This window comes from Gopherus flavomarginatus, chromosome 1, assembly GCF_025201925.1.
Source record: "Gopherus flavomarginatus isolate rGopFla2 chromosome 1, rGopFla2.mat.asm, whole genome shotgun sequence".
Taxonomy (NCBI): domain Eukaryota; kingdom Metazoa; phylum Chordata; order Testudines; family Testudinidae; genus Gopherus; species Gopherus flavomarginatus.
In genome coordinates, this window is record NC_066617.1 from 232,793,110 (window position 1) to 232,865,198 (window position 72,089).

Here is a 72,089-nt window from a genome sequence, read left to right on the forward strand (position 1 = left end):
CTGATGCCCGGACCTGCATCTGTGAGATCTGTAACACCAGAGCCCAGGCACTCAAAATTAAGATGCAAAATGCGACCTTGTAGTGAAATCACATGTGCTGTGTAAGGTGAATAGTGTTGTTCACTGTGAAAGAGTATATCCATTGTTCTGTAAAATGTATCTTTTTAAACACTTCTCTCCCTTTTTTCCCTCCCTCATGCAGCTGCACATTTTTCAAGCCTCCCTACTCCATCCCGAAGGCTAGCTCAGATAAGGCAGAGGAAGAAGAGGACACGAGATGAAATGTTCTCGGAAATCATGGAAGTAACCCGCAATGAAAGAGCTCATCTGAATCAGTGGAAGAACGTGGTATCAAATTACAGGAAAGATGCCAGTGAACGTGAGGAGAGGAGAGACGCTCGAGATCAGAGGTGTAGGCAGGAAGATCAGCAGTGGCAGAATGAAACGCTAGGGCTTCTGCGTGATCAAACTGACATCCTCCAACGTCTGGTGGAGCTTCAGGAAGAGCAGCGAGGTCATAGAGTGCCGCTGCAGCCCCTGTGTCACTACCCTCCAGTACTCACCATGTTCCATATCTTCCTCACCCAGACATGTAAGAACACGTGGGGTAAGGCTTTGTGCACCCACCCACTCCACCTCCGTGGACAGCCCAACCAAAAGGCTGTCATTACATTGAAATGATTTTAGTGGCCTTTTCCTTCCCTCCTGTCCTCCTCCCAAACAGCACCCGGGCTACCTTGTCAGTTCTCTCCCTCTTTTTATAATGAGCTTTTTAATAAAGAATACATGATTTTTGAATGATAGTGACTTTATTTCCTTAAGCAAGCTGTAATCGAAGGGGGAGGGTGGGTTACTTACAGTGAATGAGTCAATTAAAGGGGTGGGGTTCATCAAGGGGAAACAAACACAGCAGTCACACCGTACTCTGGCCCGTGATGAAACTCGTTTTCAAAGCTTCTCTGATGCGCACCGCTTCCCGGTGTTCTCTTCTAATCACCCTGGTGTCTGGCTGCGCATAATCAGCGGCCAGGTGATTTGCCTCAGCCTCCCACCCCGCCATAAAGGTCTCCCCCTTACTCTCACAGAGATTGTGGAGCACATAGCAAGCAGCAATAACAAAGAGGACATTGGTTTGGTTTGGCTGAGGTCTAAGCGAGTCAGTAATGTGGTGGAGCGTGCCTTTAAATGGCCAAATGCACATTCTACCACCATTCTGCACTTGCTCAGCCTGTAGTTGAACAGCTCCTGACCACTGTCCAGGCTGCCTGTGTATGGCTTCATGAGCCATGGCATCAAGGGGTAGGCTGGGTCCCCCAGGATAACTACAGGCATTTCAACATCCCCAACTGTTATTTTCTGGTCTGGGAAGTAAATTCCTTGCTGCAGCAGTTTAAACAGAGTAGTGCTTCTGAAGGCGCGAGCATCATGAACCCTTCCTGGCCATCCCACGTGGATGTTGGTGAAACGTCCCTTGTGATCCACCATTTCTTGCAGCACCATTGAAAAGTACCCCTTGCGGTTTACGTACTGGGTGGCCTGGTGCGCCGGTGCCAAGATAGGGATATGGGTTCCATCTATTGCCCCCCCACAGTTAGGGAATCCCATTGCAGCAAAGCCATCCACTATGGCCTGCACGTTTCCTAGAGTCACAGCCTTTTGTAGCAGCAGCTTAGTGATTGCTTTGGCTACTTGCATCACAGCAACCCCCACAGTAGATTTTCCCACTCCAAATTGATTCCCAACTGACCAGTAGCTGTCTGGCGTTGCAAGCTTCCACAGGGCTATTGCCACTCGCTTCTCCACTGTGAGGGCTGCTCTCATCTTGGTATGGCGTTTCAAGGCAGGAGAAAGCAAGTCAAAGTTCCATGAAAGTGCTCTTACGCATGTGAAAGTTTCGCAGCCACTGCAAATCATCCCACACCTGCAGAACTATGTGGTCCTACCAGTCTGTGCTTGTTTCCCGGGCCCAAAATCGGCGTTCAATGGGTAGAACTTGCCCCATTACCAGCAGGAGCTCCAAAGCGGAGGGGCCCACGGTTAAGGAGAATTCAGTTTCCATGTCCTCATCACTCTTGTCGCCGTGCTGCCATAGCCGCCGCCTCCTCCTCGCCTGGCTTTGCAGTTCATGGCTCACCATAGACTGCACGAGAATGCGTGAGGGGTTTACAACGTTCACGATCACAGTGTTGATCTGAGCAGGGTCCATGCTTGCAGTGCTATGGCGTCTGCACAGTTCACCCAGGAAAAAAGGCGTGAAACGTTTGTCTGCTGCTTTCACTTAGGGAGGGGTGAGGCTGTACCCAGAACCACCCGCGACAATGATTTTTGCCCATCAGGCACTGGGCTCTCAACGCAGAATTCCAGGGGGTGGGGGAGACTGCGGGAACTATGGGATAGCTACGGGATAGCTACCCACAGTGCAACGCTCCAGAAATCGACACTAGCCTCGGACCATGGATGCACACCGCCGAATTAATGTACCTAGTGTGGCCGCGCGCAATCGACTTTATACTATCTGTTTTATAAAAACGATTTATGTTAAATCGAAATTATCCCGTAGTGTAGACGTACCCTAAGTCTTTGCCTATTTCCAGGTTTGCTTTTTAAAAATATGCAGCAATACACACCTGCATGGCTAAGGGCATGATTAAGCCTTAAGAGTGGCATTTGCAAAACTGCCTACTGGATTTGGATGCCCAATTCCTGTTAATTTCAGATTACTCCTGTGTCCAAAACCCTTAGGCAGCTTAGCTCAGCCCACATGTAAAAGTTAAATGGCTAAAGACAGAAAATTCTCTTAGAGAAGTCAGTCCCATCCCTAATATGCCCTGCTATTCCAAAGTACTAATGCTTATGTTATGTTACTGTATATTCTTTATTATTGCAGGTCAAGCTGTCTGACAAGCCCCACAACACTAGGATGCAATTTAAATGCTATATTTTAGCATTAAATCTGGATTTATTTTTGTAGATTTTAGCTCATTAATGCAGATATTTAACATATCTGTGTATGATTTACATGCCTTTGAATTTCTGTTTAGTAATATTTCAAGAACTGAACAGAAAGTTAAAAGAAATCTCCCATTGAAGCTGGGCCCAAAGATTCATGGGACCTTAAAAAAAAGTGTGGGGGGGCCAAATTCACTGCTGGAGTAACTCACATGGAATTTGGTCCAACGTGCTCAAATAGGGCCAGATCTTGAAATGATTTACTCATTTTAAATAGTAGTCTCTACTTCACTTGTAGTCCCACTGAAATTATTAGCACTACTCATGGAGTAAGATGTAAAGTAAAGGTATCAGAATCTGGTCCATATTCTTTGCCTTTACAGTCTACAGTCCTCCTGCAATTGCCTCACCTATCCACTACTGCTTTCATGTATTTAGAACTCTTGACATTTTTAATGAGGGTTCTAAATAAAAAATAACTGAAGCTTTTTTTGTCATTGAAATAACTCGGTTGTTTTGTATTCAAGGAAAAAATAAGAAATGTGACTGGATCACATTATCAGCCATAATGCCTAATTATAAAAACTAGATACAATTCCTAGGAATGCCAAAAATGACAACATTCAAAGAGCTACATTAAGACAAACTAAAAAGCAGACAAACCCAAGGGGGAAAAGAAATTCAAAGACAAGAATTAAACTGCATCATTATCATATTTGATTATGCATACATACTGCATAAAGTACAGAAAACTCTGATCTATATCAGACTGTTGTGCCAGATGTCCCAGTGCTAAACCTTCAGGAATGGGAATTTGAGAATTGAGTTTCTAGCTCTGAAAATTCAGATGACACAGGGGTTCTGTTTTCCAAGAAATCATACAGAACACAACATTTTATTGAGTATTAGCTGCACATGTCATTTTTAGTTGGCAGATGATTTATCTATTCAAAACTATTTTAGATTCACAACTATTTCTGTTCCAAAGAATTGATGCATGTGTACTTACAGTACTGCCACCTATTGATTAGATGTTGTATTGTATTACAACCAGAGCATTGAGACTTTTTAAAAAAAAAACACTTTACATTTTTTAATCACCTTTAAGCTCTGTGTAATTCACTCCCATGCCCCAATCAGTAAATGAGGAAGAGACCTTCAGCACAGGGATGCTGTGAAGCTTACTGAATTAACGTTTTGTAAATCACATCCATGTACTTGAGTGGCAGACGCTGTAGAAATGTAAGGTAATATATTACTGCTAAAGTTTGCCAAAATGAGGCAGCAGTCTTTTCATTAGGTTACATTATAACTGGAGCTAAATAGGATTCACAATGTCACATTGACTTTTCAATGAGAGCTAGATGCCTAATTCACTTAAGCACTTGAAGATCTGGCCCTTGGAGCCCAAGTCCTATTTTCAGAAGTGACTTAGGACCTTAGGATCCTCAAGAGGTATTTAGACACCTAACTTCCTTTGATTTAGATCTGGGCCCTAAGCATCATTGAAAGTCATTGGTAACTAAGTTTGTTAAAAGGAGCAGGGCAGTTTTAGTGAGGGATCTGGGTACTTGTAATGATCAGGCTGAGTTTATATCTCACCTCTTTTAAAGCAAAATGCAAAACACATGTTTTCCTTCAACAAAGATGATGAAATGGGCAGTGTCACTTTTCCTTCTTCTACATATTTTCTTCCAAGAATGCTCTGTAGAAAAATCTAACTAAGGAAGAGCTGTGATAGTGGTTCATACTCAGTCAGCAATTATATTCTTTTAGTTCTTCTGTACTACAGTGATAGGCACACTAAGCATAGACAATTGTTTTGCTGTATTTTCTTCAGACTACCTCTCTGCTGTCTGAGAAGAAGGATATTAAAATGAAATCCAAATGCTATGTTCCAGTGCTGTGGTTTGATATGGAACTTGGACAAAATCTTGGAAAGGCTGATGAAGGATGCAAATAGTAAATAATTCAGTGATGGCAGCTTAATTAATGCCAATCAATATGGTTTTATGGAAAATAGGTCTTGTCAAATAAACTTGATATTTTGAGTTTAGAAATTTGGTTAATGATATACTTAGACTTCTATAAGGCTTAGTACCAAATGACATTTTGATTAAAAAATTAGCACTGTACAAAATCAATACAGCACGTATTAAATGGCTAACTTATGGAATTCAAAGTAAATCTAAATGGAGAATCATTATCTCCGTGTTTCCAGTTGGGTCTCAGGGGGATCCGTTTTTGGCCTAACACTACTCAATATCTTTATCAATGACCTGGAAGAAAACATAAAATCGATCTAGTAAAGTTCGCAGATAACACAAAAATTGGTGGAGTGGTAAATAATGATACAGACATGTCAATTCCACACATTGATCAGGGTTGCATGGTAAGCCTGGGACTCTCTTGAGCAACATGTATTTCAATCAAGCAAAATGCAATGGCATACACCTAGGAACCAAGAATCTAGGATTGAGGATTGTATTTTGTAAGGCAGTGATTCGAGGTCTGAGAAACCTTCTTTATAATGGAAGACTAAATAGGATCAGTCTATTTAGTTTATTCAAAAGAAGATTAAGAGGTGACATGATCACAATCTATATGGGAAGATTTCTGATAGTAGAGGGGCTCTTTAATTAGCTGACAAAGGCATAACAAGATCCAATGGCTGGAAGCTGAAGCAAGGGGAGTTAAAAATTATAGACTAGAAATAAGGTGTAATTTTTTTAACTATGAGGGTAAGTAACCCACTTTCTTAGGGATGTTGTAGATTCTCTATCACAGAAAGGCCTTAGATTTGATGTCTTTCTAAAGGATATGCTTTAGCTCTATCAGAAGTTATGAGATTGATGCAGAAATTTCTTAGTGAAAGTCTATGACCTCGGGTAGTCCGTTGGGGGGGGTGATGCTCCTTTCCCTCTGGGTCTGTGAGCAGCCAATCTGCCCCACTATGTTTCCGAGGGTCTCCTCACTTGAGGAATCAGCGAGGCAATGGGAGATGTGAGCTCGGGCCTGCGATCAGGGCCAAACAATAAACACAGTTACAGAGCCGCAGCCCCTGGTCGGGGCAGGGCAGCAAAAAGTGTTGGGCTCAGGCCTGTACTCAGGCTGGGCTGCAGACAGTCGATTAGCCCAGACCCTAGATCAGAGTGGGACAGTAGAGAGTCAGGGGGCTCAGGCCTGTTCTCAGGCTGGGCTGCAGTCAATCAGCCAGCTCTGATTCAGAGCAGGCCAGTAAACAAAGTCTCAGTTCCAACTCAAGTGGGGCTACAAATAAAGTTGGTTAACTCAGGCTTTCCTTCAGCTAGTCTGAGGGAAGGGGAGACTGCCACTCACTGCCTGGGTGTCAGGGGAAACACAGGCCTTCCCACTCCACTGCATCCCAGCCCAGGGTCCTAAGGGTGGCAGGAGTCTGGCACTGCATCAGCAGGGATCCAAGCCACAACACACTGACACACCCTCTGCCAGTGTTGCAGCCAGACAGGGGTCTGCTATCCCTGGGCCACTTCCACACTCCCCATTCCAAGGTTACCTGCTGGTCCGGTGAGGTAAGGTGATCGGCAGGGGCTTCAGTTGCCAGCAGAAGCTCTGCTGGGGTTGGGCCAGCTGGCATGCCGGGCCAGACATCTGTCTCCTGCAGGGTCGGATTGTCTTGGGGTCCAGGCCAGTCATCTGCTTCCTGTGGAGCCGGATCATCCAGGGATCCAGGTGGTCTGGGCCAGTCATCTGCTTCCCCCGGGCTCAGGTCAGTCGAGGGCCCAGGCCAGTTGTCTGTACTCTGCGGTCCTGCTGCCACCTCCCAGCACAAATGCTCAGGGGACACATCTGTCCCCTCCAGAGGCTGGGCCCTACTGAGCTGACAGGTCCTGCCTTTATACTTCCGGCCCTGCCCCTTGGCTTCCAGGGGCAGAGTTAGGGGGTAGGCTCCGCTCACAAGGGGGTGGAGCCACCCTCCTCCTCTGTGTCTGGGGGGGGCCAGTCCATCTTACTACACCTGGGTTATTCAGGAGGCCAGACTAGTTTGTCATAATGGTCCTTTTTGGCTTTAAAATCTGTGAACACTGATACTTGAAATACTCATTTTTAAGAGTGGTATAAACAGACACACCCCTATTCACTGCCCATTGCCCTGTGTGCCCCTTATATAGACTAACATAAAAATTTCACAGTTCCATTTCTGGAAAAGTCAGGAAAAAATTGGTATTGGAGGGTTCCAAGACACCATCTCCTAACATCAACCTAAGACATGCAGCTGGAGAGGGTGATTTTCACAGAACTGCATTGGCAGGGTCAACTGAAGCCCGTTAAAGAGAAATGCCAGATTGTTTGTACTTGCACTGCCTCCTAGTTCCTGGGCTCAGAGACGAAGGAAGGAAAGGGGGAAGAATGAAAACCCAGAATGTCATTTTCTGTAAAAAAATCCATTAAAAACTCTACACATCAGATTTGGTGATCACTTTTACTTTGTCTGTGACTGATGGTGATGTCTTTAACAAAACCACCACATGTGCCATACTTTTGTGAAGTTTGTCTTAAGATTTGCTTTTTCACAGTACAAAGACAAAATAGTGGCATTTCAGCTGTAGTCTATAACTCCAAGTGCCTTTGTTTTAATATAGAGGTTTGTCTGCACCTCTCAGGCATAGGCTCATCCCATGGGAGTGCTAGCATTGACCTATGCAGTGGAGCATGTTGTCCAGATATAACCCAGGATACATATGGGATTCAGGCAATTCCCAGTGAAGAGGGAGCTGGACAGAGACTTGCAGGGAGCAGGAAGTGCTGGGAGGCTCTCCAAATGTGGGATCTGGTCTTGGGAAGATCCAGGTTGGTGTAGGAAGGAGGTAAGGAACCTGCAACCTATCTCCTCTGGGAGGAAGTTGTCTGTCTGTCTATGTACTTCTTAGCTAAAGCCAGGGGGAGAGGGGAGAAAGAACAAGAACATTAGAATTAACATTTGACCCAAGGAGTTGAAAAGGCTTAAACCCAAAAGGGTAGAAGGGATTATTTATGAAGCTTTGCTAGATTATGTGAGACCCAAACAACCTGCTTATGTAATGGAACCAGGATGACTTAATAGAGCACCTCTGGGGACGAAGATGTTAATTGGCATGCCAGGAGGGGAAACTGACGCATGAAGCACCAGGCTCCAGCATGCAGTAATCTTCTTCCTACCACATATTCCCTCAGTAACCCCACCAAAATCACACTGTCATAACTATAAAGGGAAGGGTAACAACCCTCCTGTATACAATGCTATAAAATCCCTCCTGGCCAGAGGCACCAAAATCCTTTTACCTGTAAAAGGTTAAGAAGCTCAGGTAACCTGGCTGACACCTGACCCAAAGGACCAATAAGGGGACAAGATACTTTCAAATTTTGGGGGCAGGGGGAAAGGCTTTTGTTTGTGTTCTTTGTTTTAGGGGTTGTTCGCTCTTGAGACTAAGCGGGACCAGACATCAATCCATGTTCTCCAAATCTTTCTGAACCAGTCTCTCCTATTTCAAACTTGTAATAGCCAGGCAAGGCGTATTAGTTTATCTTTGTTTTTCTCAACTTGTGAATGTTCCTTTGCTAGAGGGAGGTTTAACCCTGTTTTGCTATAACTTTGAAACTAAGGCTAGACAGGGTTCCTCTGGGCTCTTTGAATCTTATTACCCTGTAAAGTTATTTTCCATCCTGATTTTACAGAGATGATTTTTACCTTTTCTTTTTAATAAAACCCTTCTTTTAAGAACTGACTGATTTTTCCATTGTCCAAAGATCCAGGGGTTTGGATCTTTGATCACTTTGTAACCAGTTGGTTAGGATATTATTCTCAAACCTCCCCAGGAAAGCAGGTGTAATGTCTTAGGGGGATATTTTGGGGAAAGAGGAACTCTAAGTGGTCCTTTCCCTGTTTCTCGTTAAATCACTTGGTGGTGGCAGAGTACCAGGTTTTAACTTAAGCTGGTAGGAATAAGCTTAGGGGGCTTTCATGCGAGTCCCCACATATATACCCTAGAGTCAGAGTGAGGAAGGAACCCTGACACACACCACAACCATACTCCCTACACAATGGGGAAAACGAGATATATGGCTCTATTTATGTTCACTTTTAATGGCAACAGGCCCTGCCTTAGAGGCTCGCTGGATAGAAAGCCATTACAACTACTGTACATTTAGATTTTGAAGAAAGATGCAATTTTAGAGGGGGTGAGTTACAACTTTCCAATGCACAGATACTATCTAATAAATTTCTCTCTGATAATGAAAGAGTTCTCGATACTTTTACTGCACCACCATCATTGCTAATGCCCTCCCATAACAATCTTTTAACATTAAGTTGAAGCAGTGAGGTTGTGCTGTAAAAACTTGCCGCAATGTGATTCATCCCTTCATTATATAGTTGAGGAAATATTTATGTTGACTGTAGTCTGGTGTGGCAGCTTTTGTAGTTTAAGCAAAGGAAGTAGAGTTACTATTTTATAATAAAACTGGAAATTAAAAAAAAAAGACAAAACATAGATGGACATTTCACAATATAGTTCCAGCAGATTAAAGTTTTTGGGGCTCACATCTTACCTAAAAGCTCCAAACTTCCTGTGCTGCACTTTAGCATACAGTATATATTTATATATGTAACTTAAATTCATATTTAACAAGTATAATCATTAAGATGTTCAGGCTAAAATTTTCCAACTTAGATATTTAAAGTTAGGCTCCTAAATCGTTATCTAAGGAAGGCTGACCTAATTGCTCCTGAGTACTTAGTGCTCTAATGACTTTGTTAGAATGTCCTCTGTCTCCAGTTACACTCAATGTATATTTTTAATATTTAGTTGGCTTTTACTACATAATAATAATCTCTCTGTATTTAAACAGATACAGCTTGTTGCAACAATTCTTGAATTATAAATACCAACTATTTATTGAGGTGTAATTCATAATCCATTGTACATAATGATATGCATTATAGTTGCTAGACTTAATATTTTAACAAAACAAAGGTGTTTATTTAACATGCAATTATTCTATTAGGAAGTGACTATAGCCATGGTAGTTCCATGCCGCCAGCAGGGAGAGCGGTTTGCACTAGCTACCATGAGAGCGGCACTACAGCTTTTCATCTGGATGGGCTCCACAGTAGCAGAGAGCTGCTTGAATAGAAAAGCTTTCCAAAAAGTTCTCTGGTACATACTGATGGAGTGCAGAGAGTACTAGTCAGTTCTGTTCTTTCTTCAGATAGTAATTTCCTTTAAAGCTTCCTCCCCCTTTGTTACAGCTTTATGTTTTCACATTTTGTTATTAAAAGGAGGGGGAGAGAGAGAGAGAGAGAGAGAGAGACAGAGGAGTCATTATTCAGGAAAGGAAAAGAGGATTCCTCATTGAGCAGCAACAGAGAATGCCCCATCCCCATGAGTGACAGCCAGGGTGGGGGGCAGGGGAAAGAGGCTTAAGAACTGATATCACAGTCCTAACATCATAGTCATTCTGCTGAGTGTAAATCAAGAGATTTATATTTTGTTTTATTTTTTAATTTCACCAGAGTGTATGTTTATAGAAAAAGAAACATATGAGTGTTAAGTATCAGAGGGGTAGCTGTGTTAGTCTGGATCTGTAAAAAGCAACAAAGAGTCCTGTGGCACCTTTGAAGGCTAACAGATGTATTGGAGCGTAAGCTTTTGGGGGTGAATACCCACTTGGTCAGACGCATGTAATAGAAATTTCCAGAGGCAAGTATAAATATGCAGGCAAGAATCAGTCTGGAGATAACGAGGTTAGTTCAATCAGGGAGGATGAGGCCCTCTTCTAGCAGTTGAGATGTGAACACCAAGGGAAGAGAAACTGCTTTTCTAGTTGGCTAGCCATTCACAGTCTTTGTTTAATCCTGAGCTGATGGTGTCAAATTTGCAAATGAACTGAAGCTCAGCAGTTTCTCTTTGAAGTCTGGTCCTGAAGTTTTTTTGCTGTAAGATGGCTACCTTTACCTTTATTGTGTGGCCTGGAGGAGTTAAAGTGTTCTCCTACATATTTTTGTATATTGCCATTCCTATGAGTGTTGTGAGGCTCACCATCTCAGTCCACCCCCTCACAGCAAGACCTGGCATTGCAGCACTTTTACCTGAGTTTTGCTACAAGAATCTTTGAACCACTCCCACCCTAAAGATGACTTGGCCCTCCAACCAAGCCAGAATTCCCTGGAGAAAGAGAGGCAGGCTGGCTTACCTGTCGAGGATTCTAGCAGTCTTGCCCAGGAAACTCTTCTTCCTCCTTTTAAGTTCCATACCCTGCACCAGTGGAATTGAGTAGACTAGAGGTTCTCGAACTGGGGGTCAGGACCCTTCAGGGGATCACAAGGTTATTATATGAGGGGTCATGAGCTGTCAGCCCCCACCACAAACCCCACTTTGCCTCCAGCATTTATAATGGTGTTAAATATATAAACAAGTGTTTTTAATTTATAAGGGAGGGGGTTGCACTCAGAGGCTTGCTGTGCGAAAGGGGTCACCAGTACAGTAGTTTGAGAACTACTGGAGTAGACTAACTCAACAGGGGCTGACTGGCCCAAGGCCTTCTAGCCCTTAAAGGAGCAAGCCACTCTGTTACACAGAGCTTTTTTACTTAAAATGAGAGCGGCCCAAACAAAGTGAGGGTTGGCAGAGAGCATAAAGGAGTGTGGACATTCAGCACTGAGTAGAAAAGCCTGCTCTATTATTTGTTAATAGAGTAAATTAGTGTCTCTGAAATAAAAAAAACACACACAAAGCTTTAGCTTCTAACTAAGAAAGAAAACACAGATCAACGTAGTATCTAGTCACAGAGTAAAAACCTAGTATAACTATGAAGGCAGAAGAGTACCAAGAGATTAGTCAAGATGGGACCGCTTACCTTGTGGCCAAATGGCAATGCTACATTTGTGCAAAAATATGTGTAAACAAAACACTTTTAAGTTTTAATATTCTCCAACAGACAGCTTCTCACTTTCAGAAGATGACCTCTGTTACTGCATTTGTCTGCTAACAGACACTTGAATTCAGTGGAACTATTCACAAGTTTTAAAGCATTTGTGTGTTTGTAGAATCAGGACCCAGAACTCTAGAATTTTATCCAAAATTCTCTATGAAGGCAGACCCAAACAGTCCCAACTTTGGGAGATCAAAAAACAGAGCAAAGCTAGAACAATGTTGAGCACTCTGAAAATCCCACCCAGAATATTTTTTAAAGTAATTTCTTGTTTATAGTTGCAATATTCAAGAATAGTATTATTCTGAAAATAAAATAAAATAATAAATAATACAACAATAATAATAATAATAGCACCTAGGAGCCCTAGTCATGGAACAGGACTAGGCTGTATTAGCCACTGTACAAGTATTGGACAAATGATGTTTTTTCCCCTTCATCATTGCATTTCTAGTGTATGATCTGTTGCATTTTTAGCAAGTGGCTGTTATTCCTGTAATGTTTGCAGTTAAAGTACAAATAACACTACAGAAATCAAAATTCTCTTCTTTAAAGTATCCATTGCTTCACTTTGTGGGTAATGAAATCAGCTCCTTAAGTCAACATTTCAGATCCAAAGCTTCCTGGTGGTAATAAAACAACAATTATGGGATCATGTGTCCCTCCCACACACCTGTTCCACTATTACCTGAATAGATATTCATTTTATTTTGGAGATCAACCATATTTCTTACCACTTTCTGTTATCACAATTTATATTGAAAAGAAACCCTTCTTATTCTCGCTAGCATCAGCGCTACCTTTCATGTAAAAATCTTCTTACCCAAGGAAATTGCTGATGCTGATAAAGCAGGAGAAATTAATCATATACCATTCCCTATGATGTCCAGTAAGCATTAATGTGATCACCTAAACAATAATTCAGCAAGGCACTTAGTGCGGGCTTAACTTTAAGCACATCTCTATTTCAGAAAGTATTTAATCAAATTAAGAGCTTTATTCTGGTGACAAGCGATTAGGAGATGTTTGTAAAGCATCTGCTATATCTGGGAGTGAAATTTCCAAATCTGGATGCTATAATCTATATGGAGATAACTTCAAAAGTAATTTACACTGCTAAGAAGACTATAAATTATATACTACCTATGGTTTGTGCTAGATGTGAGTAGCTGACAATTAGAACTCCTATATTTAAACTGAAACAGTTTATAATAGGAGATATACCTATCTCCTAGAACTGGAAGGGACCTTGATAGGTCATTGAGTCCAGCCCCCTGCCTTCACTAAGCCAAGTACTGATTTTTGCCCCAGATCCCTAAGTGGTCCCCTTAAGGATTGAACTTACAATCCTGGGTTTAGCAGACCAATGCTCAAACCACTGAGCTATCACATTCCAGTCAGGGAGATTACCAGTGTTCTGATATAAAACACTATTAAATTCACCTCTACCTCCATATAACAGTCCTTGGAAGCCAAAAAAACTTACCGCATTATAGGTGAAACCACATTATATCGAACTTGCTTTGATCCGCCGGAGTGCGCAGATCCTCACTGTCAGAGTGCTGCTTTACTGCATTATGTCTGAATTCGTATTCTATCGGGTCATGTTATATTGGGGTAGAGGTGTATACTACTACTACTAATAAATCTATTAAAACATTAACAGTGAAGTAAAGCAACTATCTTGGTTATTTTTGTTTTTTAATTGTAAATATGTCTTCACATCACATTCCTAAATACATAATGTTAAATTAAATGAGCTTATTCAATGTTCCTTTCATGAGCTAATCACAAACATATTTATAGATGCAAGCAGGGAACAGAGATAAGTCCTACAGAGAATGCGTTACCTAGCAACAAGCTAAACTGAGTTAGGTCTGGATCCAAAAAAGGCCTTTAAACTCCTAACTTCCTTTGAAATCAGTGAAAGTTAGGAGCTTTACTTTTGAGGATCTGGGCCTTAATGTCTAATTCAGGCTAAGGGAATGTTTTCTGATCAAAGCATGAAATGTTTATATGTAAGCAAAAGACAGCCATGAAAATATTCTGCCTCTCTTAAAGAATAATAATCAAATAGCTTGTTAATAAACTCTATAAAGCCACCCAGGATTGGTCAATAAGCAAATATTTCCCATGCACATTGATTGTAGTATGGAGGCATTATCAGCAGCTCTGTAGGTAAATCTGTGTGTAGATTTTCACTTGATGCAGTTTCATATGTTATGGGACAAAAACAAATGTTTGTTACAAACGTTCTGACACCACAAACTCTTAGTACAGTTATCAGAGGGGTAGCCATGTTAGTCTGGATCTGTAAAAGCAGCAAAGAGTCCTGTGGCACTTTATAGACTAACAAGTTTTGGAGCATCCTACGAAGTGGGTATTCACCCACGAAAGCTCATGCTCCAAAACTTCTGTTAGTCTACAAGGTGCCACAGGACTCTTTGCTGCTGAGTACAGATGTATGTTATGGCTTTCAAAGGAGCCTATGGGAGCTTAGTGCCCAAATCCCTCTGAATGCCAATGAGATTTGATTGTCTAATACTTCTAGGCTCCTTCAAAAATCCCAGCCTTCATCATTTGCAAAGTTGCTTGGAAGAGCATTCAGCAGCACCAGCGAGGCGAAACCGAGAGACCTCAATCTGAGTATATTTCAAGCACCCAGAACAAACTGGGTATGGGTGAATTACAACCCTGGGAGATGGGGGGTGGGGCCTTCCAGCTCCACTCCCTGACTGGGAGAACGGGGGCGGGCAGAGGGAGTCTCAGCCTTGTGAGGCGCCCAGGCCTCTCTGGCGCTTGTTCTGTCTAGGGAGACCAGATGTCCTGATTGTATAGGGACAGTCCTGATTTTGGGGTTTCTTTTTTACATAGGTTCCTATTACCCCCCCACCCCGTTCTGATTTTTCACGCTTGTTGTCTGGTCACCTGAGTTCCATCCCACACCAGCAGAGGGCAGCTGGAAGGCACCAGCACCGCCCACTGGAGAGCAGCCTCGTGCAAAAGGGGGGGCTGGCTGGCGGGCTCCGCTCCCGCGGGGGAGGGGGGGGTGCCCCCGATCTCCTGGCTGCTACAGACAGAGGCTGGGGCAGTCACTTGGGGGAGGCCGCCTGGCGTCTTTCACCCCCACGCGGAAAAGACCTCGACGCCCCCTGCCGGCCTCTCTCAGGCCGAGCCCAGCCCAGGCAGAGCGGCGGAGGCCAGGCGGGCAGGGGCGGGGGACGGAGGACGCTGCTTGCGGTGCCCGCTCTGCCCCGCCAGAGAGCGCCCCAGCCCCGGGGATCAGGAGCCGGCAAGCCCCGCCCCCGGGCCCCGCTTCCCGCCGCGCCCGGAAGGAAGGACGGACGAGCGGGGCCTCGGCGCTGGTGCTGCCCGCGCGGACCCACAGTACGTGCCGCGGGCCCCGCTCCACGTGGGGTGCGGGCTGGGGAGCCCCCAGGGGCCCGGGTGAAAGCCCGCGCGGGGAAAGGGGGGCTGGCCCCAGGGCGAGGATCCAGACACCTGAGGCGGGTGGGGGGGAGAGCGTGGCAGCCCATGTACCTGAGCCCCTGGAAGAGGGGATTCCTCGGACCCGCCCCGGGGTGGTGAGGCAGTGGGGAGAAAAGACAGATGATAACCGCAGCCCCCATGCCGGGCTCCCAGTCGCAAGGTGGCTGCCTCAGCATTGTTCTGCAATTATTTTTATGACAGAGGCCATGTCTACATCTAAAATTTTGCAGCGCTGGTTGTTACAGCTGTATTAGTACAGCTGTATAGGGCCAGCGCTGCAGAGTGGCCACACTTACAGCAACCAGCGCTGCAAGTGGTGTTAGATGTGGCCACACTGCAGCGCTGTTGGGCGGCTTCAAGGGGTTTCGGGGAACGCGAGAGCAAACCGGGAAAGGAGACCAGCTTCCCCGCGGTTTGCTCTCGCGTTCCGCGAACCACCGTGCAAACCGCAGGGAAGGAGACCTGCTTGTTCGGGGAACGCGAGAGCAAACCGCGGCGAAGCTGGTCTCCTTTCCCGGTTTGCTCTCGCGTTCCGCGAACCACCCTGCAAACCGCAGGGAAGGAGACCTGCTTGCTCGGGGTTCGGGGAACGCGAGAGCAAACCGGGGAAGGAGACCAGCTTCGCCGCGGTTTGCTCTCGCGTTCCGCGAACCCCCCTGCAAACCGCAGGGAAGGAGACCTGCTTGTTCGGGGAACGCGAGAGCAACCGCGGCGAAGCTGGTCTCCTTTCCCGGTTTGCTCTCGCGTTCCGCGAACCCCCCTGCAAACCGCAGGGAAGGAGACCTGCTTGCTCGGGGCTCCGGGAACGAGAGAGCAAACCGGGAAAGGAGACCCGCTTCGCCGCGGTTTGCTCTCTCGTTCCCGGAGCCACCCAGCAAACCGCAGGGAAGGAGACCTGCTTGCTCGGGGCTCCGGGAACGAGAGAGCAAACCGGGAAAGGAGACCCGCTTCGCCGCGGTTTGCTCTCTCGTTCCCGGAGCCACCCAGCAAACCGCAGGGAAGGAGATCTGCTTGCTCTGGGCTCCGGGAACGAGAGAGCAAACCGGGAAAGGAGACCCGCTTCGCCGCGGTTTGCTCTCTCGTTCCCGGAGCCACCCAGCAAACCGCAGGGAAGGAGACCTGCTTGCTCGGGGCTCCGGGAACGAGAGAGCAAACCGGGAAAGGAGACCCGCTTCGCCGCGGTTTGCTCTCTCGTTCCCGGAGCCACCCAGCAAACCGCAGGGAAGGAGACCTGCTTGCTCGGGGCTCCGGGACGAGAGAGCAAACCGGGAAAGGAGACCCGCTTCGCCGCGGTTTGCTCTCTCGTTCCCGGAGCCACCCAGCAAACCGCAGGGAAGGAGACCTGCTTGCTCTGCGCTCCGGGAACGAGAGAGCAAACCGGGAAAGGAGACCAGCTTGATTACCAGAGGCTTCCTCCTTCCACGGAGGTCAAGAAAAGCGCTGGTAAGTGTCTACATTGGATTACCAGCGCTGGATCACCAGCGCTGGATCCTCTACACCCGAGACAAAACGGGAGTACGGCCAGCGCTGCAAACAGGGAGTTGCAGCGCTGGTGGTGCCCTGCAGATGTGTACACCTTCAAAGTTGCAGCGCTGTAACTCCCTCACCAGCGCTGCAACTTTCTGATGTAGACAAGCCCTGAGGCACTTAGGAGCACTAGTCATACACCAGGGCCTTGCGGTGTTAGGTGCTGTGCAAACATAGAGCACCAAACAGCCATACTTAGTAAGCTTAGAACTGCTTGTAGTTGGTGGCACGGGACCAGGATTCATCATTGAATTTGGTTCACTGCTTGGATCATTAGCTTCCCTGGCCAGAGTTGGGTACCGAGGGGCAGCACGACATGAACGCTGATCCACGCCTTCCGGTGCTAGGCACTGTACACAAACACACAATAGAGACAGGCCTTGCTCCAAAGAGTTTAAACTCTAAAACATGACACATTTCCTTCTCATATGCACACTACTTCCTACCACTGACCTGCCAATGCCCCAAGGTACGACAAAGACCCAAAATAAGGCATAGCAGATAATTTATTGTTCACTATTGCAGGTGTTTTTTTAAATGTAGTTCAACTTGACCTTTCAGTTTTTCCAAATCCAAAGCATTTGCCCTGTCAGTCACTCAAATGCACCAGGTATCCTGCATTTCAAAGCAGCACCCTGTATTCTAAAATCTATATAGGACAGAGGTCCCCAAACTGTGAGGTCACCCCTCCAGGGGGCATGGAGAAACATTGAGGGAGGGCACGTGGGGCCCAGGCCATCCCCAATGGAGAGAGGGAGAGAGAGCCCTACCCAGCCCCGTTCCCAGCCACTGCCCCACCTGCAGCCCCGCTCCTGGCCACAGCTCCACTCCTGACTGTGGCCCCCTGCTCACAACACTGCCCCGCTCTCACCTGAGACCCCAGCTGCAGCACTGGCCCCACATCTGGCCCCCTGACCATGCCTCCTGGGGGGCAGGGAGGGGTCAGGGACCACTGTTACAGGAGTAGGGCCCTAGGCTCTTGGGACCTGGTGAACTGTCACTTTATACATGCTGCTGCATGATCTATTTTTCATGAAGTTTTGTACTGATTTAACTATTTCAGTATGTGTTTGTGAGGCAAGGGGTTGATTTTCTACCAAAAAAGTTAAATGAGTACAGGCTGTAGCCTGGGCACAGCTATACTATTATAACTTATTCCCTTTTCCTTACAGCAGTAAGCTGTACCTGCATAAGTACCTGTATACCAGTATAACTGCATGCATATTAGTTGGGTCTATATCACACTAACTATGCTGGCTGGATAACAGCCAGGTCCTAACTGAGGCTAGGTCTACACTGAGGGGGAGGGTGTTGACCTAAGATACATAACTTCAGCTATGCGAAGTTGACTCCGCTTCTACCTCTCGCCACCGTGGAGTTCCAGAGTTGACGGCAGAGCGATCGGGGATTGATTTTATCGTGTCTACTCTAGATGTGATAAATTGATCCCTGATAGATCGATCACTACCCGCTGATCCGATGAGTAGTGTAGGCGTACCCTGAGTCTGGAAAGTCAACCAGAGAACATCTTTAATATTTGCCAATATTCACAAACAGGAATGTAGTCTACAGGCGTTTTTGTTAAAGGGATATATTGGTGCAATTAATTGGTTCTGTGTTGCACATCTACATTTCTACAAGAATTATAACTGGTCCATGTTTTATATTAAAATTAAGATAGGTAGCAATGCACAGTGGTAATTAATTGGTAGCTGAATGACAGAAAAGGCAGAATGGATTTTATTTAAACATTCTCCTGCCCCCAGATTTTCTAGAACTAGAAAGGTAAAATGATGATTTGAAAAATATAAGCTGTTGGTGCTACAGCATGGCTTTTTGTTCTCACCAAGTTCTTGGAATATGTACAAAACACTTACGACAATTTCAGTATTGGTTCAAGTCATTGGTCCATCTGTTCCTTTATCCAGCTGTCAGCATTACCAAATACTTAAAGATTTCCTGAAAAAAGGGGGGTGGAAATCATTCCTGACCCAAACAAATGATTGATGTATTCCCTGAAATAAAAGTTGTGATGACTTATTCAATACTTGTCTTATTTTGCAGAGCTACAGAAGTTAATGTTGATAAGATTCTCCAGTCCTCTCTAATTTTATTGACTTCAATGACTTTCTTTGACAGTAAATTCCACAGATTGACTGTGGGATCTGTGAAGAAGCATTTTAATTTGTTCTAATTCCTCCCCCTCTTAATTATATCATGTTCTATGTTCTATTACTATGCAACTGTGTGAAAAGAAGTGACTGGCTAGCTCTTGCTATGCTCTTCCTAATTTTGAATAACTAAAAGTTCCCTCCATCCCTTTTATTGATTGATTGATAGATTGGCTAAACAGTCCTGTTTCTTCAGGTCTTGTCATACTGAGCACTAATACTTTTGTCGACTGTTTGTAGGCCTTTTCAAGCTGTGCAATATATTTCAAGTGTGGCTACCAAAACTGTGTACAATACTCCACCAGGGGGCTGTACTCTCATCACATTTTCAAAATACAGCATTCCTGGATCCAATCCTACAGGATGGTGATCCATCTCAACTTAACTTCAGTGGGACTGAGTGATGTACAACGCTTTGTGGGATCAGACCCGTAGTCAATTATATCTTTCTTCTCACTACTGCTTGCTCACTTCAAGTTTATAAGTAGATGAGCATGTTTTGATGAATTGCAATACAAAAGTATTTAATATAAATGGGGAATTATTTTATGATTTGAAAGGTTAGGAAAGGAGATAATACAATGTATCCGAAATGGACTGTTTGTCCTGTGTACAGTGCCTAGACAATGGGGTCCTTATCCGTGGCTGGATTCCTAGATGCTGTGGTAATACAAACTGATAATTATGTGGCTGTAATAACAAAAGTGATGGGATGGGAACTTTGTGTGCCAAAGCCCTCCAAGCAACAGAACATTTTAATACACAAAAAGGGACCAAAGTATTCTTTGTCCATGCATTTTATTGTTGCTGCCCTGCAGCCTCAAAATCTTTTACTTTAGGCTCCAATCCTGCCAGATGGTCTCTGCCAGCAACCGCTCTCCCCACCCCCATGTCCCTGCAATGAGCCACATTCAGTGATACTCCACATGGGCGCCAGGGTTTGCCAGCACAGATCATTTGGCAAGATTGGGGCCTTTTTTACTACCATGAGTAGTCCCATAGATTGGACTGTTCACCATAGTGTTAAGCACATGTGTAAGTGTTTGCAAGATCGGAGTCTTACCTTTAATGCCTGTATTGCAAAATTCTCCCCATCCAATTGCCTGGGGATAGTAATTTTTGTATGAGGAAGTAAATTTTTTCATCATCATTATGGTAAGTGCGGACAAGTAGATTTTTTGCCTGACTAATATATTTCGTTGGTAATTTTACAATGGTGATTCATACCTTTTAATAATTTTCTTTATTCAAAAGTTAAGTGGTATTCCCAGTGACATTAGACTACTTTTGGATTGTGTAGCAACCTCTGTATTTTCATTTTTAGGAATTGAAAAAAGTAGAGCTAGAATGATTTTATTTTCTGCTTCTTGTGTGATTTTCATAACCTATTGAATTTACTTTTGAAGAGCCATTTTGCTTTTTGATTTCTTATTAATTATTTCTTTGTTGTTTGTATTGTAGTGGTAGCCAGCATAAGGACTTTCCTGTGTTAGGTGTTATATTTCTATAAGAGTTCATAAATAATTTATGAAAATTATTTTTTTCTGTTTTCTTAAGTGTATGTTTATTTCATGTTCAGTAAACTGATACATTTTAATGGATTTGCTAGGGCTTTTTCACCTCTCAAAAAGCTCTCTGTATGTCCTTCTGAATATGGTGTGTATTTTTAGTCAATTTGTTTAGGAAAAATAAAGTCTCTTTATGTTAAGCTGTGAACCTGATTTTTGTTTATCCTTAAGGCAATTCAGAGAATGTTTTGGTATGAAAAAGTCATAGGCAGACACAGAATTCTAATGTATGTAGTTTTTCTAAACTACAGGCAGAAAATGAGAGAGGCAGCTACAATACAGTTTACATTTTAAATGTGAGAAAGAGCCCTTTATATTTATTCCAGTGACCTTGACAGTACCCAGATGTGCACATGAAAGAAATGAAAACTACACACACACAGACACACACACACACACGAGAGAAACAAAAGGAAACTGTGTGTTTGAGATTAACAGAAAGGGGCAGGCTAGTTACGCTGCACGTCACTGCAATGTTTCATTAGTGACCTCAGCTTTTTTTTTTTCTCCTGCCTGTCTTGGCAGGTGGGAAGTAAGACAATCAATTCAGTCTCTTTGACAGTTTTGAACCTGATTCTGCTAACCTTTACTCAGATGAGTAGGCCCATTGACTGCATTGGGTCTGCTCATGTATGTAAGGACTGTTTGCAGAAGGGTTGGTGAGTGAGGATTTGCATGTTTGAGCTCTGTCTCCACTATACAAAGGGTGACAGTTCAGCCTTTGTGCTGACTTGTGGTAGCTTCATGATTTGCATTTCTTTGATGATGTCAGGATGGACTGCATTCAAATCACTTCACTTAGCATTGCTGTCTTAAAGAGGCGAAAAGTTGCTGCTTGATCAAGAAAGTCATAAATAGGAGGCCAAATGCTGCTCCAACTGACACCCTGGGCAGCCCCAGTGGGAAGAATTCTACTCAGTTATGCTGGTGTAATCTGGGATAACCCCAGAGAAGACAGTGGAGTTACTCCTGTTTTACATCAGTGTAACTGAAAGTATAATATGACCACTACTTGGGGTATGTCTACACTACGGGATTATTCCGATTTTACATAAACCAGTTTTGTAAAACAGATTGTATGAAGTCGAGTGCACACAGCCACACTAAGCACATTAATTCGGCGATGTGCGTCCATGTACCGAGGCCAGCATCGATTTCAGAGTGTTGCACTGTGAGTAGCTATCCCATAGCTATCCCATAGTTCCTGCAGTCTCCCCTGCCCATTGGAATTCTGGGTTGAGATCCCAATGCAAAAACAGTGTTGCGGGTGATTCTGGGTAAATGTCATCACTCAGTCCTTCCTCTGGCAGAAAGCAATGGCAGACAATCATTTCACGCCCTTTTTCCCTGGATTGCCCTGGCAGACGCCATAGCATGGCAACCATGGAGCCCGTTTTGCCTTTTGTCACTGTCACTGTATGTGTACTGGATGCTGCTGACAGACGGGATATTGCAGTGCTACACAGCAGCATTCATTTGCCTTTGCAAGGTAGCAGAGACTGTTACCATCCCTATTGCACCGTCTGCCATTCCATTGTAAATTGGCAATGAGATGATGGTTATCAGTCGTTCTGTACCGTCTGCTGCTGTCATGGGTGCTCCTGGCTGGCCTCGCTGAGGTCGGCCGGGAGCGCATGGACAAAAATGGGAATGACTCCCCTGGTCATTCCCTTCTTTATGTTTTGTCTAAAAATAGAGTCAGCCTTGCCTAGAATATGGGGCAAGTGTACTAGAGAACCAGAGAGCACAGCCGCTCTGTGTCAGAGCCCCAGAGATTCCGCAGAAATGATGAGCTGCATGCCATTCTAGGGGGTGCCCCTGCAACAACCCCACCTGTTGCTTCCCTCCTCCCTCAACTCTCCTGGGCTGCCATGGCAGTGTCCCCCCATTTGTGTGATGAAGTAATAAGGAATGCAGGAATAAGAAACACTAACTTTTTAGTGAGATAAAATGAGAGGGAGGAAGCCTCCCGCTGCTATGATAGTCCAGGCAGGACATTAAATGGTGGAGGTGAGAGGAGCCCAGCATCCTGCTGCTATGATAGTCCAGGCAGTACAGAATCTTTTCTTTACACATGAAAGGGGGAGGGGCTGATGGAGCTCAGCCTCCAGTTGCTATGATGAAGACGGTTACCAGCCATTCTGTACCATCTGCTGGGCATGACTGGGAGTCATTCCTATTTTTACCCAGGCGCCCCCGGCCGACCTCACCGAGGCCAGCCAGGAGCACTCACGGTCTGATGATGACAATGGTTAGCAGTCATATTGTACCATCTGCCACCAGGAAGGGGATGCTGGTGTTCAGTGCTGCAGCGCCCCATCTACCAGCAGCATGCAGTAGACATAGGGTGACATTGAAAAAAGGCGAGAAACTTTTTTTTTTCCCTTTTCTTTCGGGGAGGGAAGGGTGTAAATTGACGACATATACCCTGAAACACCCGGGAAAATGTTTTTGACCCTTCAGGCATTGGGAGCTCAGCCAAGAATGCAAATGCTTTTCAGAGACTGTGGGGACTTTGGGATAGCTGGAGTCCTAGTACCCCCTCCCTCCCTCCATGACCGTCCATTTGATTCTTTGGCTTTCCGTTACACTTGTCACACAGCACTGTTTTGTGGCCTCTGTCTATCATAGCCTGGAGATTTTTTCAAATGCTTTGTCATTTTGTCTTCTGTAATGGAGCTCTGATAGAATAGATTTGTCTCCCCATACAGCAATCAGATCCAGTGTCTTCCGTACGGTCCGTGCTGGAGCTCTTTTTGGATTTGGGACTGCATTGCTACCTATGCTGATCAGAGTTCCACGCTGGGCAAACAGGAAATGAAATTCAAAAGTTTGCCGGGCTTTTCCTGTCTACCTGGCCATTGCATCTGAGTTCAGTTTGCTTTCCAGAGTGGTCACAATGGTGCACTGTGGGATACCGCCCGGAGGCCAATACTGTCGATTTGCGGCCACACTAACCCTAAACCGACATGGCAATACCGATTTCAGCGCTACTCCTCTCGTCGGGGAGAAGTACAGAAATCGGTTTAAAGAGCCCTTTATATCGCTATAAAGGGCCTCGTTATGTGGATGGGTGCAGGGTTAAATCAGTTTAACGCTGCTAAATTAGGTTTAAACACGTAGTGTAGACCAGGCCTAAGTTTAGGAGTATCAGTTAGTGGATTCTTTGGCCAACAACCATTTTTTAAAAATGGTGTGTGTGTGGGGGGGTTAATCTTTGTATCATTCTCCTCTGCTGCCCCTGGTGTCCCTTCAAATGAGAGTTTCTGGGTGATGACACTATGTGGAATGGGTGGTTTGCTCTTTTAAAATCTTGGTATAATAAAATAGCTGTCCAATAGTAAGGGTATTTTTCAAAATTCCCTTAAGTGGTTCATGTTGGTAAATAACTTTGAAGATTAAAAGTGCAATATACGTGCTAGGTGATAGTAATTTTAAACTGCATCTTGTAATTACAGATCTTTTGATGATCTGGTTCTTTCCAGTTTCCACTTCTGTAGTTAACCTCCCCTCCTCTTTCCATTCAAGTACGTGATCACCCTCTGAATTTGTCTGTTCTTCCTTTAGGTGAAGCAGTGTTGCAATCAGAGAAGCATAAAGTGGGAGAAGAGGAAATGGTTATGCAAACAATTGCAACATAGGATTAAAAATAAACAAAAACCTTACTACCTGAGTGAAATCAAAATGGTTTTAAAAATGCTTAAAATAAAAATGTTTATAGGATTTCTTCCACAAACACTACTGAGATAAAGTCAAGTGTTTCTCATTTAAGGTCATTCCTTAATGTCATTAGTTTTGAAGATACCTAGAAGTAGAGGAAGCCACTATTGTGCGGAAGATTAAAAAAAAAACAACGGGGTAGTGAGACCAAGTTTATTTATATCTTCCTGCATTCTAAGCTGCGGGTAGTGGGGTGCCCTTTGATCTTCTTGAGCCTTCAATATTAATAATCTCAATATTTAAAAGTTCCTTACTGAAACTAATTAGAATAAATGAATAAGAGGTTTCAAGTATTCGCTGATTACTCAAAATCCCTCATCTGTTGACTTGACTCTTGTCTGTAGCTACTAGGGTTCACTAGAGATGCTTTCTGTGTTTTTAACTATCTTTTTATAAATTAAAAAACATTATTTTCTTTTCTAGTTTACGTTGATCATTGGAGAAAACTCCGCAGGTGATGGTAAGCATTCTTTACTTCCACTGTGTATCTGAGAGTATGAGCAATGCACACTTTGTGTGTTAACTGCATATACAAGCAAATTGTATTGAACCGTCAGCATATGTTTAAAAGAATTGTATTTTAAATTAGTTAAATTACATTCAAAGTAAAATTCATTTATTAAAAGTATCGTTTGGCCTCCTCAGAGAAGAATCTAGAGACATATGACAGGAAAATAACAGAGAAATCTGCTGATCACTCCTCTTAGATATATAGCTTTTATACGGTTGAGAAAAACTCTATATTTCCATTTAGACAGCAGCTGAAAAAACACAGACATACAGCTGTATTCCATAGTTACACTTTAATGTGTTCCTTTTCCTTCTTCATCCCAGTCTAAAACATCCCCTTAATTTTTTTTTTCAACAGATGGATTTTTAAAATTCAGTGAAAGATGAGGTTTTCTACGGTCACTTTTTTCCCTCTCCCAAACACAGAAGTATTTGGATAAGCACCAAAATCACAATTGTGTCTACATGAAGTGACCCTTTGTGTTCCTCTCCCCCTAAATTAACAACTAGGGCTAGTCAGATAGACAAATCAGCCAGCTGTATTCAAAGTTTTCAATGAGATCATTACCAAGGCCCATTTTAGAAACATTTTAGTTACAAAAAATACCTTCAGTTCTTTTTATTTTAAAAAGATATGTTGTTTTCTTGGAGAATACGTAAAATATATGAAACTTTCTTTTTCTGCTGAGCTATATATACTGCTCTGCTGATGTTCCCAAACTTGATTTTTAATTATTTCAGTGGGAAAAATTAAACAAAGTGTTCCAGAACTGACTCTGTGAAATGGGAGTTGCAACTTCTCAGACTTGACCACAGAATTTTCTGGTCTTGACTATACATTGAAGAACTAGAGTCAGGGTGATATTCTCATTTAATGAAAGCAAAGTAGAAACATTGAATATCCTGGTTTTTAGGAGTTCATAACAAGTTATAAATAAATAAATACATCCTAACAACAGGGTCAGAGTCTCCTCTTACACCAGCGTAAATTGGAAATAAATCCCCTGAAGTCAGTGGAGTTTCACCAGCACAATAGAAGTGCATGAGGAGCATCTGGCCCATAAAGTCTTAGCCAAAAAGACACACATTTTGTTATGCATTTCCATAAAAATTAATTTAGTGGCTATTTTTTAAATGGTGCCATAGATTTGCATAAACAGTGAGACACAGTCCCTGACCCAGTGTTTAAGTGAAATAAGAACAATAAAGTTTATTAGCTTGAGACTTTTTGTTCTTGCAGCTACTTAAACATAACCTTAAAATTATGTTTTCAATGTTTTTAAGCCCCTTTTGGGTGAGAGGATGGGGCGGGCAGGAAGAGAGGTTGGTTTCGGGGCAGGCGTGGTAAGACTGTAGCTATGAAGCGTCACTAAACCAAATTCATTTATTTTTTTTTTAATCGTTCTTGGTGATATAGGGTATTAATAATATAGGTAAGGAAAACACCTTTAAAGTACGATTTTTTATCTTGACAGTATCCCTGAAAAAAAAAAGATGACCTTCCACATTTAAGTCTAAAATAGTCCAAATGTGTGGCAAAAAAAAATAGATCATGTAAAACTCTCCGTCCCCTGAGACACACACAATATCTAGACCAAGGAGATGCGTTATGGGAGGAACATCAGACTTTACACTAAATTTCTTGGCTTTTGTCCGTTTAAGACAGACACGTGTTGTTGCATCATGGGTATCTAAATGAATGAAGTGAGGCCAACTTGTTTTTAAATCCAACATCACTTTCCATGCATCCAGAGCCCTTGCTTAGAAGCTCTACCACAAGGGCAGACAGTGGGCAAACACCACCCCAAGAATGATTTAGCTTTCCATTATCCCTGACCTTTCTCCAACACTACCCATGTGTAGCCCAATTAGTAGGGGAGGGGAACCTATTGCAATCTTTTTCTGTACAGAACTTACTGTACTATATAGGGTCTGCTACACTCTTAGAGTTATATGGCTAGAATAGAGCCGGGGTAAAGTGTTCTGTCAGGCAAACAAACATTTTTAAAAAGAGTTGTTGCTATTTTACAAGTTGTTACGTTTTATAACTGGAAAGAGATATTTTAGTTTACTTCAGTCAATGTACTTTATTAGCCGTTTTCAGATTATAGCTGCTGATGAGTAAAGAGGTGAGATGTACAAGCAGCACAGCACTTTGCTAAGCATGGTGAGGGGGGAGGGTTAATTGAGACCTTGACTAAGGTTTGATTGAGATGTGACTAAGTTGCCATCTGACCTCTACCATTTTGAAATCATTATTGCAAGAAGATGAGGTAAATGCATTACTAAATGAAGTAGGTGCCTTTATTTAATATAAAGGAATTTCAGATGCATTACCCTCTGCCTGTTAACATGAAGCTTGCGTATTTGTAGTATGTGGCTTATCGCACACACACTTTGAAGTAATCAACTCTCATTCAGCTCGCCTTTCACCTATGTAGTATATCAATTCACTTTAATTCATTTGTATTTGTAAGTGCTGAGTATTTATATCCACACAGGCTTGGTTTGAATTAGTACATTTCAACATTTTGCCCCAAAGGAGTGGCTTCCACTGTAATAACAGAGCTTTGGGGAAAAGCTTTGATGCAGTCATTCTCATTACTTTCTTCTTCGGTGACTAGTAGCGTGAACAACATGATCTATTTTTGTATGTATAGTATGTTCACGCTTCAAGCACTTGTCATTTTTCCTCCAAAATACATGGGTTTTGTTACCATAGGAAGTAAAGCATTTGGAATGGAAAAGCTTTTCAATTCTAGGAGTTGTCTCAACACTGTGCCTCCACTCTGCTCTCACTTTTTTCAGGAGGACTCACTGCATGAAGACTCTCAGCCATGGTATAGTCAACAAGTATATGCAAGGTACTGGAAGCATTACAACCAAGCCATGCACTGGATGTACAAGCACAAAAACGCCTACAGGAAAGCCATGGAGTCCTTTTATCATCTGTCATGGTATCCATCCGAAACCTTTCCTACAAGCCGGTATTCGGATTGGGATGGAGGCAACCCATCAGATGCTGACAACTATTCTACCTACACCCCAAACAGCAGAGCGCGATACCCTTCCTGGCCCCAGCAGTACCCAGGTGCCCATTGCAGTTCCGGAGTGAGCAAGGATATGGGTAGGGATTCTGAAATAGAGAAGGATTCTGAGTCTGAAGAGGAGATAGAATGTGACCTGAGCAACATGGAGATCACAGAGGAGCTCCGCCAGTATTTTGCACAGACAGAGGCTCACAGGCAGGAGTTACGTAAGTTCAGGCATTTTTTATATGATATACTTTCAATTTCAGGCTGTAATGACTATGTTTTTAATTCAGCATTATGATGTTGCAATATAATACACAGGAGTAATCGGCACTAGAAGTAAATGAACCAGTGAAAATACTTGTGGTTTTTCTACATACAGAGAATGAGTATGAATGGTTTGGAGAGTAGAAGTAGCATGTATTTGTTCAGGAGAAAATGATTTGTTTAGAGCAATTCTGGGGGAAATTAAGGAATCTGTAGCATTAAGGTAGGTAGTGAAAATCTCCATCTTTTTCCTCAGCAGAACAGGTAATTCTCATATTTTAATTATAAACTTTTTTCTATGAAGATGATCCTTTGAGTTGCTTCCAACTTTCCATTACTCTGTCCCTACTGTGCTCTGGTTTATCCTGCAAAATACCCAAGTGCTGAAGAATTTTTGCATTGACAACCAATACTTCTTTTAAAAACAAAAAGATTTTTTTAACATTTCAAAATACTGAATCAACTGATGCTCATATTTTAAACTAAAGCTAAAGTCAGCTGAGTTTAAAAAAAAGAATATGTCAATATTTTCAAAAATTTGGGCTTCTTAAGGTTAAATTTAGTAAAATCCTAGATTCCTGAGAGGTCCAGCCCGCTATGTTGTTTAATGCTGGAGGAAGCTGCAATGTACTCTTTTAAGATGGAGTAGCCATTTGCTTTATTTTTCTTTGGCTCACCCAACAGTAAAAATTCCAAGACCTCTCTTCCCCCTTGCTACCCTTCAGTGTTGTGCAGGAAATATTTTTTTCTTTCACATTCAAAGCTTCAAGTGCAGCTCTGGGAAAATAGAAGGGGGCATATTAGCCAAAAAAATCAGTAGGGGACTTCTTGCAAGTCTCAGTCCTTGGAGATATCCAAGTCATCTTTATCTCTGTGAAATCCTTTAAAGAAAACAAAGTGTCTTGTTATGCTGATTTATAGTTTATTGCATAGACAAATAAACTTTACAGGCAAGTTTACAATCTGTTTTGAGGAAACAATGTGAAAAAAATCATTTTCCCCATGTTATTTGCATGGGAAATATTCGGCATAAATGCTTAATAGAACGAGCTTTCATTGTAATTCTGCTATCCTTTCTGGGCATTAAGGAGGGAGAGAGGAGGGAAAGAATTAAAAAAAAAATCTAATCAAGCAAGTAGGAATTTTTTGTAAATTACATTCTGCTGTTTAAATCCTTAAAGTCGAGAATATCTGGAATGCTGAAACACACAGGCTTAAGTGTACACATTCAATCAATAGCAAAATCAGAAAGGCTAAGAACACGGTGAGTTATGCCTAGCAAGGAATATAAATCACAATAAGAAGCGGTTCTTTAAAGATATTAGGAGCAAGAGAAAGACAAAGGAAAGTGTAGGTCCTCTACTTAGCCAGGAAAAGCGAGCTAATAACTGATGACATCAGGAAGACTGAGGTGTTTAATGCCTATTTTACTTCAGTCTTCATTAAAAAGGTTATTAGTGACAAAATACTCAACACAATTCACATTAACAACAAGAGAGAAGGAACGCAAGCTACATTATATAAAGAGGAGGTTAAAGAATGTTTATGTAAGTTAGATGTTTTCAAGTTGGCAGGGCCTGATAAAAATTTATCCTAGGATACTTAAGGAACTAGCTGAAGCAGTCTCAGAACCATTAAGGATGGGAAACATATTACCTATTTTAAAAAAGTGAAACAAAGAGGACCTGGGGAGTTATATACCAGTTAGTCTAACTTCAGTACCTGGAAAGATTCAAGAACAAATTATTAAACAATCAGTAGCCAGCATGGATTTGTGAGAAACAAAGCATGCCAAGCCAACCTAATTTCCTTCTTTGACAGGGTTACTGGCATAGTGGATGGGGGTAGTGGGGGAGCAGTAGATGTGTAAGTTAAGTAAAGGGGTTAATCTTGATCTTAGAAAGGCTTTTAACACAATCATGACATTCTCATAAGAAAATTAGGGAAATGTAAATCTAAATGAAATGGCTGAGGTGGGTGCACAACTGGCTGAAAGACTGTACTCAAAGAGGAGATAGTGGTGCACTGTCAAACTGGGAGGGTGTATCTACTGGAGTTCTGTAGGGAGTCAGACCTGGGTTCAGTACTATTACATATTTTCATTAATGACTTAGCTAATGGAGTGAGTATGCTTATAAAATTTGTGAATGATGCCAAACTGGGAGGGGCTGAAAGCACTTTGAATGACAAAATTAGAATTCAAAAGAACTTTGACAAATAAGAGAATTGGTCTGAAATCAACAAGATGAAATTCAGTAAAGACAAATGCAACGTGTACTACATTTAGGAAAGCAAAATCAAATGGACAACTACAAAATGGGGAATAACTGGCTAGTAGTACTGCTGAAAAGAATTTGGGGATTATATTGTTTCACAAATTGAATATGAGTCAATAGTGTAATGCAGTTGCGAAAAAGGCTAATATTCTGGGATATATTAACAGGAGTGTCGTGTACGGCACAGGAGGTAAATGTGCTGCTCTGCTTGTCACTGGTGAGGCCTCAGCAGAGTACTGTGTCCAATTCTGGGCACCATACTTTAGGAAACCTGGACAAATCGGATAGAGTCCAGAAGAGAGCCAGAAAAATGAGAAATACAACCTATGAGGAAAAGTTTCAAAAAATTGGGCATGATTAGTTTTGAGAAAAGAAGACTTGGGGGGTGGGGAGGGTACCTGATAAGAGGACAGTGATCAATTGTTCTCCAGGTAACAAACCTTGTGAATAAGGAGGGAAGCAGTAGATGTGATCTATTTTGACTTTAGTAAGACTTTTGCTACTGTCTCACATGACCTCATAAACAAACTAGGGAAATACAGAGATGGAGCTACTATAAGGTGAGTGCATAACTAGTTGGAAAACCGTTCCCAGAGAGTAGTTATCAGTGGTTCACAGTCAAGCTGGAAGGGAAAGTAGGGTCCTGCTGGGATCAGTTCTGGATCCAGTTCTGTTCAATATCGTTGTCAATGGTATAGATAATGGCATAGAGAATACACTTACAAAGTTTGCGGATGATACCAAGCTTGGAGGGGTTGCAAGTGCTTTGGATGATAGGATTAAAATTAAAATGATCTGGACAAACTGGAGAAGTGATCTGAAATAAATAGGAATAAATTCAGTAAGGACAAATGCAAACTGCTCCACTTAGGAAAGAGCAACCAGTTGCACACATACAAAATTGGAAGGAGTACTGCAGGAAGTGATATTTGAGTCATAGTGGGGATTACATGAGTAATATGAGTCAACGATGTTACACTGTTGCAAAATAAAGCAAGCATCATTCCCAGATTTATTAGCACATTGTTGTAAGCAAGACACAGAAGTAATTCTTCTGCTCTACTCTGCTGATTAGGCCTCAACTGGAATATTGTGTCCAGTTCTGGACGCAACATTTCAGGAAATATGTGGACAAATTGGAGAAAATCCAGAGAAGAGCAACAGAAATGATTATAAAGGTCTAGAAAACATAACCTATGAGGGAAGATTGAAAAAAATGTGTTTGTTTATTCTGGAGAAGAAAAGACTGAGAGGGGACATAAAAGGTTGTTACAAGTGGAGGGAGAAAAATTGTTCTCCTTAATGTCTGAGGATAGAACAAGAAGCAATAGGCTTAAATAGCAGCGAGGGCAGTTTAGGTTGGACATTAGGAAAAACTTCACTTCCAGTCCTATGTTTTTGTGATTCTGTGTAATACACTGCTCAAGGAAAATAACATAAAAGCAACATAAAGAAACTCAGCTTAGCACACAATGTGCAACCTGTACTCGTGTGAGGAGTTCTGTGGCAGAGACAGGCCTCTGTCCACTGCTGGAAATCTTAATCTGAAGATAGAGAATACACTTGGAGAACTACAGTTAAGACAATTTAGAAATGAAGGATGTTTTCGTTTTTTTTTTTGGTTTTTTTTTTTCATCCATGGTGGGTATTTGAGGATTGTCATGATTAAGACAAAGGCCTGGTGCTCAGGAGATCTGGGGTCAGTTATTGGCTCTGCCACAGACTTTGCTGTGTGACCTTGAGCGAGTTATTTAATATCTCTGTGCCTCAGTTATAAGAGGGAGGAAGGCCTCTTAGTGAAGGCCCATAGCTCTGAGTTGGGACACTAGGGCTTCTGTTCCTGGCTGTAGCACAGATTTATTGGGACACCTTGGTGAGACACTGAGGTCTTGATTGTGCTCTCACACTAGTTTTGACAGGTGTAATTCCGTTCAGTTCAGTTCAGTGGAGTTATTCTTGATTTACCATGGGGAAAGTGAAAGCAGAATCAGGCTCTTCTGTGTGCCTCAGCTTCCTCATCTGTAAATCGCAGATAATGATGATTACTTGCTTCGTAGAAATATTGAGGCTAAATTAATAAAGTACTATATGTTTATAAATTGCCCCCACAGCCTCAGAGGAAAGATGCTATTTAAGTGCAAACTTTTATTATTAATTCACAAAATACACCATCTGCACGTTCAGGAATAACTCTGCTTCTGACCAATAAATAAATAAATAAAATAGATTTTTATACGTTCTGTTGGAGTTGCTCAAAAAAAGGACGTAGCTAAGCAGAGGGAGGGGAAAATACTATGTTCTCTACTGTGTGCTGTAAAAGAGTAGTGGTGAGCTCTGTTGAGACCCTGTGGACAGTGAAAGATACAGTGCTGCTATGTTTAATTAGATAGAGCTATAGATTTTCCTGAGCACTGTTTTTAAGCCAAATGAAATTTATAGAGGGTTCATGAAGCTGAACTCTGTCATGACACTATCTTGTTCTGTCTTTCATACTTGAAGCTGTATTGATCCTCAAGGAAAGGTAGACAAGGCAGATAAAAGTGATCACATTATCTGCCTTGTATGTATCTTCTGTCAGGTATTTTTCTCTTTGTAATACATCACAGCCAGACTTGGTTCTGACCTGGTAGCCCAGTGACCATGGAGGGGGCTCAAGTTCAATATCTTGTCATTAATTATTTGTATCTGCCATAAGAGTCCATAGTGCTACACACAACAATGTGTGCTGAACAATTAACTAATCTACACCCCAAGAAATTAACAATCCAATAATACAAGTGAAAATAAACTGATATAATATAAATCAGAATAAACAGACGTGGTCTTTTATGGGTGTTGAGGGAAGCATGCTTTACAGAGAAGTTAGGGATTTAGACTTTTCTTTTGAATGATTATAGTGCAAGAACTTGATGTATGTTAATTGGGATTTTATTCCAGACATACGATATTGGATGGGACACAGAAAGTCATGGAATCAGGAGTAGGCAAAGAAGACAAATGGGGCAATGAGGAGAGGCCACTGGGTGGAGATTAAGGAACATGGGATAATGCTGGTGAGAAAGGTGAATAGACAAATTTATCTCCATCCTACCCAGCTGCTGCTATCTCATTGATTGTTATTACAGTTACATACAAAAACACATTACAAGAATGTTATTTATTACAGTTTCAAGTACTCAAAAGTTACTAACTACTGTACAACGGTAACTCCACCTCTTTGTGCGTATGCATTATGGCGATCTTTATTCTGTGATCACGTACTGTTTTTCACCAGGATCCTGCCTCATTCAGTGCAAAGAGTGAGTTAAACTTAAACCCATTTTATTTTAAAAGCATCCTTCTTTAATGGCTGATCTACAGACCTTTGAAGTTAACAGAAAGGTTCTCACCGACTTCAGTAGAGAGGATCTTGTAGACCACAGGGTGTGGGAGGACTGTAAGAAGAGCTGAAATGTAGGCAAGGATGGAGATGTGCAGTGAGGACAGGGTGAAGGTGAGGACAGGGTGTTTGAATGTTATATGAACAGAGGGATAAAAATTCAAGGGGTGGGGGATGAAATGTCAGAATGATGGGAGAGGATGATGACTGGAGGTGCAGTATTTTGGAAAGACAGGGAAAGTGAATAATAACAAGGTGGGAGAAGAAAAAGTGGCAGTTAAAGTAGACAGGCTATGTTTGATCCAATACTTCTGTTCGTCTATAAGGTGCCACAGGACTCTTTGTCGCTTTAATCAATGAAGGCTCCTAAATCTACTTGTATCCCAATACACTCATATATGTCAAGACTAGTTAGCCACAATACTATTCTTTATAGCCATATATCCATGAAAGGAAAAAAAGAAAATAACGGAGCTTGTTTTTAAGATGTTATGCTTTTTTTCTCCTCCCAGGAATCACTGCCAATTTCAAGAACCTATAGGCTACTAAAGTCTTTTTGTGTTCTGGCAGTGTGCATTGCAGTGGCTCTTTACTTTGACGCTAAAGCCTTTGAAACTGGCAAACTGAATCTCGCTGCCTGATTGAACACTTCAGGAGGGACAGAGTTTTTTCTTTGCAAGGGCCTCTCTTTTAAAACACCTTTTCTTTCCTTGAGTTCTGCTCGAGTGCTCTGCAGCTCTCCATATTCTCTTTGTGATCACATAATCAGTATGTATGTTACAGCTGAGGTGTATGTTCCTAGACTACGCCGAACTAATTCTGTGAGCAAAATTTAACTGACATAATTTCACAAATCAGTTACATTATCACACTAATCACATACTGTAGTTACAGTATTAACACAGCTGTGCTGTTAACCTACTTCACACTGTCCTTCACTATACCCATCACTTGCCCACTCATCTCTATCCAGCAATGAGTTATAAGAAAACTTCCTTTCAATACATTCAGAATTTTTGTAGTGATTTAATTATTTTACTTTGTAAATTATTATGATGATTAAATGATTATTATTTTATTGGACTATGCTGACTGTTGTGTTTGGTTCCCTGTGGACCTGGTAATTCCATTAATTCAGTGGTCACCAACCAGTCGATTGTGATTGACTGATCATTCCTAGAGGATCTTCCAGTCGATCGCCATCACCAATGGTGTAGCGTGACTGCCTCTAAGGCAGGCTCCCTGCCTGCCCTGGCCCCAAACCGCTCCCGGAAGCAGTCAACACAGCCCTGGGACGGAGGGGGGGGGGGTGTCTCCCTCTGCGTGCTGCTCTTTCCTGCAAGCACTGCCCCCACAGCTCCCATTGGCTGGGAATGAGGAGCTGTGGCCAATGGGAGCTGCGGGGGCTGTGCTTGCAGAGAGAGACTGCATGCAGAGCCACATGCCCCCCGCTCCCTCCCAAGGACCGCAGAGGTGCTCTGGCCCCTTCTGGGAGCAGCGTGGGGCCAGGGTAGGCAGGGCGCCTGAATTAGTGGCAGCCATGCTGTGCCACCCACCAGGAGCCATCAGAGGTAAGTGGTGCCTGGCGGGAGGCCCCACCCCAACCCCCAGTCCTGAGCCCCCTCCCAGAGCCAGCACCCCGAATCCCCTCCTGCACCCCAAAACATCTCCTGCATCCCAACCCCCAGCCCTGAGCTCCCTCCTGGAGCCAGCACCCCATATCCCCTCCTGCACCCTGCCCCAGCCCAGACCCCCCCCCCTCCTGGAGCCAGAACCCTGCACCCCATCCTGCACCCCAACACTCTGCCCCAGCCCAGAGCCCCTTCCTGCACCTAAACTCCCTCCCAGAACTTGCACCTTTCACTCCTTCCTGAACTCCAACACTCTGCCCCAGGCTCAGCCTAGAGCCCTCTCCCACACTGTGAACCCGTTGGCCCCAGCCCGGATCCTGCACCCTCTCCCAAACCTCAACCCCTTACCCCAGCCCAGTGAAAGTGAGTGAAGGTGGGGGAGAGGGAATGACGGGGGGGTATGGAGTGAGCGAGGTGGGGCTTTGGGCAAGGGGCAGGGCCTTGGGGAAGGGGTGGGTAGATCCTGGGTTGCTCTTAAATTCAAAAAGTGATCTTAGGCGTAAAAAGATTGGAGACCACTGCATTAATCTAACCTGCAGGTGACGTTTTGTGGTTGCATGTCTTCCCTCAGGCTACTGAGAGAAAAACATGAAGTCATTTTTCCGGATTATTGCACATGTCAGATGTGTAGTGTACTAATACCAAATTGTCAAGAATACTGGATGTAAAGGACAAAATACATTACACTGGCCTTTTTAAGTTTTCAAAGAACATGTTTTAAGAATTAAAATAACATAAAAGCATACAATAACATAAAAGTAGTTTGTCAGGACTTGCAATTCAGCAAATTTTCTCGGTGCACATATTTTCCATTTCACACTTTTTAACCTAGTCTTTAAAACATTACTCACCTTTTAGATTTTTCTTACGTACCATTTTTCTCTTCGCTTTTTTTTTTTTGTAATTAAAAGGGAAAATAGTGTAGTGCTATAATGCAAGGCTAATAATGGAATTAACAATGCACAGACTGCTGTACCACAATAATAAAATGGCAATGGAGTAGTTTCCTGTATTTAAAAACAAAGAAAAGCAGAGGAAATTACAGTCATGCCAGCTAATTATTGAAGCATCGCAGTCTGTGCATTGTTATTGCTGTGCCTAGCTTTTTCCATTAGAACTCCAGTTTTGAATGGCTACATGTACACGTCCTCTCTCCAATTTACCAAAACTCGTCCAAATACAATGTTTCAGACATGGTTTCTAGCCAGAGGAAGCCTTTAAAGGAAAAGTTTTGGAGTGATCAAATTAGATGTTTGTTACACATGAGAATTTGAAACTTAAGAGGTTTGCAAATTCATACTCTCTTCCCCCTCCCCTTCATCTTGAAAAAATCAGTTTGTTTCTTTGTTTCGTCTCAGTAAAGATTACTGCCTTTGGCTATTTTGTAAAGATTGGTGGATTAAATTGGGAATTTTTCAGTATGCTATTTTTAATTTATGTAAATATCACCAAGTTTATAATTTTTTTTTTAATTTAAACAGGTTAGTGTGTGTTTCTTTGGAACCATATAATCTTCCAAATAGAATCGTAAGACTGTGAGGGACCTCAGGAGGTCTTGTAGTCCAGTCCCCTGCACTCATGACAGGACTAAGTATCAAACAGATCACTAAGATAGGTTTGTTTGCTACCATTATTTCTCCCCAAAGTACAGTAATTTTTCCTCCCCATTCTTCAGCTGCACTCTTTCCCACCAGAGGTCCTAGCAGTTTCTTGGTTTTGGTTGCCAGTATCTTTTCCTCTTCTCTCCCACTGCTCACAGTGTCAGAACAGGGTGGCTGGTGGCAGAATCGTCATCCCACATGCACTCCCTTCATACATGTCCTCTTGATTTCAGTGGCTCTGCCAGCACTGCTGCCGCTTGAATCGTCAGCATCCTCTTCCCAGTACTTGAATCACTGCAGATTCTTCCGTTGGAGATAGCACCTCTGAGATCGGACTGTCTCCTGAAGACCAAGGAAATGACTCTAGTATACACACCCCTTCATGAGCTGCATGGAGAGGTGGGGAAGCAGCTGTCGTTCATTGCTGTATCCCAGGTCTTGAGGCACTACGTTTCCCAGCAGCAGCAGCCCTGTAGCAATAGAGGCTCTCCATAGGCTCTAGGAATTTGATTATGATGATGTTTCCTATAGCAGTAGAATCTTCACCTGCCTTACCTTTGCTGATAAAATTCTTTGGTACAGCGTTCAGGACCCTGCATGAGGAGGCAGACAACAGAAGAATTCCCTTCCCCATGCAGGGAGGCAGTGGCAGAATTTTCACCTCCCCAACATGTACTTTTGTCTTGAAATATAGCTATAATTGTGCACTTCCAGAATCTAGACTTAGGTTCATTTGAGGGGTGATAGAAGCAGATGGGTGGACATGCCCTCGTATCAGTAATTTCACAAAGGACAGTTAGTCTTTAGTTCTTAGAGTATGTGGGAACACGGATGATCCTTGAAGACTAGATGGTAAATTAAAAAAAAAATAGCATGCAGTTATCCTTTGGAAAAGCCCTTCAGTCTTGTATTCTTCAGAGATAGTTTAAGTATATAAAAATATATTGCTTTTCTACATGGGGATGTGAATTTCATAATGATGCAACACAGCTTGCAAACCCTGAAGACTGCACTGTTTAGCTGCTGCTGCTATAAGAATAATAGCTAATTTAAAGGAGGCACTGGAAGGCTTAGGACAGGGGTCAGCAACCTACGGCACACCTGCCAAAGGTGGCATGCAAGCCGATTTTTCATGGCACGCGGGGCGGGTGGAACTGTTCAGCCCGCTGCCGCTCTGGGGTTCCCACTGCTGGCAGCAGGCTGAGACCCCAGCTGGCAAGAGCCGGTGGTGGAACCCCCAGATTGGCGGCGGGCTGAGCAGCTCAGCCTGCCGCCACTCTGGGGTTCCCGCTGCAGGCCCCTTACCAGCCGGGGCCCACTCAGCACTCGCTGCTGGGCTAGGGGAAGGAACCCCAGGCTGGCAGCAGGCTGAGAGCCCAGCTGGCAGGAGCTGGTGGTGGAAACCCCAGAGCAGTGGCGGACAGCCTGCTGCTGCTCTGGGGTTCTGGCCCCTTGCCTGCCGGGGTCTCTGCAGCCCTACTCACCTTGCTTCCAGTTGGAGTTCCAGCGCAGGCCCCCTGCCAGATAGGGTCCAGGCTTCCGGCCCTGCTCAGCCCTACCAGCCACCAGCTCCACTCACCTCAGCTGCCGATCTGGGGTTCCAGCCGCTGACCTTCTGCCAGCTGGTTATCAACTGATCACTCAGAAGCCTGTGTGCAGCTTAAAGTATCTAAATAGGTGCCACCAGACACTGGAAAACTCAGCAAGGAAAAGCAAGGATCACACTAAACTAATAAGATCTGCATTTTAATTTAATTTTAAATAAAGCTTCTGAAACATGTTGAAAACCTTGATTACTTTACATATAATGGTAGTTTGGTTATATATTATAGACTTATAGAGAGACCTTCTAAAAAACATTCAAATGTATTACTGGCACTCTAAGCCTTAAATTAGAGTATATACATGAAGACTCGGCACACCGCTGCTGAAAGGTTGCCGACCCCTGGCTTAGGATATTTATAATGGAACTTGGCTTTCATCCCTGGGTTTCAAATACAGCCTGAGCTTCACATCACTTGTTGACTCTTCAGTGGCTAGCATGTAGGAAGGGTGGTTTGGTGGTTAAAACCCAGAGTCAGGAGATGTGATCTCTATTACTTTCTCTGCCTTAGGGTTGCTGTGCAGCCTTGGCTGAGACACTTAATCTAATGCTGAGGTGCTGTGCATCTGCAGATCCTATTGAGTCCAGTCGAAATTGAGGATGTTCAGCGTATCTGAAAATCTGTCCGTGCTTTACTATGGAGATAGGTGTCTATCTTTAGGAACCTGCATTTGAAAATGTTGGCCTTAATCTTTCTGTGTCTCAGTTTTCCATCTGCAGTTCATTGCCTCTTTTTCAGCTCGCTACCAGGGTCAGTCTCACTTCACTCTACAACATAGGCCTGTCTCCCTGGCTTCCTCTCAGTTGTAGATGGATGTACAACCAGACTGCTATGAGGAACTGTGATGCTCAGCTATCATACCACTCTGGTGAGGGCTTAGCAAGTTGCTTTAATATACAAACCCACTCTTACAATTTTGATGCATTAGCTACTGTGACTCCTTACTCTTTTTTGAATCGTTTATTTTCATAATTCAGTTTTAGATAGAATTGCGTGTCGGCTCCTGCCTCTGTTTCCTTCTAGGAGTTAGGGGGTTGAGGGCATTGCTCTGTATTTGGGCTCATCATACCAGTGCCAGAAAACTGAGGGATACAGTCCCATGTCTAGAGACTGCCTATGGGACAAGAAATCCCTCATAGTCTTGCCAAACCCCAAGAGCCTGGGGATGTGAAAAACACTTCCCAGGAATGGGGAGAGTGACAAACCCTGAGTACTTCCAGCTGGAGGAGGGAGGGAGTGCTCTGTGTTGGGCTATGGATACTAGGGGATTGTATCTGAATAGCCCAGTTGGGAGCCTAGGATTCTGTTTTCCTCTAGAGCTACTCCTGGCGCTGAAATTTCTGAAGTTAGTCCTGCTTATTTGCTTATTCTGCTGGCATCTGCAGCTGCTCTTACTGGCTCCTGTACTCTCCTTTACATGCTTTTCCCCTCCAGGGGAGCCTGGAAGAGCAGCTGCAGCTGCTGGGGAAAGAACTGGTGAGACCCTGCTGACGAGAGCAGCTCTAGAGGAAAGCAGTGTCTCCTGGTCCTCTGGTGGCTCTTCAGAAGTAGCCTCCACATTGCCTCGAATGCCTATTCAGCTGTCTCTGTGCTCCTCTCCCCAGACTATGTGTTTGCTGCCTGCCCCGTAACTTGCTGTGGTTGGATGCCGTTACTGGGCTCCTTTTGCAGGAGAAACATCTGTCATTTCTGGTCTCCAAAATCAGTGCACTTCAGCCCGAATTCTAATGGTCAGTTCCTTGCTCTTGCCCCGATGAGTCCTGCAGGAATGTACCTTGGCACAGCCGCAGCCACTGTCTCCTACTGGGAAGTAGAAGCAGGGACCTGGAAACAATGAACACTTTCTAATAAGCTATTAAAATAAGAAATATTTTCTATAACCCCTTGTGCATGGGAGATGAGGGAGGAAACTGTTACAGTAGCTATTTCTATAAGAATTTTTAAAAGTGTGGTTGTGCTATAAAATATTGGGATAAATAAAGCAGGGTAAAGGACCAGCATAAAGAGGGTCCATAGTTTCTGCAATTGCCTGGCCACAGAATTGGCCACCTGCCCCAGAATATGACTGCACAATATCTAAAGTTTCATTTTTTAAAAATATATCAGAGGGGTAGCCATGTTAGTCTGGATCTGTAAAAACAGCGAAGAGTCCTGTGGCACCTTATAGACTAACAGACGTTTTGGAGCATGAGCTTTCATGGGTGAATACCCACTTCATCAGATGCATGTAGTGTAAATTTCCAGAGGCAGGTATATATATGCAAGCAGGAAGCAGGCTAGAGATAACAAGGTTTGTTCAATCAGGGAGGATGAGGCCCTCTTCTAGCAGCTGAGGTGTGAAAACCAAGGGAGGAGAAACTGGTTTTGTAGTTGGCAAGCCATTCACAGTCTTTGTTCAATCCTGAGCTGATGGTGTCAAATTTGCAGATGAACTGAAGCTCAGCAGTTTCTCTTTGAAGTCTGGTTCTGACGTTTTTTTGCTGCAGGATGGCCACCTTAAGATCTGCTATAGTGTGGCCAGGGAGGTTGAAGTGTTCTCCTACAGGTTTTTGTATATTGCCATTCCTAATATCTGATTTGTGTCCATTTATCCTTTTCCGTAGAGACTGTCCAGGTTGGCCGATGTACATAGCAGAGGGCCATTGCTGGCATATATTACATTGGTGAACGTGCAGGTGAATGAACCGGCGATGGTGTGGCTGATCTGGTTAGGTCCTGTGATGGTATCGCTGGTGTAGATATGTGGGCAGAGTTGGCATCGAGGTTTTTTGCATGGATTGGTTCCTGAGTTAGAGTTACTATGGTGCGGTGTGCAGTTACTGGTGAGAATATGCTTCAGGTTGGCAGGTTGTCTGTGGGCGAGGACTGGCCTGCCGCACAGGGCCTGTGAAAGTGTGGGATCATTGTCCAGGATGGGTTGTAGATCCCTGATGATGCATTGGAGGGGTTTTAGCTGGGGACTGTATGTGATGGCCAGTGGAGTTCTGTTGGTTTCTTTCTTGGGTTTGTCTTGCAGTAGGAGACTTCTGGGTACACGTCTGGCTCTATTGATCTGTTTTCTTATTTCCTCGTGTGGGTATTGTAGTTTTGAGAATGCTTGGTGGAGATATTGTAGGTGTTGGTCTCTGTCTGAGGGGTTAGAGCAGATGCGGTTGTACCTTGGTTCTTGGCTGTAGACAATGGATCGTGTGGTGTGCCCGGATGGAAACTGGAGGCATGAAGGTAGGCATAGCGGTCGGTAGGTTTTCGGTGTAGGGTGGTGTTAATGTGACCATCACTTATTTGCACCGAGCTTCAGTTCATCTGCAAATTTGACACCATCAGCTCAGGTTTAAATGAAGACTGTAAATGGCTTGCCAACTACAAAACCAGTTTCTCCTCCCTTAGTTTTCACACCTCAGCTGCTAGAAGAGGGCCTCATCGTCCCTGATTGAACTAATCTTGTTATCTCTAGCCTGCTTCTTGCTTGCATATGTATACCTGCCCCTGGAAATTTCCACTACATGCATCTGATGAAGTGGGTATTCACCCACGAAAGCTCATGCTCCAAAACGTCTGTTAGTCTATAAGGTGCCACAGAACTCTTTGCTATTTTTAAAAGATTAATTTTCTAGTCCTTATAGTTCCAAAGAAACCCTTCCAAATGCCTAGCTCTGAGAGGTGTGAAGTGCTTCCATTCACTTTAATATGTGTTAATGCCCAAACTTAATAATGGCCATTTAAATGTCAGCATCTTACATTATTTCTCTGAACATGTTAGCAAAGCATCCCAATCTAGATAACAACGCTCTTATGCATTGTTGTTAGAGGCAGTCCGGGGAAATGGAGCTGAGAAGTCAAGGGCTTCTGCTCCCACCCGCTTCCGAAATTGTCATCTTCTGATCTGTTCGAAAGAGAGAGTGAAAGAGAAGGGCAGAGAGTAAGGATGCTCTGATGGTTAAGGTGCTGCTTGCCTCAGATTTGAAAGACTGGGTTCAATTCTCTGCTTTGCTACGCACATTCAGGGTGACTTTGTGAAAGTCACTTAGGCAATGGCTACACTACGGACACCCCCCTGAGTGGCATAACTTATGCCAACTAAAGCACTGGTGTGGACAGTGCTCTCCCACCAACCTAGTGAGTTCTGCCGACATAACTAGTGCTGCTCACGTGAGCTGGCATAAGTAAGCTACTAGAAGAGCTCTCTCCCATTGGCTTAGAGCAGCTACACTAGAGAGCTTACGGTCGTGCGTGTGCATCAGTGCAGCTGCGAAGCTGCAAGCTCTCTCATGTAGCCATAGCCTTAGTCCTTCTGTGCCTGCTAAATGGAGATAATAGCACTCCTCTGCTTCATCGGGTTGTTCTGAAGATACGTATATTAGTGACTGTGAAGTATTCAAATACTACAGAGATGGGGGCTATATAAAGTACCGAAAATAGATTGGTGCATCCCCACCTCTGTTCCACAATTCTCATTTGGCTCCTAAGTGCCAAAAATCGCTTGCGCCACTGCCAAAGTCTCCCCTGATTTTTTAAAGTATTTGTTGTCGATATAAAATTCTGCAACATGTTGAAAATACAGCAGAAGCATAAAATGAAAAATAAATTTTGAACTGAGATTTGTATTGAAATTAATAGTAGAGTAATTAACATAGTGAGCACTCTACTGATTCTGTGATTGCTCATATTTAATTCAGTAAAAACCTCCTTGGAGCTACTGCAGAAATGTCACAGCACCAGAAAATTCTTGCCACTACTTTGACAGATTTTCACTACTTTGACAGTGAAATCAGGAGAGTCAACTACAGAATTTAGGTTCTCAAAGTGTGTTTGGGACTCTAATTTTAACACTGTTGTCCCCAAGTATCAATACACCAACTGCCTGATATTTTTTCCCACTGCATAGTTCTTGCAGATTGCTTTCATTTTCAGCAGCTGGAGACAAAGATGTGGAGGAGATTAGAGCACCAGTGGTAGATTTGCTCGACGCCTCATCAGGTGTGATTGTTTTCACATTCCTATGCCAGAGCTGTGGTGCAGTGTAGTTAAGAAATCATTTTCTTCTCTTGCCACAGCGTCGGTGAAGTCTACCCCTGTGGAACTGTTCAGTGGGGGTTTTCATTGTGAAGGACTTTTTTTTTTTTTTTTAACTGCAAAGAAGGAAAATTTGTTATAACCAGAGCACGTTGGGGGAGACAGTATCAGGGCAGTAGGTGTTAAGTGCCTTCTCATCCTTTGTGGACTTTCTCGCTAAGGCCTGGGTCTACACTACGCGTTTAAACCGATTTAACGCTGTACCCATCCACACCACGAGGCCCTTTATATCGATATAAAGGGCTCTTTAAATCGGTTTCTGTACTCCTCCTCGACGAGAGGAGTAGCGCTAAAATCGGTATTACCATATCGGATTAGGGTTAGTGTGGCTGCAAATTGACGGTATTGGCCTCCTGGCGGTATCCCACAGTGCACCACTGTGACCGCTCTGGACAGCAGTCTCAGCTCGGCTGCAGTGGCAGGTAAACAGGAAAAGCCCCGCGAAATTTTGATTTTCATTTCCTGTTTGCCCAGCGTGGAGCTCTGATCAGCACGGGTGGCAATGCAGTCCCAAATCCAAAAAGAGCTCCAGCATGGACCGTATGGGAGATACTGAATCTGATTGCTGTATGGGGAGACAAATCTATTCTATCAAAGCTCCGTTACAGAAGACGAAATGCCAAAGCGTTTGAAAAAAAAATCTACAGGCTACACAGTGCCGCGTGACAAGCGTAATGAGAAGCCAGAGACTCAAATGGACACTCATGGAGAGAGGGAGGGGGTACTGAGGACTTCAGCTATCCCACAGTCCCCAGCAGTCTTCGAAAAGTATTTGCATTCTTGGCTGAGCTCCCAGTGCCTGTAGGTTCAAACACATTGTCCGGCGTGGTTCAGGGAATAGCTTGTCAATTTACTCCCCCACCACCACGTGAAAGAAAAGGGAAAGAAATCCTTTCTTGACTTCTTTCAATGTCACCCTATGTCTACTGAGTGCTGCTGGTAGACGCGATGTTGCAGCAGTGAAGAGCAGTATCCGCTCCTCTCCCCTCCCCGGTGGCAGACGGTGCAGTAGGACTGGTAACCGTCCTTTTTATCAACCCGTGAGTGCTCCTGGCTGGCTTTAGGTGAGGCTGGCCGGGGGTGCCTGGGTGAAAATAGAAATGACTCCTGGTCATTCCCAGTAGATGGTACGGAACGGCTGGTAACCGTCTTCATCATAGCAACTTGGGGCTGAGCTTCAATCAGCCCCCTCCCTTTCATGTGAAAAGAAAAGATTCTGTACTGCCTGGACTATCATAGCAGTGGGATGCTGGGCTCCTCTCCCCCACACTGCTTAATGTCCTGCCTGGACTATCATAGCACCGGGAGGCTGCCTCCCCCTCATTTTATGTCACTAAAAACTCTGTTTCTTATTCCTGCATTCTTTATTACTTCATGACACAAGTGGGGGGGACACTGCCACGGTAGCCCAGGAAGGTTGGGGGAGAAGGGAAGCAATGGGTGGGGTTGTTGCAGGGGCACCCCCCGTGAATGGCATGTAGCTCATCATTTCTGCGGGATCTGACACAGAGCAGCTGTACTCTCTGATACACTGCTTCTCTAGTACATTTGCCCCATATTCTAGGCAGGACTGACTCTATTTTTAGATACCATAAAAGAGGGATTGACTCTGGGAGTCATTCCCAGTTTTGCTTTTGCGCCCCCAGCCGATCTCAGCCAAGGGCACCCATGATAGCAGCAGACAGCACAGAAGGACAGATAACTGTCATCTCATTGCCAAATTACACTGGCAGCAGACAGTACAGAACGACTGGTAACCATCTCTGCTATCATGCAAAAGCAAATGAATGCTGCAGTGTAGCGCTGGAGTATCGCCTCTGTCCGCGGCATCCAGTACACATACGGTGACTGTAAAAAAAAAAAAAAAAAAAAAAAAAAAGCTGAACAGGCTCCATGGTTGCCGTGCTATGGTGTCTGCCAGGGCAATCCAGGGAAAAAGGGTGCGAAATGATTGTCTGCCGTTGCTTTCCCGGAGGAAGGAATTACTGACGACATTTACCCAGGACCACCCGCGACAATAATTTTTGCCCCATCAGTCGCTGGGCTCTCAACCCAGAATTCTAAGGGGCGGGGGAGACTGCGGGAACTATGGGATAGCTATGGAATAGCTACCCACAGTGCAACGCTCCGGAAATCAACGCTAACCTCGGACCATAGACACACACCGCCGAATTAATGTGCTTAGTGTGGCTGCGTGCACTCGACTTTATACAATCTGTTTTATAAAACCGGTTTATGTAAAATCGGAATAATCCCGTAGTGTAGACGTACCCTAAGATGGATTTCTAAGAGAGTCAAATCTGCCCACTTGGGGTGGACTGTTGTGCTTCTTGGTTGGTAAAAGCCCTGATTCACCAAGGCACTTCAGAACATGCCTAAATGTGATCATATGAGTAGAGTCATAGATTCATAGACTCTAGGACTGGAAGGGACTTCGAGAGGTCATCGAGTCCAGTTCTCTGCCCTCATGGCAGGACCAAATACTGTCTAGACCATCCCTGATAGACATTTATCTAATCTACTCTTAAATATCTCCAGAGATGGAGATTCCACAACCTCCCTAGGCAATTTATTCCAGTGTTTAACTACCCTGACAGTTAGGAACTTTTTCCTAATGTCCAACCTAAATCTCCCTTACTGCAGTTTAAGCCCATTGCTTCTTGTTCTATCATTAGAGGCTAAGGTGAACAAGTTTTCTCCCTCCTCCTGATGACACCCTTTTAGATACCTGAAAACTGCTATCATGTCCCCTCTCAGTCTTCTCTTTTCAAACTAAATAAACCCAGTTCTTTCAGCCTTCCTTCACAGGTCATGTTCTCAAGACCTTTAATCATTCTTGTTGCTCTTCTCTGGACCCTCTCCAATTTCTCCACATCTTTCTTGAAATGCAGTGCCCAGAACTGGACACAATACTCCAGTTGAGGCCTAACCAGCGCAGAGTAGAGTGGAAGAATAACTTCTTGTGTCTTGTTTACAACACACCTGTTAATGCATCCCAGAATCACGTTTGCTTTTTTTGCAACAGTATCACACTGTTGACTCATATTTATCTTGTGGTCCACTATGACCCCTAGATCTTTCTGCCATACTCCTTTCTAGACAGTCTCTTCCCATTCTGTATGTGTGAAACTCATTGTTCCTTCCTAAGTGGAGCACTTTGCATTTGTCTTTATTGAACTTCATCCGGTTTACCTCAGACCATTTCTCCAATTTGTCCAGATCATTTTGAATTTTGACTCTGTCCTCCAAAGCAGTTGCAATCCCTCCCAGTTTGGTATCGTCTGCAAACTTAATAAGCGTACTTTCTATGCCAGCGTCTAAGTCGTTGATGAAGATACTGAACAGAGCCGGTCCCAAAACAGACCCTTGCGGAACCCCACTTGTTATACCTTTCCAGCAGGATTGGGAGCCATTAATAACTACTCTCTGAGTACGGTTATACAGCCAGTTATGCACCCACCTTATAGTAGCCCTATCTAAATTGTATTTGCCTAGTTTATCGATAAGGATATCAAGCGAGACCGTATCAAATGCCTTACTAAAGTCTAGGTATACCACATCCACCACTTCTCCCTTATCCACAAGACTCGTTATCCTATCAAAGAAAGCTATCAGATTGGTTTGACACAATTTGTTCTTTACAAATCCATGCTGGCTATTCCCTGTCACCTTACCACCTTCCAAGTGTTTGCAGATGATTTCTTTAATTACTTGCTCTGTTATCTTCCCTGGCACAGAAGTTAAACTAACTGGTCTGTAGTTTCCTGGGTTGTTTTTGTTTCCTTTTTTATAGATGGGCACTATATTTGCCCTTTTCCAGTCTTCTGGAATCTCTCCCGTCTCCCATGACTTTCCAAAGATAATAGCTAGAGGCTCAGATACCTCCTCTATTAACTCCTTGAGTATTCTAGGATGCATTTCATCAGTCCCTGGTGACTTGCAGGCATCTAACTTTTCTAAGTGATTTTTAACTTGCTCTTTTTTTATTTTATCTTCTAAACCTACCCCCTTTCCATAAGCATTCACTATGTTAGACATTCCTTCAGACTTCTCAGTGAAGACCGAAACAAAGACGTCATTAAGCATCTGTGCCATTTCCAAGTTTCCTGTTACTGTTTCTCCCTCCTCACTGAGCAATGGGCCTACCCGGTCCTTGGTCATCCTCTTGCTTCTAATGTATTGATAAAAAGTCTTCTTGTTTCCCTTTATTCCCATAGCTAGTTTGAGCTCATTTTGTGCCTTTGCCTTTCTAATCTTGCCCCTGCATTCCTGTGTTGTTTGCCTATATTCATCCTTTGTAATCTGACCTAGTTTCCATTTTTTATATGACTCCTTTTTATTTTGTAGGTCATGCAAGATCTCATGGTTAAGCCATGGTGATCTTTTGCCACATTTTCTATCTTTCCTACCCATCGGAATAGCTTGCTTTTGGGCCCTTAATAGAGTAGCCCCTTTGAAGTCAGTTCAGGGTGGTACTGAGCTCACACCTGGCAGGAAATGTTAATAATTTAACACTGGGCAGGATGCCAGCTGCCCTTTTAAAACAGGCAATAGTTGGGCTCTCTGTCCAGAAACAGACTCTGAATGATTGCCTGGTATCAGAGCAGATGATGATGGAGGCAGCTCCAGTCACATCTGGAATCCATAAATTTTCTCGATTCTTGTCATTTGGTTTTTTTTCCTCAGTATTGATACCTTTGATTCATGATCTATTTATAGTAAGTATGCCAGAAAGGTATCCATGTTGATTTTATACATCTGTCAGCCGCACTCTGTACCAGAGGCCATGAGGTTTTATCCCTTGTTCGAGGAGCATTGCTGGAATTTGATATGGGGACGTGGGGGTGGAAACTGAAATAGTTGAGCTTTCCTCTTTTTTTAAGAAAGATTCCATAAGGTGTCTTCGATAATTTTTCCTCCTCCCCAAGGGCTCTCAACTGCATGGTGTTCAACCTTGTCACCCTGCCTTTTCATCAAAGAATGTGCTGCTTCTATTCCCTCTCATTGCTCAGTTGAGGTACACATGGATTGAGTGAGCTGATAATTTTGCTTTCAGTACAGAATTACAAGGGAGGGAAGTGACCTTCGTTTAGTAGACATTGTAAATCTTAGTTTCATTTACTAAGATGCCCTGATAGGTGAAAGACAGTTTCAGAACTAGGAGACCATGTTTTAGTTTATGCTCTGGTCTGGACTTTCGCTTCCTGGCATGCAGGTGTTTTCTCTTGGTTTTATAGTAGCTTAGAGTGCCAAACTTGTTGACCAATTACAAGTGAAGTTGCTGGGTGGTCAGCTAGCATAATATAACAGCAGAGGGAAATAGGAAGAACATTCAGAAGACAGTCTAAGGAAAAATCCCAAATCCCTTGCTACCAAAGTTCTGATCAACTGAGCCACTCTGGAAAGTGTGATGACCCCTCTTTCAAAAGGCTTCTTATGAGATGATGGACAAGCCAGGTTAGGAAACTTGCCCTGGTTGCCTAGAGACGTGGACTTCTTTTTTTTTAATATAAACTTTCTGAGGCCAGCTTAATCCTGATCAGTGTAATTTGTTTTATTCTGTGTGTCTGCAGTAACAGTTACTTGGATCACTGCTAGTTAACTAAAAGATCAGTGCATAGTTCCTCTATGTTTCTTAACTTTTTTTTTTAAACATGACAGCTACAAAATGTTATCCGAAAACACTTGAAAAAGAGAGTTTTTGCTGAAGCAAAGAGTAACCATTTTTCCACTGTTTATTATTTTATTTGCATTCATATAATATACAATAATTCTAGCTTCACTTCAGCATCCCTGTCTGTAGCTGGAGTTGGGAAATATAGCTCAACAATTTAATATGCTATTGTGAGAATTAATTTTTTAGAAAGTAATGCAGGCAAAATACTGTTTGGATTATACTCAATTCACATTTCAGTACTATTCAGTTGTCTGTGGTGTTCTGTACAGGTATGAAACATTTATTTCATAGCACACGTACTTAATCTCTATTCACAACTCTACTCAGAACATAGATGGTAATCTTTGACAATGGCAAAACAGATTTAAAAATAAAACACCTTTGGATTTGGGCATTCTGAATTTCTTTAGAAGGCTGATACAAGTTGTTTTTGTAATGGAGCATATAATAAAGTACATTCTCTCTCCTGTTGTGTGTAAAGTTATGTGGGCATATATGTAGGTATAGTTTATATATAGATTTAAGTAATCTCTCTGTTTATCGTAGCCCTGGTGTCTTTGTCTGCTGTCAGCATTGTTGCCATCAGCGACAGATTGGAATTGTTTTGGGGGGAGGGGAAGGAGTGCACAATCAGCTGGTCTGAATCTAATCTTATTGCTGTAGACTTGATCCTTACTAGAAGCAGCTGCCAGAGCCTGATCCTGCGCTAATTTCAAAGTAATGGCCAGTAGCCCATTGACTTTGTAATTCTGTCACATGACTTAAGCGTACAGACTCTGGCTATCCCTTCCAATAGTGTGTGTATCTTACTGGGTGAATAGTGCAGCATAATGTGACCTGGATCTGGTCACTTTAACATTTTAAAATGGGCTATGCCTCAGTGACTCTGGATGCTTTAGTCCAGTATGTATGCAGTGTGGACTGGTCCATGTGTGGCAGAGAGATGATCATGGATTCTGTTAGAGCTGTCTGTAATTTCTAGAACAGACTTTCACTCAAAGTACTGCCAGCCAAGCTGATTTCTAATGTAGTAATGCTTGTTTGAGTTCATGTTATAGGTGAGATTCTTTAAGAACGGTTAACTCTAGAAGGTAATAGGGGGAAACATAATCCAGCTGACTGGCAGTTCAGTTGCGGATCCTGGACAGCAGAAATGTAAAGTGTTGCTAGTGTGAACGTTTGATTGATAACAATCTAAACAGTAAATCTTGAGTCATTTCTGATCTTGGATCCTTGGGCAGGTATGTGAGATCAGAACCGAGTCCTTACTTGCTAATGGCATTTGTAAAAAGAGAAATTCATTTCTTTAATCTCCTGTTACTCTGCACTTCTACAAGTCATTTAATCCAAAAATTTCAAAATAATTTGTAACCATTAATCCTTCTAAAATTCCCTGTGAAGCAGGAAAACATTCTACTAATTTTATAGATCAATGGACTGAGGCACAGAGTGGATAACTAACTTGCCAACATTATAACTACTCTACAGCAAATCTGGAAATGGAACCCAAGAGTTCTGACTTCAGTTCCTTGTTTCTGTTATATATTTAAATTTTTAAGTTTACATTTGCTCAGTGTCTTGGTAGCGATTTCATCTTATTTCTGCAATTGTCAGTTTCCCTCTCCTAAAGCTCTAGAAAAGCGGAGAAAGTGTCTGTTATAACAAAAGGAAATGAGCTGAATTGAATACATTTCATTTGGGAAATCTGTTCATTTGGGAAATCTGTTTTGTGTCTGCTGGAATAAATTGCCTTTTATAACCATGTCTGTTCTGAGGAGTGCACTCTTTGGACTCTTTCCTACTTGTTTCTCCAGTGAGATTTCAGATGACAGCAAGACTGACAATGAAATACATCTGCTCCTATTTCTTATGTTGAAATCCAGTGAAACTTTTTTTCGTAAGAGTTGTGTTGTTCATAGATTTAAGATGAGCTCATGGTAAAATGTTGGATATTTATTCTAATGGTTAGTAGGGATGAAGGTGAGTTAGAACTATTCTGTATGAAGGTGCCTGGTTTATAATCTTTTCGTTAGTTCCATTTTGTGGTTGGCTGCCATGGGAGTGACTGAGCGCTTGCCTACATGGGGAATTATTCCAGAAAAAAGTAATTTTTATTCCAAAATAGTGTCCACACATGGGAGTTATACCAGGAGAGCTGTAGCAGAATAGTTACTCTGCTATAGCTATGCCAGTCAATTTCCCTGTGTAGACAAGTCCTAATTCTTCTGTTTGAAGAGTGATGTGATCTCCCTCGGAGATCATGTTTCAGTGGGAGAGGAGGGGTTTCATTACGTTTTCAGTTGTAGCCCTAATATTGTCATTCTGCAAGCAAAAGCCAGTTTGAATTTAATGGCAATTTTAAGTATGTATTCAGCCTACTGAAGGTAATTCACAGCTAGAACTGGCTTTCTCACGCTGCATCATATTTTCTCATTTAGTACATATGTGCAGCAGGACTTTTCGTTGTTTTGTGCTCACCTGTGTCAAAGAAACCATATCCCGTAAATAAGACTGTATCTTTGCATAATCCCAATTTGTTTGTGTTTGGGTTTACCCAAAAATTGGTTGCATCACCTAGGCTCCCACTGACTGATGCGCCATTCCTGCAAAGCTCTGCATTGCTGCAGGAGCAGAGCTTGAGGCTTCAGCCTTGTGTGCAACTCTTAAGCTCCTTGGGATTTCTAAAGAGCTAAAGCTAAATACCTTGGACATCCCAGTTACAGAACCCTCAGTTTTTAAAGTTTATTTTGTGTTTTTTATACAAATGTATTTATTTATTTTACCCAAAGGTTTAGCTGGTGTTAGTAATTAATATTTTTAATGATAAAATAACCTGTTTCTGCCAGCTCAGGAAAGATCACATGGACCTTTGCTGTAGTTTTGCTCCCTAGCAAAACCTGTGGAAGAATCAGCCTCTCAAACTGAGGAGCAGCATATGGTAGAAGATTAGCACACCAGAGGACTGCTTCTAGCACAGCCTTCAGAAACAGAACTAGGAACTAAAAACCTTAGTGGAAAAAGAGAATGCCTAAATTCTTCAGATAGATTTGTGACATGCTGCTCATGTCTAGGTTATATTTAGAATTGGATCAGGAAGCTCAGAAATGAGACTATTATTTATCTTTGTAATAAACAGACAAATACACTGAACAGGAATACTAGTCAGACATCGCATAAGAAAAACACTGAGGAAAGTGAAATGTTTTTGTAAAGAATAATCTGCTATCTAAGATGGAAAATGGAAGACAGTAAAGGAAGAACCATTTGCCACTTTTGAAGAGCAGGACCGTGGTCTGTTACCAGAATATCATTTGAATGGCCCATAACCCAGAAACATGGCAGAATGCAAAATGTTTCCACCCAAAGAGTTATGGAGAAGTCTTTATAAGAAGAGTTGCCATTTTGCATAGGCTCAGAAGATACAAGTCTCTCCTTACAGAGCTTTCTCCAAATAAAAGTGTATCTTTTTTTAAAAAGAGGAAAAAGTGTAGACTTCTGTGATGATTACTCTTTAAGCTTCTTAGAAGATATTACAAAATAATGAAGGGTGAAATGGATCAAAATTACAGAAAGTATTTATTCTTTTAAAATGAGGATAAATAGAGTCATCTGGGCTACTAAGGGCCTCTGGGGAAATTGCTTAAGTCTTGAGGAGGGCCAGCACATGAAGGGTTGTTGTGTCCACATGGAGCCCCAATTGCAGGCCTGGCGGGGGGGGGGGGGCTTAATCCTTATTGAACTAACAGCAGCTTATTCTGATCCTGCCAGTGACAGTCAGTAGAATTGCAATTGTCTTTATTTGTGCAGATTTTGTCTCATCTAATGCATTACCAAATTAAAGATGATTATTTGTAGCAGGCAGTGTAGGCAAAAAGAGATTGCTTTGGTGCCTGATTACCAGGGTGACATCATTATAGGATTTTTTTTAATTATTATTTTTGCACTCTGTGTTTCTAATCAAAATCAAGCTTTAGTGGAACATTAATGAAGGCCTGAAAACCTTGGTAGTATCCCAGTACAGATGAAAGTGAGTTAAATAAATGTATTTGGGACCCTGGAAGTTGGAAAGGAATCTCCTCTTCACTATGTCTGGAAAATGGTCTGACAGGTTTGTTTGTTTTCCAGATGAGGATCATCTCACAGCAGAAATGTATTCAGTTGTGATATATTGATTCTAGAGATGGGTTTTAAGACAAAAGTAACTCTAGGGGTGGGGGAGGGGGAATTCCAGGAAACTGCATTATAAAAATGTCAGCAGTGTTTATTCTTTGTAGCGTAACCAGATGACACTACAGGTGGTTGCCTGGCTTATAACATTTGCAAAATATTGTTCCACAATTGTATTAGAAAGTAAAATCTTGCCAGTAATTGCATGCTTTAAAAGGAAGCTTTGATATATTTATTTTAGTCTATGGAGAGTGGAAAGAGGGTCCCCTCAGAATTGTGTAAATAGTTTTTTCAAAGGTATTCCTTGCTCCAGTTCCTTTAGCCATGAGGCTCTGATTTGGGAGTGCGGGGGGATTCTAGTACTCTAGGTTGAGGATAACTTTCCTACTGAGTCCTGCCAGTTCAGGGTTTCTCAAACAGGGGTCGCTACTTGTGTAGGGAAAGCCCCGGCGGGCCAGGCCAGTGTGTTCCTGCTTCGTCCACGGGTTCGACCGATCACGGCTCCCACTGGCAGTGGATTGCTGCTCCGGGCCAATCGGAGCTGCTGGAAGCTGCGGCCAGTAAATCCCTCGGCCTGCGCTGCTTCTAGCAGCTCCCATTAGCCCAGAGCAGCGATCCGCGGCCAATGGGAGCCGTGATCAGCCGGACCTGCAGATGGGGCAGGTAAACACACCGGCCTGGCCCTCCAAGGCTTTCCCTGCACAAGCAGCAACCCCTGTTTGAGAAACCCTGTGCTAGTTTATGTATAGATTAACTTTGGTGTTTGCTTCAGATGAGCGCTGGATTCTTTGCTTTGCCCTATATACATTATAAGAGCATGCAGTTTATAACATTTTCTTAAATTCAGTACATTACTAGTTATTTATTTTCAAATCTTTTGATCCAAGGATAATTGCACATTTCTTGCACAGGTTCTTTTTATTTTTGTGCCTGTGAAAAGAGCCAGACTGATACCTACTGAGAACAAAGTCTGCCATTTTTCCACAGAACAAGTGCAGTCTGAGCAATACGGGTCAGACTTCCCCACTCTGCTGGAGAGACTACTGCTATAGATGTTTCTGTTTATATACCCATTCCTTCCTTGGCCTTTTTCCCAAGATTTCCAACAACTGTAGTAGTTAGTGGCCATTATGATGGTAGCTTTTGTGACCACAAATAACTGGTTTCAGACCACAAACACACTTCACATAGGCCCCAAAACACCTCTGCTAGTAATACCTTTTAGCACTAGTGTCCTGGGTTGAAGTTGAACAAGTGTCATAGAAGTGAAAAGCTGTGTGTCCCTTAGCATGTTCTCTGAGTCCGACCTCCTTCTGCAGAGTATTAAACAGCATTGGCTCTGGGCTTTAAATATCTGAAACTATATGATGTAGTGATTTTGGGAATCTCTTCACCAGAGCTATGGGATGATAAATAGGTTGGTAAACCTCCGTTCAAAAATCAAGGGACATACACCTCTACCTCGATATAACGCTGTCCTTGGGAGCCAAAAAATCTTACCGCATTATAGGTGAAACCGCGTTATATTGAACTTGCTTTGATGCACCAGAGTGCGCATCCCCGCCCCCCTGGAGCACAGTTTTACCGCATTCTAGCCGAATTCGTGTTGTATCGAGGTAGCAGTGTACGTTTATAAATACAAAATAAAACATATACTGTAGCAGTGCATTGATTTATTTTGGGATTAGGATCAAAGATTATTCCTTATAGCAGGGGTCAACAACCTTCAGCACGGAGCCCATCAGGGAATCAGCTGGTGGCTGCAAGACATTTTGCTTATGTTGACTGTCCAGAGGCATGTCCCTCCCCCCACAGCTCCCAGTGACCGCAGTTTGCCGTTCCCGGCCAATGGAAGTTGTGGAAAGCAGCGTGGGCTGCAGGCAACAGCCTGTGGACAGTCAGCGTAAACAAAAACAACAAGGAGTACGGTGGCACCTTAAAAACTAACAGATTAATTTGGGCATAAGCTTTCTGAAGAAGTGAGTTTTTTTACCCACAAAAGCTTATGCCCAAATAAATCTGTTAGTCTTTAAGGTGCCACCGGACTCCTTGTTGTTTTTGTGGATACAGACTAACACAGCTACCTCCTGATACTTGACACAACATAAACAAAATGTCTCGTGGCCCACCAGCGAATTACCCTGATGGGCCACGTGCCGAAGGTTGCTGACCCCTGCCTTATAGGTTTCCATATAGACCCTCATCTGTGTGTTTCCTCAGGGGTATTGGCAGAAGAATGTTCTTCCCTTTGGAGACATGCCTTTTAAAACAAAATAATAGTAAAGGGAGCATCTAGATAGAACGGGTGTGCTCATAGTCCCACAAACTCCCCCTTACATCTGCCACAGAAATATGGACAAATACAGTAACCTTTAAAATGGCAAGGCAAAGCTTTCTGTCTCTCCAGCAAAGAAACAGACGCCAGAGTTGAAGTTTCATATTATACTGTTCAAAATATCTGTTTTCTGGGTATGAGGAATGATGTGTTTAGTGAGGCTGACAGACTGTCAGTTGGCTGCTCTACACACTACTTTCCAGCATAAAAATAAACTGCAGATGTTCCAAGACAGATATATCAAGATACTTAGCTTTGGTTTCAGGTTTGCAGATGTTCTGTGTTTCACTAGAGAGAAATCTCAGGGTTAGTGTTGATAAAAATGCATTCTCCATAGCTCCACAGACTGAGTCTTGTGTGTGTTTAATACATTTTGACCTGTAAGCACTTTTGCTGTTTTAAATACCAAAACAAAAACACATTTCTTGTCTTTTCTTCCCATAATGAGTAAACCAAAATAAGTTATTAACTAGGAGCCTTGTTGAGAGATGAGTACTCAACATCTTTCACATCTTAGGTGTTGGAACTAATGGTGCTGGGAGTGCTGCAGCACCCTCTGGCATGAAGTGGTTTCCATTATATACAGAGTTTACAGTTTGGTTCAATGGCTCTCAGCACCCCCACTATACAAATTGTTCCAGCACCCCTGTGTGTTGTTGTTTGCAATGGTTGTTGGAAATATGCAGCACCTAGCAGAGTATATCTTCTAGGAGTCGTGCCACAATGTTGGACCTGTTGTTTTAACAACATAATTAATCTTCTTGCTGCAGTGATGGTTTTTCAATTAGCCTATAGTTGACTGTATGGAGCTGAGCTGGGGATGGGGAATCATCCAGATATTACTGCCAGATGAGTTTTAATTTATTTCCAAGGACAAATAGAACTGTTTTACCTGTCTGAATTACTGTAACTTCACTTCAATACTTTGATATGCTGCTGGGTTTTTAAAACAGAAAATAATGAGAATATTGTCTGTGTGTGCTTTGTAAAACTCAAGTAAGGAATGAACTTGGTGCAAGAGTGTAAACATGGCTCTGACAGCTGTATTTCCCACAATACGCTTAATGGCTGGCACTTGCATGACATACTGGCTTGTTCCTTCTTTTCATGTAGAAAATGTAGCTGGATACAATTGGCTATGGTTCAACTAAAGTTACACTGTTTTGTGTATCATCTCATCACAGCTGCAAAGTAATTACTTCCAGCATTGGGTTTTCCACCTTGATAGGACGGTGAATGTGTAAGGGAGAGATGAGACAAAGCTGATTCAGTTTTGTTTTTTATAAATGCAAGATTCTCAACAACTTCAAGATTCAAGTCAACTACTTTGTTCTCTTTTTAATTTTTAGTTATGCGATTCAGTGGTGGTCTTACATCATGCAGCATGATATATAATGTGAAATTTGCTTTGTGAATATAACAATAAGCCACACTTTGAGTGACCGTGTGCTTCAGGTCTAACTGTGGGCCCTGCGTGCATTTGACTCTGTATTCACTTACAAAATAACAAACTGATGAGATTTCAGCAGAGCTAAAGCATGACTGGTGGTATCCTAATAAAATATTAAGTCTCTCGGGGTTCTTTTTTGCCTAGGAAAGCAGCAGCAGCTAGAAGCCGAGCACCAGGACATGTATGTTGAAGCTGATCATGACCTGCACCTAACAACACGACGTTCGGTACAACCCCCTGCAGAAAGACCCGGGGAGAGACGTATGGCTGAAATGAAGAAACTCTATGGTGTGGGTGCTGCCAAAATCCAAGCCATGGAGACTGCCATGCAACTTGCCTTTGATAGGAACTGTGATAAAAAGCAGCCCAAGTACTGGCCTGTTATCCCCCTGAAACTGTGAGCTGTATCATCTTCTGTACTAGCAGTCGAGCGCTGCAGCTGTGGGTGCCCAATCAGGCTACACAGCTCAATGAATGAATCAGGGGTCATCATTTGTTCTCCTTTCCCCTCCTGCCAAGCACACTCCCCCTCTTCTTTTTAATCTGTCTACCAGAGTTTTCAGAATCTATAGCATCTCCACAGGGATGTGCTGAAGTATTGATTTGTACTGTAGGGATAGTGAAATTTTACTTCTTTTTAAAATGTATATTTTCATTAATTTAATGTTGGTGTGCCTTGACCATGCTTGCAGGAAATGAAATAGCATTTGTTTGCACTTAGTGAGCTCAGAAGACTGTTCAGCAACACAAAAATCTCTACAGATGATCCACTTATTTATTATTTTTAATATAGTAGCCTTGAGATCCATTTTAACACAGTACAACTTGAAGTGTTGTGAATTCTGAACCCTCATCCTTGATTTGGGGATCCTGCAGTCAATTGGCAAAGGTACAAAATACTAAATTACTATAGCACAGCCATTTGAAAGCTCTTTGAAAGCTTTATAATAAGGCAGGAATTTTTTATTCCACTCTGAAACTTGGCAGGCAGAATTTCAATCCAGAAGCAAACTTATATGAAAACATTAAAAAAGAAATTTTGGCCATTTTTATTATACAGTTGTTTAGCATGGTAGCAAAAATGTCTAATTGATTTGATACATTAAAAAAAAGGAATATTAAACCAGCGGAGAGGGTTAGGTTGCAGTTCTGTCACCCTTCAGTCACACTGAGTAGTGTCTTACTCAACTAATAATTCCATTGACTTGTGAACTCAATGAGTAAGCAATACTCACTATGAATAAAGGAGACAGAATTGTGCCCTTAATGTTGAAAAGTGAGTACTCTGGATATGTAATCCTGAAAATCCTTCTGTAAAGCAGCTGTGTGTCACTATTGTATACTTAGTTTGCACCAAAACAAATCTTCACCCAATCAAAGTAATACTGACTTCAGACATTTTTCTGTAGAAAGAGTTGTGTGACGAATATGATGATTAAATGGCCTCTCTGTAATATGCAGTATTTCCATGCTACATTATAAGTGGTTCCAAAGAAACATATTAGTGACTTAACTGTCATAAACATGGGTGACCCGTTTTTGGGGTAGAGAAGGCTGAGGCTGAAGTTCCAACCGTTTAATTTGCTCTAGCTATGTCCTGTACTTGCCTATATGGTCTAGCCCAGTGGTCCGCAATGCGGTGCCTGCGGGTGCCATGGCACCCGCGGGGGCATCTTAATGCACCTGCGCCCTGGCCCCCGGGAGGGCACCCTCCGAAATGCTGCCAAATTTCAGCGGCATTTCGGCGGGGATACCTCTTGATAACGACGCTTGTTGCGGACAAGTGATGTCATCGAGAGGCGTCGCCCCCGAATTTCGGCGGGGGCGCCTCTCGATGACGTCACTTGTCGACGGCAAGCGGTGTGATCGAGAGGTGTCGCCGCCGAAATGCCGCCGAAATTCGGCAGCATTTTCGCGAGTGCTCCACCACCGCAGTGTTCCTTCGGCTGGCACCCGCCAGCCAAAAAGGTTAGGGACCACTGGTCTAGCCGTTGTAGCATGTGTGGCATATAATAAACCACATTAATCTCTCTGCCCTTTGCTATATTCTGGTAGACCAGAGCAAATTTCAGATTTAACTTTGAATTTCCTTGTTCTTATCACTTAATGTTACAGCTTCAAAAGTACTTTATTTTTCATTCTAACTGAATATAACATGCATAACATGAAGTGGTAAGATTGAACTCCTTAAAATTAAAAGCTTCTAGACTCCAAGACTCATTACCGATGTAATTGAACTAACAAGCTTGTACACAGGGAAAAAAATAAGCTGGGGTTGTGAAATGTAATCCTGCATTTGGTGTACTTTAATTTTGTCATGGTATGTATGTTAGCGATCGACTATGAAATGTTGGGAATTAGTGTTTTTGCTAGGATCTCTCTTGGTTGACAGAATAAACTTTTATCTTCTCATATAAACTCTGTGATAAAAATCTTTTTTACATCCTTCCCCAGCTGTATAACACTTATTCAATGCCCAAGGGTGGTAAACCTTCCCTTGCTTTCTCTGTTTGCTAGGGAAGGCTGCACCTTACCCTGGTGCAGCTTTAACTTAGATATGTTGTGAAAAGTGCATATGGGTTTATATGAGGGCTTCACAGGAACCCTTGGCCCGCTCACGGCCTATCTGGTAAGGTGCAAAGTGGGTGAAGAGGGCTGCTGTGCTTTTTGAGGGAAGGGCATCTTTCCTTCCAGATCCATGTACAGATCTCTCCCTTCTAGGGTGACCAGACATCCCGGACTGTCCCGATTTTGAGGAGTTTGTCCCGCGTCCCAACCAGAGTATGGTCAGGATGCCATTTGTCCCAATATTTTGCTTCCTGGTCTTTGGTGGCAATTTGGCAGAGAATCCTTCAGTCGCGAATGGTCTTCAGCGGTATTTCGTCAGCAGGTGCTTCTGTCTTTGGCGGCAAGGTTTATTACCCGCCACTGAAATACCGCCGAAGACCATCCGCAACTGAAAGGCTCTCTGCCGAATTGCCGCCAAACTCGCAGATGAATGATTGTAAAAAAAACCCAAAATAACTGCCCTCCCCCACACCCCCCCGCGGCAGTCCCAATATTTTTGCCTTAACATCTGGTCACCCTGCTCTCTTCCCATATGAATGGGAGATTCTGCTGCCCCGGCAACATCAGCAGCTATTTTGCTAGCTCGGGGATCCATGTGGGATTGGGGTGGAAGGTACATCCCCTCACACTTCTCTGCTCCCGAAGAGCTTGCCAGGGAATACACTCTTGGGATGTATAACTTTTTGTGGAGCCCCCTCTGTGAAGGGGATCTTCTGCGCAGGAGAAGTAGGCCCAGGGGAAATAGATCTGAAATGCCTGGGAGTGAGAGGGTAGGCTGCCAGTGGACAATTACAGTGCAAATACAGTGGATCTGTGGAGTTTAAAGGCAAGTTTCATGATCCATTCCAAGGGGGGCCAAACCTACCTTCTTCTCTGTTTCCCCCTCATCTCCAGATGAAATAATGTGGGGAAATCTGGGAGGAGATTTCCTCTCCCTTAATTTCTCTCTCAGGTTTTTATGGGAGGGGTTGATTTGACTCCTTGTGAGTTTTGCAGGAGGGAGCCCACACATGATGCATCACAGCAGTGATGCATCTTAGTTTTGGAGGAGAGGAGCTCTCATCTGCGGACTTACGAGGTGTGCAGGAAAGGTTCCCTCCTACAGATCTCCCAGCTTTCATGGGACAGGCTGTTGCATCATGTTTAGCCAACTAACTCCACACGCATGCAATTCAGTGCAGTTTTGAAGTCTTTTATTACAATAATTCTTGTTATTCCATCTTTTTTGTTTGTAAAAGAATCTGGGACATTCCGAAAACCAGATTGTGGAAGCTTCACAGTTAAGGATTCAGATGTGAAAAAATACCGGTGTTGAGATTACATGGGCAACACTAATTCTGACCCCTTGCACTTATATATTACGCTGCAGTCCTTAATTACATGCCTTAATAATATTTCTCAAATAATACCATGTTCTATCACTTCAGCCTCTTGAGTAGAGGAGCACAAATGGAACCTTGTAGACCTGATTCTTCCCTGCCTTATACCTTGTGCAGTCATTTGCACCTGCGCAAAGTGGGAGAAAATTCTACCAAGTCAGAATTATTCTTTCACTGGTGGTAGCATTTGACACCCTATTTGCATTCACTTTTCACAAGTGTAAATTTGACTCTACGAGGAAGAATCACACCTAGGGTTGCCACCTTTCTAATGGCTGGTAACTGGACCTGTGATGCCCCACTCCTTGCTCCGCCTGTTCCTCCGAAGCCCCGCCCCTGCTCTACCTGTTCCCAAGCCCCCTTGCCTCCATCACTTGCAGGGTCCGCACCAGCATAGCTGAGGCAGCTTTGCCCACCACTTGCAGGCTGCGCAGAGCCACGAGTCGCACAGGAAGTCTGGCCCTGGAGGTGGCAGCTACTGTTGCTGCACTGCCTCCTTCCTTCCACTTAGGATTGCAACCTTTTCCACAGATTGAAAACAACAGACATCAGGCTTGTCAAATGGCACCTGAATACACAAGCTGAAACCAGACTGTCTGGGTAGAAACCGAACAGGTGGCAACCTCATCCCCTGGGTTGTAAGAAAAATGGACCTCATGGAAAAATTTGGTCTTAATCTCCCTAATTCATCTTTCCCATCAGTAAAACGGGAACAATGCAAAACAACATAAAGATGTCCTAAAGACTGATTTGTTAATGTTTGAAAAATGCTTTGAAGATTGGGGGGGAAATAGATTCATAGATTCTAGGGTCAGAAGGGACCAATGTGATCATCTAGTCCGACCCCCTGCACAAAGCAGGCCACAGAACCCTACCCATCCACTTCTATAACAAACCCCTAACCTATGCCTGAGTTACTGAAGTCTTCAAATTGTGGTTTGAAGACCTCAAGCTGCAGAGAATCCACCAGCAAGTGACCCATGCCCCACGTTACAGGGGATCAGCTAAACCCTGAGCATGTGGGCAAGACTCACCAGCCAGCACTCAGAAAAGAATTATCTGCAGTAACTCAGATCCCATCCCATCCAACATCCCATCACCAACCACTGGGCATACTTATCTGGCGATAATCAAAGATCAGTTGCCAAAATTAGGCTCTCCCATCATACCATCCCTTCCATAAACTTATCAAGCTTAATCTTAAAGCCAGATATGTCTTTTGCCCCCACTACTCCCCTTGGAAGGGTCTTGCAGAACTTCACTCCTCTAATGGTTAGAAACCTTCATCTAATTTCAAGTCTAAACTTCCTAGTGTCCAGTTTATACCCATTCGTTCTTGTATCTACATTGGTACTAAGCTTAAATAATTCCTCCCCTCCCTAATATTAATCCCTCTGATATATTTATAAAGAGCAAACATATTCCCCCTCAGCTTTCTTTTGGCTAGACTAAACAAGCCAAGCTCTTTGAGTCTCCTTTCATATGACAGGTTTTCCATTCCTCGGATCATCCTAGTAGCCCGTCTCTGAACCTGTTCCAGTTTGAATTCATCCTTCTTAAACATGGGAGACCAGAACTGCACACAGCATTCCAGGTGGGGTCTCACCAGCACCTTATATAACGGTACTAACACCTCCTTATCTTTGCTGGAAATACCTCGCCTGGTGCATCCTAAAACCGCATTAGCTTTTTTAACGGCCATATCACATTGGCGGCTCATAGTCATCCTGTGATCTACCAATATCCCAAGGTCCTTCTCCTCCTCTGTTGCTTCCAACTGATGCGTCCCCAATCTATATCTAAAGTTCTTATTATTAATCCTTAAATACATGACCTTGCACTTTTCACTATTAAATTTCATCCTTTTACTATTACTCCAGTTTACAAGGTCATCCAGATCTACCTGTATGATATCCCGGTCCTTCTCCGTGTTAGCAATACTCCCCAGCTTTGTGTCATCCGCTAACTTTATTAGCACATTCCCGCTTTTTGTGCCAAGGTCAGTAATAAAAAGCTTAAATAAGATTGGTCCCAGAACCGATCCTTGAGGAACTCCGCTAGTAACCTCCTTCCAACCTGACAGTTCACCCTTCAGTACGACCCGTTGTAGTCTCCCCTTTAACCAGTTCCATATCCACCTTTCAATTCTCATATTGATCCCCATCTTTTCCACTTTAACTAATAATTCCGCATGTGGAACCGTGTCAAATGCCTTACTGAAATCGAGGTAAATTAGGTCTACCGCATTTCCTTGGTCTAAATAGTCTGTCACCTTCTCAAAGAAGGAGATCAGGTTGGTTTGGCACGATCTACCCTTAGTAAAACCATGTTGTACTTTGTCCCAATTACCATTGATCTCAATGTCCTTAACTACTTTCTCCTTCAAAATTTTTTCCAAGACCTTACATACTACAGATGTCAAACTAACAGGCCTATAGTTACTCGGATCACTCTTTCTCTCTTTCTTAAAGATAGGAACGACGTTAGCAATTCTCCAGTCGTACGGTACAACCCCTGAGTTTACCGATTCATTAAAAATTCTCGCTAACGAGCTTGCAATTTCATGCGCCAGTTCCTTTAATATTCTCGGATGAAGATTGTCCGGGCCCTCCGATTTTGTCCCATTAAGCTGTTCAAGTATGGCTTCTACCTCAGATGTGGTAATATCCACCTCCATATCCTCATTCCCGTTTGTCATCCTTCCATTACCCCTAAGCTCCTCATTAGCCTTATTAAAGACTGAGGCAAAGTACTTATTTAGATATTGGGCCATGCCTAGGTTGTCCTTAACCTCCTTTCCATCCTCAGTGTGTAGCGGTCCCACTTCTTCTTTCTTTTTCTTATTATTATTTATATGGCTATAGAACCTTCTACTATTGGTTTTAATTCCCTTTGCAAGGTTCAACTCTACTTGGCTTTTAGCCTTTCTCACTTTATCCCTACATGTTCTGACCTCACTAAGATAGCTTTCCTTGCTAATTCCACCCTTCTTCCACTCCTGGTAGGCTTTCTGCTTTTTCTTAATCACCTCTCTGAGATGCTTGCTCATCCAGCTTGGTCTACAACTCCTGCCTATGGTTTTTTTCCCCTTTCTTGGGATGCAGGCTTCCGATAGTTTCTGCAGCTGCGACTTAAAGTAATTCCAGGCCTCTTCTGCATTTAGATCCACAAGTTCTTCAGTCCAATCCACTTCCCTAACTAATTTCCTTAATTCTTTAAAGTTAGCCCTTTTGAAATCAAAAACCCTAGTCCCAGATCTATTTTTGTTTATCCTTCCATCTAGTTTGAACTGAATTAGCTCATGATCACTCGAAGCAAGGTTGTCCCCTACAACCAAATGGTAAATGGCTTTTTGTTTATAAATGCATTAAAAATTATCATGACTGGACACAATATAAGTTTAACATACAAAGTGACCTCCACATCTGATACCCCAAAATAACCTGTTTGTGCTCACACAATGGATACACTGTCAAAGATCTGTTTGTCCTTGTGGAAGTATTTCTCCATAAAGCAGCTGATTCATCTTCTCACGGTTGCTGCTGCCTGTTTGTGTGTGGGCTTATTAGTGGCTATTCTAATGCCATGATACATTTTTACCTTTATAGCTTGGTCATTTGTACTGATGCGCTCCCTCTTTTGTGTTTTTTCTCTCCATGTGGTGAAGGTTCAGAAACCTCTTGCATGGTGATTGGCTACAGATTCTATAGACTGTATTCAGATGACTCACTCAGAAGGCATTTTTAGTGAGCAAGTTACAACAAAATTCTGTCATAACCTCTGTGAAAGACATGCACAGATATGGCCTATAAGGCATCAGTTTCTGGTGTTTGTATCTTGTTTTGTTCCCTTTGCTAAAAGATTCAGTTCAGTCTTAAAAACTAAAGCTGCATTGCTCAAATGTGGGTGCCTATAGGTAGACACCTAAATTAGTGGCCTGATTTTCAGAAGTGCTAAGCACTCCCTCGTTTCATCAGAGTTGTAACTCACTGCTCAGCATCTCTGAAAATGGAACCGCTTTAATTTAGGTTCTTAAACATGGACTTAGAGGCATAATTTTAGGCACCTAGATTGAAATTTTTGGCCTGAATAAATTGGCAAGTGGTTACTGGCCGCTGTGTGAAATACGATCTCTAAGTTCAGAAAGTTATTTTTCTTTCTGTTCCTCTGAAAGTCCAAGGCTGTTTGGGAAAATGTTACCCAACATAGTGATGTAACAGCCACAATTCTCTAGAGTCCATCTTAGTTAACTACACATTCTATCGATATGAAAGGATCATATTGCATTGCAGCTGAGTATTCTTACAACACTCCTGAATCCATTTGTTTAAAGAAAGTAACTGAACACTAGGTGAAATGTTAAGCACCCCACATGTTTGATGGAAATTATTGTTCAGCCCAATAATGGCTAATTTTCCCCCATAAATCATTTCCTGTCTGGTGTCGCATCTGATTTCCTGAACTACATTGAGACTTATTGCCTAAAAATCTTCTGCAGATCCAAAATAATTTTTAAAAAACACTACCCCCATGCTCCTGGTTTATATCTTTCCCCCAAAGAAATAACCTCTTCTCGGGAAAAATAGTTAGCAACCATATCTCCCCTTTTCCAAGCAAAAGTGAGAATGTTGGTTCTGGGTTTTTAATTTTTATTTTAATCTTGTATCTTGTATTTCTGTTACACTAAAGATCAGGAATGAAATCTTGAATCAGGAATGAACCTGTAAGGTAGTTTGCCATTGACTTCAGTGAGGCCAAGATTTCACCTGAGGTTTCCATTAGACTGCACTTTGGGGAGCGACATGGTCTCTGATTCATAGTCTTATCTTGGCACATTCTTCTTCCAAAGTTCCTTCTTACTTGATGCTCATTGTTGACCTGATTTTTGCTGCTTCATGTGAGAAAAGTAAACTACTCACATTCCTTTCCGCAGACATTTTACACAATCCTCAAGTTTTTAACAACACTCTCAGGAGCTTTCTTTTTTTTGCAGTTGAGAAGCACATCACTCTGACCATAGTGGGCCAGATTTGTTCTTGATATAACCAGGTGCACTTCTGCTGAAGTCGGAGGATTTCTGGTAACAATTTTAATTATTTTAAAAAAAATTTGTTGAGCTCTGAGTAATAATGTTGATGGGCACATAAATACTGGGGTGATAAGAACATTGTAAATGTTTATACTATGTTTTATTTGTACTGTAGTAATCCTTAGAAGCCCAGCTGCGATCAGAGCACCATTGTACAAACATACAGTGAAAAGCAGTCCATGCCAAGTGTTTTATTAATCTCTGCTTTCTCAAAATTCTCTTCACAGAAATGTCATATATACTCTATATTTATATTGTATAATTGAACAAATTCTGCATGATTATATATTTTTAAATATTAATACATTGGGTTAGTTGTTTGTATATACTTGTCAGCAATATTGTGAATGCAGTAGAACCTCAGAGTTACAAACGCCTCAGGAATGGAGCTTGTTCGTAACTCTGAACAAAGCATTATGGGTTTTCTTTCTTTATACAGCTTTGAAACTTTACTATGCAGAAGAAAAATGCTGCTTTTAACTATTTTAATTGAAATTAAACAAGCACTGAAACAGTTTCCTTACCTTGTCAAATCTTTTTTTAAACGTTCCCTTTATTTTTTTAGTAGTTTACGTTTAACACAGTACTGTACTCTCTGTATTTATTTATTTATTTTGGTGGTTGTTTCTGCTGCTGCCTGATTGCGTACTTCCAGTTCTAAATGAGGTGTGTGGTAGACTGGTTAGTTCATAACTATGATGTTTGTAACTCTGAGGTTCTACTGTACTCTCCCTCCTTTTACTTACAAGGGTTGATAGAATTACTAAAGTCCTAGTGCAATTTTTATTCTATAGCAGACACACCTTGGTATTTCTTGTCTTAGTTATGATGTATTGATTATGATGTACTGTCCCTTCCATGTGTGGCAGAGGATGGAAATACTCTTGTAGTGGAAATATAAATAATCATCATCTTCTCCTTTCCCCAGCTCGCTGGGTTCAGGTTGCCAGATCAGTCTTTTCCAGGTTTGCCACTCCATTTTCAGTCCATCCTCTCATAACACAGTTTATCCACTGTTTTCTTGGCTGTCCTCTTGTTCTTTGTCTGCTAACTCTAGTCTCAAATGTCTCCCTAATGGGATTCCCTTCATCCATCATTCGTATATGCCCATATCCATCTCAGCCTTCTGTCCTGCAGCCTCCCTCTGATGCCACACAGCTTGGTCTCACTCCTGATGACATCTTTCCTCCTGAGATCCGGTAAAGTCATCCTTCTCACTGCCATCAAACATCTCATTTCAATGGCTTCAACTCTTCTCAAGTACCTCTCTTTGGTTACCCTCTTCTCTGATCCATACAGAAGAACTGATCTTACCATGGTTTTGTATAGTTGTCCCTGAAGTAGTTCAGCATCCATTTATCACAAATCACTCAGCATGCACCAGGCTTCCCTCACACTCAGCAGCCTTGCTTGCAATTCTGTCAATTTTTCCATTTGCTGCTAAGGAGCCTCCAAGGTTCTTAAATGCAGAAACCTGATGTAGGTACTGGCTCTGGAGGCTGATATTCATGTGTCTTGGTTCTATACACGTCACCCACATGACTTCAGTATTTTGTTTATTCATTTTAAAACCTTATTTTCTTAGTTCGTTGTTCCAGTTATCAGTTGCCTGGACCAAATCTAGTTCTTTCCTAAACGGGGTTCCACTGTTCAGTGAATGTGACTATGACAGTGAAAATATAAATGGTAATGTATTTTTCTAAAGGTGAATAAAAGAAGTCTGATTTGCATCAGATACTTACTGTAAATGAAAAGCTTTTGAAATAAAGCAAATTTGTGTCAATACCTGTGAATAGTAGAAGATCATTGCAGTAACCAAGAAAATAGTAGCACTATACCCAGTAGGAAATATATGTATGTTTGTTCTTGACAATGTTTGTTCTATAACTCTTCTTGTACAGTATGTATCACCGATAAAGCTGCATTCTGTTGAATGTACATTCATTGCAATGTGGTTAACTAGGACTGAGGAATTATTGATTGTAGCCTCCCATCCTGGTACTCTCATGTTGTGATGATATTTTCATATCAAAGTGATGATGCTGAGCCAAGGTGTTACCATGTTATGTTGCAAAAAGCTGAAATGGCATCACAACATTGGGTCATAAACATCCTGACAATGTGACAATAGAACTGGTCCCACTGGACCTACTCACAAATGAGGCAACACTACACGACTGCAGAATCTGGGGCCTTTGTGAACTAGGAGAATAGTAGGGGATTTAAACAATTATCACATTAGAGAAAACATTACAATTAATCCGTTAAATATCTGTTTATTTTCTATGTAGGTATTAATGAATTTAGTTTTTGTTAACAGCCGCTCTGGAGGCAGAAGGTCATGGAACCATATACAATGGAGACTAGAAAGTCCTATTAATTCATCTTATTCAGTCTCTGGGACCAATACAATATTGTTCCCTATCGTGTGGCTCCCAGTTCCATTGTCGACCCACAGAATAGGAACACTATGTGTGGGCAATAGCATTGCCAGCTTTTCTACAATGTCCCATTATCATTCATCTACAACAACCAATTATATATATATCTGTCTCCTGGGAACTTCCCTGTGTTTCTCACATTAGCCCTTATCCCTTTTGCTTACTGTCAGACTTTAGAATTTTGAAGCATGCTCTCTCGCACAGCTCCTCTTCAGACTTGATCTTGCACTGAAAAGAATGGTGCTGAATTTGTGACATTAAGTTCCATGGCAACAGAATGTGATATCATAAACACTGGATTATGAATTCACTGCAGGAACAAGACAGAGGAACAGCTGCATTGTAATGGAGAACTCTTAGTCCAATACTGATCTCCCACAACGGCGAAGCAAATGCAGATAATTACTGACAAAATAAATGGCATAAATACTCTCTTCATTTGTGCTCTATTGTGATGCATGCAATTCTGTTACTGCAGCATAAACAGGCAGCTCTTGGCTACAGAAGTGTCATTGCAGATCACTTGGAAGGATTAATGGTTTGCCTTTTGCTAATATGTCTCACTACAAAGGACCTGCTCTAAAAAATGTTCTCTAGTTTCCTTGTCAAAACCAATTAAATTCTGTTTAGAAAGAGAGTGTTAGAACTGCGTTACTATACTCTGTGCCCTGCTGCTGCTTTTTTAGGCTGCCTATGTAGTTTGCATTATTCAAATCTAGCAAAATGAGATCTGTTTCCCCAGAATAACCATTGTTAAAACTTTTTCACAATCCTGCATTGATAGCAGTTTGTAAAGCTAGAATATTGCATTGTCTTTTGCAAGTTGGCATTCTGGGTCTAATCTGGCTTGCCTTACTTACACAGGTACTTCCCTTCAGTTTAATGAAACCACTCATGAAAGTAGAAGAGCAAGCTGGATTTGATCCTAGATGGTATCCCATCCCACAGGAGTATGTAGTAATTTAGTATTGTTGAAATACAGAGCTTAAAAATAATAATAAAGCACTAATTGAGCACTCAGTTTTTCCTTGGATAATGAACTGTTTTCCTGCCAAGCTTTTAAAGCTTAAGAGGACACAAAACAGATGCCATGGTACTATTACACAATATGACACAGTGCATTCTCCTGGGGAATCAGTTCAAGAGTCAGAGATGCAATAAAATTATTGGAAAAACTTTTCTAGGATGTTCGAGTGAGATGCTAAAACAAACACTTTTCAAAATCAAAATGGCAAAAAACTCAATTTTGCCCCGATTTCTCAACATTTCAGATCCAATATTACTTTCACTTTTACATAGTTAATTTAACTGAAAAACTGTCCATGTTATCAGTGAAGAGCAATGGATGAAAAGGTAGCAGGATTTTTTGTCATTTTTGGAAAATGTCTGTTTTCTTTGTCAACATGTTGGATGGCTTAGTGATAGCTCCTTGCAGAGCTTGAAAAATTACTGAACGTTTATTAGCCTGAAGGAAAAAAACAATGCAGACTTCTATGCATTACTGCCACCACAAAGCTACGTGCCCAGCAATGTAAAGAAATTAAACAGTTATGCAATATATTTTAATCTGCTATTTTTTTGAAATGATCTCCAATGCTTTTGTTATATTTCTTCTTTCTCTTCCTGACTTCACCCTACTTTAAAAAAAAAATCTCTTTTTTCTGTTATTTTCAGTATCCGTTTCTTCCTTTCTCTCCCCCTCCATCCTCATGTATTCTATCCATCTTCCTCTCTAGGCCTGGATAAAATAAGGGTGGAGCCCTGTGCCCTATGGAAATTGGAGCCCCCTACCTTCTGTAAACTAGATAGCAAAGTGCTCCTACTCCATACAGACTCCCATATGGCCCTCTCTCTCCACCCCCACATAGATACCCAAATGCCCCTTCCACCCCACATATGCCCCAACAACCCTCCACCAGCCCCCCACTTTTCCTGAGAAACTCCCACACACATCCCAGCAGCCTGATGTACATTTCACTCACCACAGCCCCCAACACCCGTCCCCAGCATCCTGGTGTGAAAGTGTACAGTCCAGAGAATGTGTCACCCCTGCCCGGCACCTTGGGTGTCTTACAGTGCCTTGTGAAAGTAGCTTCACCTGGGCCACTCACAAACAGTCGTCCAGCATGCAAGCCACACCCTGAGTGTCTCTGTATAACTGCAGCTTGATGGTCACACCCTGGCTCTCGCCAGCCTTGGCTATACTGCAAGAAGACCCCAACACAATCTCAGTCCCAGATTTCCCTCCCAGAAATGTATGTTCTGTACTGCCCAGCCCTGTATTGGACAATACAAGTTATATGGGGTCTGTTATTTCTTGAATAAAAATAATATGCACACAACTAGGCACCCTCAATGAAGTTTTCCAGACACTTCAATTTAAACACACTGGATTAGATAAAACAATAAAGTTTATTAACTACAGAGAGAGATTTTAAGTAAGTACAAGTAATGAGGCATAAAAGTCAGAAGTGGTTACAAGAAAAATAAAGATAAAACACTACTCGTGCCTAACTTCACAAACTATGTTAAATTCTCACCGCATTCTTTCAGTAATCTTACTGATCAAACTTCTTAGGTCAGGACCTCTTCTCCCAGAGTCCACCCCTCATGCACAGGGTGTGAAAAGTTTTCCAGACACCTAATGGCCAGAGAAGTAAATGAAAATGACTAACAGAGATCAGTGGCAAGCTGGATTTGATCCTAGACAGTATCCCATCACACAGGAGTATGTGGTAATTTAGTATTGTTGAAATACAGAACTTTAAAAGCTCCAAGGCAGAGGGCAGGAGCAGCACATAGCAGTGGGGGCAGGGACACAGCTGAACTGCAGGCAGCTGCTGCACAGGGAACTTAGGGGAGCGGGGAGCTGATGGGGGGAGTTGATAGAGGGGCTGCTGGTCCGCCCTGGTTCCAACCATCCATCAGCTAGCTGCAGTGGGCTGCTCTTCCTGCAAGCAGTGGACAAAACAGGTGACAGCCAAACAATGTTAGAAGGGAGCATTTCACAACTTTAAACGAGCATGTTCCCTAATTGATCAGCAATTTAACATCGAAACAATGTCAACTGAGACGACTTTGGAGGACGAGTTCCTGTACAGTGCAGAATGTTGTGAGTTGGAAATAACACTAGACTAGTACTGAAAAAGTAGTTATTAAAAAAAATCCAATAAGCAAAAATAATTATGCATGACATCTGTATGATACTATAAGGGCCGACATCACAAAACAATTCTC

The 72,089-nt window shown here is 42.7% G+C and overlaps 1 protein-coding gene across 1 annotated transcript; it reads left to right on the forward strand.

Annotated features, from left to right (window-relative positions):
- The first annotated feature begins 15,194 nt into the window (after positions 1–15,194).
- Positions 15,195–59,793, forward strand: GEMIN8 (gem nuclear organelle associated protein 8). The gene is made up of 4 exons (XM_050964637.1): positions 15,195–15,285; positions 24,797–24,833; positions 27,692–28,139; positions 57,520–59,793. Exons 2-4 carry the CDS (start codon positions 24,831–24,833, stop codon positions 57,774–57,776), a joined length of 708 nt encoding a protein of 235 aa, XP_050820594.1. The 5' UTR covers positions 15,195–15,285; positions 24,797–24,830; the 3' UTR covers positions 57,777–59,793.
- The last annotated feature ends 12,296 nt before the right edge of the window (positions 59,794–72,089 follow it).

Bases quoted from the DNA above. Each gene is read 5' to 3' on its own strand.
- GEMIN8 (XM_050964637.1), top strand. The intron at 28,140-57,519 runs GTAAGTTCAGGC...TTTTTTGCCTAG, and splicing joins GGCTCACAGGCAGGAGTTAC to GAAAGCAGCAGCAGCTAGAA.